Genomic DNA, 72,089 nt, shown 5'->3' with positions numbered 1-72,089 from the left:
TATATAAATTATAAGCGAAGCAAAATTGTTTCCAAAAAGTGGCAAAACATTTCGAAAAACCGTCCATCCATAGCTTTAGGCCGTATAAAATTAATGTTTTGGTTTTTGTTTTTTTAGATTTTTCAATTATTTTAGACTTTGGAATGATTTATGTATTTTTCATACATATAAATAAGTTTATTAGAGAACAAGGACCACTTTCAAGTCTTATTGTGGTACTCTAGGGGGTTTATCCCTCAGAATCTCACATCTGAAAAAAAAAAGTGCCTCATCGTTTCCTCAAGCACTGTTGGAAATAACCGAAAACTACAGACAATGATGATTTTACACTGAAAAAAAAAAAAAAAAAAAAAACACCTCCTCCCTCATCAATTCATGAAAATCCTCTGGACGAGAACCAAAATATTAATTTTATACGGCCTTATATGATAATGGTCATGTTTGATGAACTAAAGGAAGAGAAGAGCTGAGGGATAACAGCGTAGATGGGAGCCACGGACCTGCGTATAACTAAAAAGCAAGCAAGCTTGGCATAGCGTTGATTTTCCTGATCCCGGGTTCTCGGTGAAAATCAATCAGAAAAGGAATGTATTGTGTTGCGTAATTCGGGAAAAGTTAGTTTCCTCATTCCTGATCCTTATCAGATAATCAGAGAGTAAAATGCAATTTGAAGACAGAATGAACAGAAAGAACTTTAAACTGTATTATTAACTCAATTAGCTTTAATTCAGTGAATAATACAAGTAATCCTCTTCCTATTCCATGATGATACCCGGGCATGGGGGATGATCACATGCCTCTGATTATACGGGGATATGTGCTGTAGATTCGAGTATAGGCTATACCATTTTCAGGCTCTTCGGTTTAGATTAGTCTAAGTCCCAAATGTCCGATTTGGAGGTGTTTTTTTAAAAATTTTATTCTCTCCAATCTATTTAAAATTGAAATTTAGAACACTAGAAAATCAGTATACTAGTATTTTGGGGAGTCTTTTTCGTCAAACTTGTTACATCACCACTTTTCTAGATAATTAAGCTTTAAGGTTATTTTACATAAACAAACTGAATCAAATTGAATTTAATTGAATTCAAGATAAAAAGGAATATATACACTGGCACAAGAGGGGCATTGTGTTCACCGCCCTCAATAAGTCAGTAAAGCACTTCAGATTTGTCAAAAGAGGACGCTCTGACATATAATCTTCAAGAGGACCAGAAGAGGACTTGGGATGGTGTGATCAAAATTGAAACTTTGAAAGAATTTTTTTTTTAGGCATAATGGTAGGCCTGTGTGTAAAAAAGAAAGAACAAAATTGAAGAAAATAGCAAGGAAAAGAAAGGTCACCAATTGTACAATTATAAGCTCTTTAGCCATTGGGTCGGAAAATAAAAAATGGGATACTTATTCAGTGCCCTGATTCAAAGACTGTACCGGGTACCGTTCTTTGTCGTCTTGTAGCCTGAACTTGATCAGTTGGCCGTGAATAAGGTCCTTTAACCCTAATTTTCCAATTGATTGGAAGTACTTTAATACTGGTGGCAATTATATCGCCGGCAAGTCACCTTCATGATGTTTTGGTGACCCAACTCTTCCTTTTGTACAATACCGTAATTAGTCTGAAAATTACCATCTCTGCCACCCATGTCAGTAAAGCTCCAAGTCGGGTTCAGGCGTACTTCTATTTCTCAGTCGAACTGACCAGCATTTCGGTGAGTTAACCGTATGATTTAATACATTTTTTATTAATTTTAATAGGGATACAGATTCGCTTGTCTGGTAGATTCGTCAAATAGGCCCTATATGCCTAGGTTATTTGGAAATTGTGTCACATTGACACCGAAGTATCCTGCGGGACTAGGTTCGGGCACGTCTTTCTCCCTCCCCCCTCGTTTTTTCTTTCCTATCCTCTCCTTTTTTGGTGTTGGGTGTTGGTGTTTGACTTTGAAGGGGGTGCATGTCGAAGGTGTGGCGTATGGGGTGTCTCGTGATCATGATGCCACGCCGGCGAAAATGCAACAAAAATTTATTTGAAGTTCAATTTCATTAGGTTGCCAAAGGTAATCTTGTGGGATTAAAAGAATTTAAAACGAATTTCCAAACATTACCGTTGTCAATTTTAATTTTCATAATGATGAGATCATGATTCCAAAAAGTTCAAATCCCCTTGTGATGACTTCTCCTTGTTACGTGACTGAGGAGAAGCTTACAGTTTTCAAAATTAAAGAAAATGTAACATTTTGTTTTCAAAAATTGACAGACGTATATAAAAGTGTTGGTCTATTTGATTAAATCATGATAAAATGATATCGAATTTCTGCCAAATTTATCTTAAGGAACTGCTAAGACTGGTAACAAAAGTTTTGCGCTGCATTAGCACGTACAATAATGTACAAATATTGAATACAGATGCCATGACTTACAAATATAATGCAATATAGGTCATAATAATAATGTGTAGTTGGATTTCACAAACTGTACAATAATGAAGAAAAGTAAAAATAGATTCAATATGCCAAAAATGTAGCATACGTGTACAAAAAAGTTTTACATAACTTTTATCAACAAAACTATGTTCACTCATTCGAGTAGAAAGAATGAAAAGTTGAAACAGAGCTAGCCGGTTGGTTGCTCATCTGCAGCAACGGGCAAACAAAATTGATTGATTTTCGACATTTCTGATAAAAATAGTGCTTGCGTGACGTATGGCCTTCGTTTTATTGAAGAATAAGTAAACTCTAAACAGTACAATTTTTCCAATACTATCACAGTATCAGCACTTTTAGATTTTTAAGATGAAATTTAAGGTAGGTTGAAATTCAGTATTTTCAACTTTTCAAAGTATTTTATGACACATTATTAACACTTGATGTATTTACCGTGATTTATTTTCCTACCAAGAGAAGGAATTATTCAACAAAGCGAATCTTATTTACCCCTTTTCATTGTTAATTTACTAAAGCAGCGGGGAACAGGATACATAAAAGAGTCAGAATTAAATGTAAATACGACGAGAGTTTGTTTTGAATATTGCTTGTTCGAACATTCACACTACAGTGTTCAATTCCATATGTTTTCAGTACACATAACATTAAGGGTTTTGGTGCAAATTTGGGGAATTATTAGGGATTTTCATTTTAAAAGGTGCCAACATGATTTTGACAGTTGCTCGCTATAAGAATATGGCGTCCCAATATTGACAATAACCAACAAACTGTCAAAATTCCGTAAACAAGTAAACAATAATGTTCTGAAAGTGTAATCAATCATCATTGTCAAAATCTGCACAAATATCTTTTGACCCATTTGGCTTATTTTCAGGGCACGAACTGACATTGCAGCTGGTATACACCGATATGACAACAACTGTTCTGCCCTGATTATGACAGACGTAGACGATAGCTACAATGAGAAGACGAATGTGTTTTGCTGGTTGTGTGTTTGTAACGTGTTTGGTTATCTTCAACTTGTGTAGGAAACCTGAAGACTCGTCCTTGGTGTCAAAAAAGGTAAGAAATAATATTGTTAATGGTTTTGAGCGATTATGATTTCTTGTATTCAAATTGAAAGTACGAATCGGATCCCAAGTATATTATTTTGTATTTCTGGAAACCTTGATGGAAAAGGGGAACACGATGACCTAGATGCGTCCTACTGCATGGCATCCTGCCAGATGGTCCTGTAGCCTGCAGGACCATCTGGAGAATGCCATAGAGATATGAAAGGCTATATGTCTGTGAAGGAGGTGCCAAGGACCGGACTATTTGGAAGTTCTCTAACGTCAGACGCTGTATGGTAAGTAGATAAAAGTAGGTATTAAACTAGTCTACTGTAGTAGACCATTTGAATTTATCATCCCTCTAATCCCACCATGGAAAATTCACCAATCCTGTTCTGATCCAACAGCTATCTATCCATGAGAAAAATGGCAGGGCAGTCACTGGGGATGTGGATGTGTTGTGTTTTATGCATGGAATGGTATGAATTGTTTAAAAAAGGAATGCAATGCAGTCTAGTATTAAAATAGCACATTATCTCGTGTTGATGAACTTATAACTGGGGATCGCATAATACCCTATGTCTGATCGTGTTAATGTTGTATGCTGAGCTGATGGCAGTTTTCAAGTTAATGTCACTATCTACTGAAAATAACTCAATGAGTTAATATCGCTATATCAGATCGTGTTATTGTTGTCTACCCAAGATAGCCTTTGTCAGATCATGTTAATGTTGCTATCTACTGAAGATAATTATAGCTTATGACAGACCGTGATAATGTGGATTACCTAAGATAGCTTTTGTGAGGTCATGTTAATGTTGCTATCTACTGAAGATGATATACCGTCTTGATGTTATCTACCGAAAATAGCTTTTGTCAGATTATATTAATATTATGCTCTCTACTGAAGATCGTATTAATGTTACTATCTACTGAAGGCAGATAATATCAGATCGTATTAATGTTGCTATCTACTGAAGATAGTCAATATCATGTCGTATTAATGTTGCTACCAACTGAAGATAGCTAATATCATATCGTATTAATGTTGCTATCTGCTGAAGATAGCTTATGATAGACCGTGTTAATGTTGTACAGTAGTTGATTTAAAACAACAGTCACAAGACTTACTATTTGCAGAGCTGTGGTAGCTTGCGACCTGCATCTACAGGTCTTCTTTAGCCACTGAAGGGATTATTCCACTTGACTTGCCTCTTGACTACCAGATATTGATTGGTTTTGGTCAAGTGACAAAATCTTGTTGTAAACAATGTTAATGTTGTTTACCGAAGATATATTTTGTGAAGATGACATACCGTCTTAATGTTATCTTCCGATGATAGCTTTTGTCAGATTATGTTAATGTTGCTATCTACTGAAGATAGATATTATCATATCGTATTAATGTTGCTATCTACTGAAGATAGCTAATATCAGATCGTATTACTGTTGATATCTACTGAAGATAGCCAATATCATATCGTTTTAATGTTGCCATCTGCTGATGACCCAGCAAACACAAAAACGTTTTTAAAACGTTTTAAATAAGTTATATTTTGGGTTTTGGTTTAGGTAAAAACGTTTTAATAACATTAAAATGTCGGGTTATATAAAGGTCATGAAATCATTTTAAAACGTTTTGTATGAAAACACACTACAACAATATTTTTTAAATGTTTTCAAAAAATGTTATTGTAAACTATTTTTGCAAACATTTTTGCCATATAGGCCTATTGTGTCAATACTTAAATAACATTATGTTAAAATATTTGAGCCCAGCAAACACAGAAATGTTCTTAAAATGTTTTTTTCAAAACCTTTTAATAACATTTAAATGTCGGGTTATATAAATGTTATGAAAACGTTTTTAAAACGTTATTGAAAATATTTTGGGCAAACATTTTTCGCAAAATATTTTTTCAACCGCAAAATAACATTCTGTTTAGAATGTTTTGTATCAAGTTTTCAAGAATGTTTTTGGAATGTTGTTAAAACGTTTTTATACCCTTTATATAACCCGACATTTCAACGTTTTCTGTAAAACATTTTTGTTTGCTGAGCAGTAGATTATCAAAAAATGTTTTTTAAGGTTATGAAAACGTTTTATACTCTTAATATATCCTTTATATAACCCGACATTTAAACGTTTTCTGACAACCTTTTATACCCTTTTGCGAATGATGTCGAAAACGTTTTGTGTTTGCTGGGGATAGCTAATATCATAACGTCTTAATGTTGAGATCTACTGAAGACGCTATATCAGATCGTATTAATGTTGCTATCTACTGAAGATAGCTAATATCAGATCGTATTAATGTTGCTATCTACTGAAGACAGCTAATATCATATCGTATTAATGTTGCTATCTACTGAAGATAGCTAATATCATATCGTATTAATGTTGCTATCTACTGAAGATAGCTAATAATTATATCGTATTAATGTTGCTATCTACTGAAGATAGCTAATATCATATCGTATTAATGTTGCTATCTACTGAAGAAACCTAATAATTATATCATATTAATGTTGCTATCTACTGAAGATAGCTAATATCAGATCGTATTAATGTTGCTATCTACTGAAGATAGCTAATATCAGATCGTATTAATGTTGGTATCTACTGAAGATAGCTAATATCATATCGTATTAATGTTGCTATCTACTGAAGATAGCTAATAAAAGATCGTATTAATGTTACTGTCTGCTGAAGGCAGATAATATCATATCGTATTAATGCTGCTGTCTACTGAAAATAGCTAATATCATATCGTATTAATATTGCTATCTACTGAAGATACCTAATAATCATATCGTATTAATGTTGCTATCTACCATGTCTACTGAAGATAGCTAATATCATATCGTATTAATGTTGCTATCTACCGAAGATAGCTAATATCATATCGTATTAATGTTGCTATCTACTGAATATAGCTAATATCATATCATATCAATGTTGCTATCTACCGAAGGTAGCTAATATCAGACCGTATTAATGTTGCTATCTACTGAAGATAGCTAATATCATATCGTATTAATGTTGCTATCTACTGAAGATACCTAATAATTATATCGTATTAATGTTACTATCTACTGAAGATAGCTAATATCATATTGTATTAATGTTGCTATCTACTGAATATAGCTAATATCATATGAGCCATTCCATGTCAACTCCTGGGATGTGCACCGCAGCACCTCTTCAATTTTTTCTTTTTCTGTGTGGTGGTAGATATTGATGAGAAAGTAAAATCCTGAAAATTTGAGCTTCATACGCTATTTTGTTTTCCCGTTGCATCAATTTGAAATTTAGGGGGATCAGCGTAAAAAATGTGTCGCAACGCGAAAGACGATGTTTGGAGGTCCATAAATGTATAAAGGGAACCCCCTACAACTTTAAAAAGTATGTATCCTGGGGTACTTAATTGTGTAGAGTTCAAATCTGGCATCAGAAAACTTGTAACTCCTTTACTTTAAAAGATATAGGGCCCTCAAAATGCAACTTTGTCCATCCAGGACCAACTTCGGGGGGTCAGAACTCCAAAAGTAAAAACAATTTTTTGTCCATTTTTTTGCCAGTCGGAACCCTTTGGTAGGTCATCACTCTTATCCAATATTGAATCAATTAGAATCATTTTAGCTGAGATATTACCCATGCAAAACTCCAATAGTACATTTTTGACCCCCCTGAAAACCAATGTCAGACATTTTGCCCCACCATCAACTTTAGGTATGTTGAAAATATGTTCTTGGACAACATTTCTGAGAAATAGTGGCTTGGGGTCTTGATGACTTTGCATTAAAAACATCAGTTAGGCTTGCCTACTTACATAGGAGTCATTCCAGCCACATCAACAAAAAGGGTTGGTTGGTCAGTGGTCATCCCCTCAAATTTTGCTGAAAATCATTTCTAGCATACCTCTATGAGCATAATGAACACATGGAAAAAAACGAATGCTCAACTCCAAGCGGTTTGGGAGATATGGCTTGTCAAAATTTGGCCCAGACCCCCACTTTTTGCTCTCTCGAGTCATGTCGTTGAATTAGTAGCGTTTTGGGACACTCATATTTTGACTTTGAAAAATGATATTATGCTGACAAGTACTAACTGGGGTGACTTTTACCCAGAAAAACAGAAGCTGGCCTTTATTAATGTTGCTATCTACTGAAGATAGCTAGTAATATCATGCTGAAAATAGCTAATATCATATCGTATTAATGTTGCTATCTAATGAAGATAGCCAATATCATATCGTATTAATGTTACTGTCTGCTGAAGGCAGATAATATCATATCGTATTAATGTTGCTATCTACTTAAGATAGCTAATATCATATCGTATTAATGTTGCTGTATACTGAAGATAGCTAATATCATATCGTATTAATATTGCCATCTACGGAAGATACCTAATAATCATATCGTATTAATGTTGCTATCTACCATGTCTACTGAAGATAGCTAATATCATATCGTATTAATGTTGCTATCTACCGAAGATAGCTAATATCATGTCGTATTAATGTTGCTATCTACTGAATATAGCTAATATCATATCATATCAATGTTGCTATCTACCGAAGGTAGCTAATATCAGACCGTATTAATGTTGCTATCTACTGAAGATAGCTAATATCATATCGTATTAATGTTGCTATCTACTGAAGATACCTAATAATTATATCGTATTAATGTTGCTATCTACTGAAGATACCTAATAATTATATTGTATTAATGTTGCTATCTACTGAATATAGCTAATATCATCGTATTAATGTTGGTATCTACTGAAGATAGCTAATATCATATCATATCAATGTTGCTATCTACCGAAGGTAGCTAATATCAGACCGTATTAATGTTGCTGTCTACTGAAGATAGCTAATATCAGATCGTATTAATGTTGCTATCTACTGAAGATAGCTAATATCATGCTGAAAATAGCTAATATCATATCGTATTAATGTTGCTATCTACTGAAGATAGCAATATCATATCGTATTAATGTTGCTATCTAATAAAGATAGCAATATCATATCGTATTAATGTTGCTATCTAATAAAGATAGCTAATATCATAGCGTATTGATGTTGCTATCTACTGAAGATATAGCCAATATCATATTAATGTTGCTATCTACTGAATATAGTCAATATCATATCGTATTAATGTTACTGTCTGCTGAAGGCAGATAATATTATATCGTATTAATGTTGCTATCTACTTAAGATAGCTAATATCATATCGTATTAATGTTGCTGTCTACTGAAGATAGCTAATACCAGATCGTATTAATGTTGCTATCTACTGAAGATAGCTAATATCACATCGTATTAATATTGCTATCTACTGAAGATACCTAATAATCATATCGTATTAATGTTGCTATCTACCATGTCTACTGAAGATAGCTAATATCATATCGTATTAATGTTGCTATCTACCGAAGATAGCTAATATCATATCGTATTGATGTTGCTATCTACTGAATATAGCTAATATCATATCATATCGATGTTGCTATCTACCGAAGGTAGCTAATATCAGACCGTATTAATGTTGCTGTCTACTGAAGATAGCTAATATCATATCGTATTAATGTTGCTATCTACCGAAGATAGCTAATATCATATCGTATTAATGTTGCTATCTACTGAATATAGGTAATATCATATCATATCAATGTTGCTATCTACCGAAGGTAGCTAATATCAGACCGTATTAATGTTGCTGTCTACTGAAGTTAGCTAATATCATATCGTATTAATGTTGCTACCAACTGAAGATAGCTAATATCATATGTTATTGATGTTACTGTCTACTGGAGATATCAATATCAGACCGTATTAATGTTGCTATCTCCTGATGGTTATATAATATCAGATCTTATAAATGTTGCCATCTACTTAAGATAGTTAATATCAGATCGTATAAATGTTGCTATCTACTGAAGATAGCTAATATCAGACCGTATTAATGTTGCGACATAGAAGATAGCTGATGTCAGATTGTGTTAATGTTGCTATCTGCCAAAGATAGATAATATCAGATCTTACAATCTTGCTATCTACTGAAGATAGCTAGCTAATATCAGATCGTTGCTGTTGTTATCTTGGATATAGCCAATGTTAGATCGGATTGTTGTTACTACCTACTGAAGATAATTGATGTCAGAATGTGTTAATATAGCGATCTACCGAAGATTGCTAATAAATTAATATCAGACCGTATTAATGTTGTTATCTACTGAAGATAGCTAATATCAGATCGTATTAATGTTGCTATCTGCTAAAGATAGCTAATATCGTATCATATTAATGTTGCTATCTTCTGATGTTGCTATCTACTGAAGATAGCTAATATCATATTAATGTTGATATCTACTGAAGATAGCTAATATTAATGTTGCGTTATAGAAGATAGCTGATGTCAGATTGTGTTAATATTGCTACCTCACCTGCCAAAGATAAATAATATCAGATCTTACAATCTTGCTATCTACTGAAGATAGCTAGCTAATATCAGATCGTATTACTGTTGCTATCTTGATATAGCCAATGTTATAGATTGGATTATTGTTGCTACCTACTAAAGATAACTGATGTCAGAATGCGTTAATATTATGATCTACCGAAGATTGCTAATATCAGACCGTATTAATGTTGGTATCTACTGATGATAGCTAATGTCAGACCGTATTAATGTTGCTATCTACTGAAGATAGCTAATATCAGACCGTATTAATGTTGCTATCTGCTAAAGATACCGGTAGCTAATATCGTATCATATTAATGTTGCTATCTACTGATGTTGCTATCTACTGAAGATAGCTAATATCATATCGTATTAATTAATGTTGCGATATAGAAGATAGCTGATGTCAGATTGTGTTAATGTTGCTATCTTGATATAGCCAATGTTAGATTGGATTATTGTTGCTACCTACTGAAGATAACTGATGTCAGAATGTGTTCATATTGCTATCTACTGAAGATAGCTAATATCAGATGTTGCTATCTGCTAAAGATAGCTAATATCGTATCATATTAATGTTGCTATCTACTGATGTTGCTATCTACTGAAGATAGCTAATATCATATTAATGTTGCTATCTACTGAAGATAGCTAATATCAGATCATATTAATGTTGCTATCTGCTAAAGATAGCTAATATCGTATCATATTAATGTTGCTATCTACTGATGTTGCTATCTACTGAAGATAGCTAATATCATATTAATGTTGCTATCTACTGAAGATAGCTAATATCATATCGTATTAATGTTGCGATATAGAAGATAGCTGATGTCAGATTGTGTTAATGTTGCTATCTGCCAAAGATAGATGATATCAGATCTTGCAATCTTGCTATCTACTGAAGATAGCTAGCTAATATCAGATCGTATTACTGTTGTTATCTTGGATATATCCAATGTTAGATCGGATTATTGTTACTACTTACTGAAGATAACTGATGTCAGAATGTGATAATATTGCGATCTACCAAAGATAGCTTATATCAGATCATATTATGCTGCTACCTACTGAAGATAGCTGCAAGACCGTGTCAATGCTGTAATTGATCTACTGCTGATAACTCAATGTGTTAATATTGCTATTCACTTGTAATCTATTTGTTCAATGCAAGAATTAATATGACCCGAGACATCTTCTTATATTTCTTTTATTCACAGGGAAATCCCAAAGAAAATGTATCATCTCGTTGGAATAATACAAAATTGGGAAATGGCAATCAAACATTCAGAATCTACACAGACACCAAGAACTCCAGAACTGATTGTGAAAACCGCAATATAACATCAGCAAACCTGACAAGTTATTATTTAGATTCAAAACAAAATGGCAGGATTATACACATTATAATTGAAACGAAAGATGAGCAAGGGACATTTTGTGAAGGTGGTGGAGACTTCTTCACTGCAACTCTTTCATCAGCAAGACCATCTGGTGGTGGTAAGATCTGGTATAGTACTGCAGGTCATATCGACGATCATAGTAATGGGACATACAGTGTGTATTTCATAGCGCCGTGGAAAGGACCATCTTACTTGAATATTACCCTAGTACATCCGAGCAGAGCGGTGAAGTTTCTTCGCAATAATATTTGGACTGAATTCAGGTTGTTCTGGGAAGGATATTTTTGGCAAAACGGTCGAGTTATTTCCAGTATTTGTACAATGGGGATTTCGGTTGATGTTTGGAAAACAAATAGATGTGTCTTTTCTAATCCTACCGCTTTAGGAAAATTACATTTATTTTGTGAGAAACCGAGTACCTCAGTTCCGTGTGACGCAATGAAGGAATATACACAAACAATAAACACCGAGACAATACAGTCTCAGCAATTGGTGGATATTCTTAGTGGTAATGAGAATTTGTTTCACGGGTAAGTTATTGGTATTATATATTTGTTTTATTATATTTAAACTTATACAGTAGTGCATTGTATGAATTTGTTCCATGAATTCTAGAGACTTGGGCAATTGGAATCCAATTCGTTCAATCTTTGATGCTTGGTTTATCGTTTTTCATATTGTCATCATCATCATCATCATCATCAGTCGGCTTCGGAGCAGGCGACTACAAGCTTTCTCTAACTGTTGCTAAGCTTGCATTTTGTGTTGTTTTTCTTCAGGAAAACGCATTCTGAAGTAACCATGGGACCTCAATTGATAGTTCTAAATCAAGGTATACTGTTGTTCCTGTACCATTATTACCTATTAAAAAAGGTTAGTCGGTGAATAGCTGACTGTGACATTACTACTTTTGATGCCAATAATGCAAAGGTTAGTCAGTGATGTGTGTGCAGCCAATAGCCAACTGTGATATTACTACTTTTATAATGCAAAGGTTAGTTGGTGAATAGCCGACTGTAATATTACTACTTTTTATGTCAATAACGCAAAGGTTAGTTAGTGATGTGAGTGCCAATAACCGACTTTCGCTGCCTGTAGACTTTGATGTGTAACGTAGACTATGCCATAGTCGAATTTTATTAAAAATATGTTATTATTAGTCATGATGAACCCATTTCGTTGAACTCAAAATTATACTGATGTTTATTAAAATTAAAGTATTCAATAGTAAAATGGTCATAAAGAGTTAAAAATATCAGACGATTAGTGACAATAAAAGTAATTGAATGCAACATTATCTTGCATAATTATAACGGCTCACTTTAGTACTGAACAATTCTGATTTTGGAATCTACCAGTTTATTGATAGCGAACCCCGAAAATTCTTGGGAAGCTAACAAACAGAGGGAGTAGGGTGACTGATCAGATGTGAAAATCTATCAATTGTGCACACATTAATTAAATCAGAGATTTAAGCTTAAATACAATATCCACAGTATGCACAATGGGCAAGTGGACTACGGGGTAGTCTATGTGTAACGCAAAGGTTAGTAAAGTGTGCATAGCCAATAACAGCGTCTGTGTAAGTCTGCAAACTTCTTTTTACCAGGATTGTGATGATCAACAGTCACACCCTATTATTAAAAGATGTTTCATTTTATTATACAGATGTTGCCAACAAAGACATAGAAAACCATGACGATCTCCCAGAATGTGGACCTGATTTACCGACACCAATGAGCTCAGGATATTGGCAAGGCAATATATGGAGATCATTTCAGTGCAATAATCGACAATTCGTCACTCAAAAGCAACTTGGCTCATGTTTAATGAACAAACATGTGCATTTCATAGGAGACTCTACTTTGCGACAACTATTTCACGTTCTATGCGGTATTCTTAATGCATCATGTGTTTTTACGCCGGTAGATAAGACGCCATTACACTTAGATGTCCCAACTCATTCACATATCAGAATACAACGTGAATTTAACTTTTACATTTCATAGTATGAGAAATGGCATTGCTGTAAATGCTTTTAACATTTCATTTCTTGATGTGGATTTCATTGATAGTCTCGGAAGAAATAGTTGTAACATTATACTAGGTATTGGTATAGGAATACATTTTCCACAATGGTCTCGAAGTGCTTTTATAGAAAGATTGACCAATTTAAAATTGGCTCTTTTGCGACTTTTACAACGATGTCCGAACGCGTCAGTTTTTGTTAAAAGTCCACATATGTCAAGTCCGTATATAAGCGAACAAAGTGACGTCACAAGATCACCATATTTTATTTACCAAATAAATTCGTTAATGCAAGAATATTTTAACGGTACTGGAATATTTTATTTTAACACGTGGGACATGAATTTATCTTTTTCTTCCAGGAATTTGGTTCACATGCCTTATGAGCTGGTCAGTCAAGAATTGTTTTTTGCTTTGTCCTATATATGCAAAAGTTGAGATGGTCAAGAAAGAATGACCCATAGCAAAATATTTAAAGTAGTATCTGATACCAGTGGTGGGATAGTGTCCGATGTACAGCTGGGGGCACGTGCCCTGGGTGCCACCTTGGGGGGGGGTGCACCCCCTCCAAGTGATAAAAGGCAAAATGGTCATTTGAAAGATCAATTTAAGACTGAAACTCAACTTCATTATAACCAAAATGAAATAGTGGTATTTGTGCAAATTTATCGCGCTCCACGAGCAATTGTTTCAAGAATTAGGGGGAGGGGCGCCATTTTGTATCCTTAGCCCCGGGCGCCACAACCCCTAGCTACGCCACTGGATCTTCTTTCCTCATATAGCCTAGGAAATCAAGTTGCAATTTGCGGATCTGGTTAAAATCCATTTAATATGATTTAAATGGTTGCAATGAACCTAAACTCCAGTTTTACATGATTGTCAAGAATTTGTCAATAAAATATATTCTTCATGAAGATTGATTGATTGAGACAGGTTACCCATTTTGCTTGATTACACCCCATGTCCCTGTCAAGCCAAACAAAAAAGAAGCAAATAAAGACATTCTTCTCTTTTCCTGTAAGCAGACCATTTTGTATTTAATGTTCATATTGGTTAACATTTGTACATTGATTTACAAAAAATATGGAGCTACTATGCAAAAACAAATTTGCATGTACGTGCAAATAAACAAGTACACATTACTGTTATAAAGTCCTTCAGTTAAGCTACCCCAAACCTTGCATATTGACAATTGTGCATATATCTGAATATTATAAACAGTTCAAAAAGCATTCTAACTCTCAAATACATTTAAAATCATAGCTCTATATTAATAATATTAATATCTAGTCTTCTTTGAAATGATATTTACAATAATCTTCAAATATTACCTCCCACCCCTTAAATAGTCTTGCACAATCCAATGGTTTAATCCATACAAGGTAGGGGTATACATCATACAGACAGTTCCATTATTTATTTAGGGGTGCTAAGTAAGTGTCTTATCATACCTGAACATAGTTTAGGATCTGACATTATAGCATTACATAGCTACACAAATATCTACATGTATATGCATAAGAGTCATTTGCATATTTTAGCAACAGCGAAAGAATACTTTTAGGATTTATTTCATGATTAAATCACTATTACAGTTCTGAACCACAAGCAAAAAATAAATTAATCCTCTTACACAAAAACAGCAAAATAAATTGTTTAGACAGTTCACCAGTTGTTCTTCAGTGAGATCATCATGTTTCAGTAATGCACATTTGTTTTGGCTGAAATATGCTAGAGTTGACAATAACAGCCAAAATAATTTACAGACATAGTATCTACGCAATAACTGCATCATCAAAACACTCCTCCAATATGGAGTCCAGAGAACAAAATATCATCAGACATGATTGAATCCGGTGACTCAATAAGCCCAATCGGCATTGGAAGTTTGCAATGCATTGTGGGACAGTTTTTGCAGTTTTAGGACACTTTGTCCTTTGACCTATCGGGAAAATTGCTGTAATTATTAATAATTTATTTATTATTGTCATAATGTTATCATTAAAAATATTTAAATAATTAATTCATTTAATAATAATGTTTTTAAGGGTTTTTTATTCTAGTAACACGTTTTAAATTATATTTTATACGCACAAAACCCGAATTTTTCTGAATTTTCCAGATAGGTCAAAGGGCAAAGTGTCCTAAAAAAACCGGAAGTTACAATAGCGATTTGGCTTATTGTCTATACATAGATGACACATAGTTACACACCTTCCCACTAGCCACATTTGTGTTTACAGATATGTACGAGTTAATTTTACTCAATGCTTTGGGTCTTTTTATCTTTTCAGTTTCCGTAAGTCTTTTGTTCAGATACGAAAACGCAAGGGATTCAGTAAGTTACTGTAATCTGACTTCATTGTTAACTCTGAAGTACCAATCAGCTTATTTCAATAGAGGTGATTGCTTATGTCAATAAAATCGGGAGAGAACAGATTATGTTAACACCAGTGTTTTTAATGGCCTAGCGCCTCTCGTCTTTAACATTGGTAAATCTATATTAATTTGACAAAATGCATGCCAATCCGAATGACAAAGTCCACTTTTTTCTGTAAAAAACGCGTTGCAAATAAGCCCTAAAATCACAAAGGTCCGCTTATGAGCCTGTCGAACCCCAAAGCACGTGTGCATGGCCACAGTGTCGCCCTTCCATCAATGTCTATCTCCTATTTTGCTTCCTCTTGCCCCCCCCATGATCAGTCTCCCACCTCCCTCCCCAGTCCCTACTCTCTCCTCTCGAGTTCTTCTCTTTCTAGTCTTTCAGTCCCTCCTCTCCTCTCTTTCTTCCTCCTCCTCCCACTCTCACTTGTTCAGTCTCAAGTATTTCCCTCTCCCTCCCTCCCTCTCCGTCCCTTGCGAAATTTATCAGTATGATCCATGACTGAAAATAAGCTCTGCAAAAATAAACATTTAAAATAAACCCGAGCCTTGCATATAGACCCAACCAATTATCAGATTAGCTTGCCAGTGATACGAATGAATAGAATACATTATCTTTGCTCCAATGCAATTCTTTTGTTGTATTTCAATATAAAACATGATTACCAAATCACCACTTGTACGCGCCTCATTGGGAGATATTTGACTATTTTAGACGCTCGTTTCATCGCCAATATGAAAAACTTTTGCTTATAACTTGGCAAATGGTTAGTATATATTTCAATGCAAGACAATTTTTACGAGCCACTTACGTCTAGGCGTAAGTGCATATACACCAAACACAAGTCAATTGAAGCCGTACAATTGACCGCGAATTTAGGACCGTAAAAGTTAGACTCTTCTTTTGTCTAGATTAGCACCCAACCGCACATCTCAAGGTTTTATGTAAAAAATCTATATAACTTACCAAAACGAAAACTGAAATTCACGAGCTTCAAATTTTCAGTAACTAACAAAAGGCTAGAATAAAAGATTGGCCACACCTGGGAGACTACCACTTCAGAATAACAATGACTTACAAAAAATATTACGGTTACGGAAACAGAAACTGAAAAGATAAAACGACGGTTTGTATCTGGTGGACTGACTGACTGACCGACCATTGAGAAATCACTGTTGTAGTGTAAAATCAAACTCAATCGTGGCTAGGTCAACTAGTTGACACTATCTGTGTTTGGAACCATGATCAAAATGGGTTGCTAACAGGTGTGCAAACCAATCATGAACCAGTACCTAAGGTATGATGTATTCACTACAGCAATGAATGGTGCATTGCTAATCCAAATCATCTGGAACCAAATTCATTTTGAATTAAAAATGTGTTCATTTTAACTCTGTCTTCAAGCATTACAGTTTGCAGGTCATGTTAGGTCACACTGATCGCATTGTTAGTCACACTCAATCAGAAGTTTGATTTTTCATCAAATTTCCTTGTATGGCCTTGGAATCATTTGTGTCAAACTCAAATGTAAATCTAAAACTTGTAATTTTACTTTGTACATGTGACAAAATATATACACATATTTTGATTCACATGAAATGCATAGAAAATTGAAGACTGTCAGAAAGTGAAATATCTCAGCGAGTTTGTATAACATGCGTGGCTTGCTCAATACAAGTTGCTAAAATATGCAAAACCTAATTGCAGTACAGTAATATCTACCATGTGTGCTCTCAGCAAACTAGAATCAATATGTGATCAATTTTTATGACAATGTTTTGGTAAATTATTCCAATCACATAATTACTTTCATATTGGCCCAACAAAAATATTTTAAAATGTTTTAAATTTGGGCAAAATTGGCATATCTTCATAATATCACAGTATTTTGCACCAAGTTTACTCTGCAGAAAGGACTTTAGACTTTACTTTGGTTCATCTCAAATTCGGTAGCAACATTGATGCTTTTTTTGTGGTTGTGCTGCAAAAGCATGCCTACAAACCGACCATGTGCATGTACACTCTGTGCAATTATGTAGCGAAATACACACCTACGTTATTTCAAAACTTGAAGTGAACCATAGTTTGGTAACTTTTTCACTTATGTTGTCAGAAATCAAGTCTTCTTCCAGGAATTGTGGCTATTTGAGTTACATGGTGCAATAACTTTGAACTACGTAACTATGCTTGCATTGAATCACATAGTTGTTGAACTACGTAACTATGCTTGCATTGAATCACATAGTTGTGGTATATATATTGGCATGAAACTAGGGAGAGCTGAGCTGTCTTTTGTAAAATATTGCACTGTAAGCAGACATGGTGTTATTCTAAATATATGACCCACTCCCGCATCATTTTGACATGCCACAAAGTTCACTTATTCCCCTAATAATGCTAATCTGTACACAATATGATCTAAATGTACATACAACAGTTTCTTGTACATAATTTGTATAATATGATAAACAGTATAAACACTGTTGTTTTTGATAATGCAACATATAAATATTGTTTATAATCAATGATATTATAAACCATATAAGGCATCCTTAATCTTAGACAAGTGTAATACAAAAAAGAGGGGAACTGGTAACTTCCATATCATTTACAGAGCCATCACATACTCACTTATGTCCACATTGTGTGATAGTCTTTTTCACAAAACTGTTCAAGTTGGTTTTCCTGGCATGTTAATCTTTATGACAACTTGTCGGCAGATTGCAACACTGTCGTAAGTGCAGTAGAATGTAATAGCTGCCTTTTGTAAAATACCTATTGTTTGCAGCACAATCCCCTCATCATGCGCATGGTAAAGTGTTGATGTTCTGTTTACTTTCCTGATGGCCAATAAGCTAACCCCAAGATATCACCTTTACATGTAGTTGGTTTTTTTCTAGTGTTATTGGTGAAAAGTAAGTACATTTATCGAAATGTTGCAAATGGCAGCTATTAGATTCTACTGCACTCTGCCGACAAACTGATTTGTGTGTACATCGAATTCATGCACTCTCTGTTAAATCAACTACATGGTAAAGGTAAATGCGATTCAGATATGGCATGACCAACTTAACTGATTGTAATTCAAAATTGTCAATGCAGTTTTTTCTGGCAGATGAAATCAGTTCTCTTGAAGTTTATGTAAAAAGTATGGTTTCTCCGAGTTGCTGTAGATAACATTCCAGTAACAAATATGATTTATAGTATCCATATTATATTACAAGAGTACAGTATTCTTTTATTGTAATCATGTTTCTAATGTGCCAAGTACACCCATCTTCATCTAATTTGGGACATATTTGGTTTTTTAACCTTTAATAGCAAAATAAATGTAGGATTTAACTACAACTTCTTGAGCTAAAAATACATTAAGTTTTTGTTTCACTGTAAATGGTTTGGTGTGGGGTTTCGGCACTTGTATAATACAATATCCAGTGCTACGGTTTATTTAGGAGTTGCTTCACATGTTCAAATTTTTATTTGTTAGGCACAGTTTATTCTAACAAAATGCCAATTCTTTCAGGACTCTTAGCTGACTGATTCCAACAATACATATAATTATTCATATACATTTAAACACTGACAGTAACTTCTCCATGATCATATAGACTTTTTGAAAGCCTTCATGATAATGATTTATATATTGCTTTGTATACATTGGCTTGAAATATAAAGTGTGTCCCCATATCTAAAGCTTATTGATATATTTAAGTTAAGCATTACCAGGTCGTCCAAACATGATAATGTTATAGGCTCTGTGCCCTTAAGTTTGTGATGACGTTAAGTATCGTTTTACAATACCAACCTATACTTTTAAAGAGTTCACTTTTAATAAGTGGTGGGACTTAAAGACAAATGCATGAACAAAGCAAATTATGTTCACCTAATGTTACTTGAGCTGTGAAGGGAACCCAAATCTTTTGCCGAGTCAGTTCCTTGACACAGCAAATTGCCAAAATTTTCACCAACTGGGATACTTTCATTGACTTTGATTAACCAGGCCCATATGACACTGTAACAGCTAAATATCATACTTGGAATCACTGTTTCCGAGTCCAAACTTAACTCACATTGGGCTATATTCCAGTTGAAATCCACACTACCCCTGTGGAAGATTTTGGAAATATCTTCCACAGGGGGAGTATGTTTTTCAAATGTAATTGGTCAGAGTTAATCATTTTGAAGCCCATACTCCCCCTGTATTATGGCTTTACCTATTACCCAATTGTCCATTCTATTTGAAACATCTACTCCCTCTGTAGAAGACTTTAGCCAAATCTTACACAGAGTTGGTGTGAATCTTAAATGGAACAGCCCAATAATTAATATTTTACACACAAATTGTGGACTAACAGGATTGAATATTTTCATCAAACAGATATGACGTGTACTTGTCAACCAACATCTAAAGATACATGGTACACAAGGGGGTGGGAACGTATAGCAAAATTTACACTATTTGGTGTAGGTACCATGTATATTGATGCTGGCTGTACAATTGATCAGCCTCACATTTACCCATCCATTTGACCTCAAAGTGACACATACTTATTGGAAGCACATAAATAAGGAAGAAATGATACATACTATACACATCACAAACAAAAAGAAAAAAAAATACAATAATTATATTATACATCTCTACATTGAAAGTCTGCTTGTTGGCTCTTTTCACACACAATCCCCAGTAAGGTAATCTGGTAAAGAACTTGGGAGCGAAAATGGGTAATTACATCTGTGCTATGACTTTACCAAAGTTGGCTTTGATAGTAAGGGACAGATGGATGGAGTAGTAGCTATGTCCCATATACATAATAACCATCTACAATTTTTGTTACTCTCCTATAGGCAAAATAACTAATTCTCAATCATGAGAGGATGTACCTTCTGCATCAGCATACTTTTCATAGAATAACACGAAATACATGACCGAACCTTGACCTTGCCTAGCAACGACTCTGTAATTGGTCAACTCTCAAAAGCTGTGTTTGCGCCGTAAGCAAATACCTGTGCATACCCAAGTTGGCTCTCATGATCGAGAATTAGATATTTTGCCTATAGTAGTTTGAATGGAAAAAATATAGATGAAAAGTGTTTCACAAAACCTTATATTTCCTATATATTTCAGTGAGACTTTGATGTTTAGAACCAAATACATTGTTCTGCAAACAAAATTACTTTGACCTCTCTTGAAAGTTGATTTAATTGATCTGCTTCCATGATGAGGTCTGCAGTACTTGGATATTCACTATGTGTGTCTGACACAAGCTTCTATGGATGTCAATCAAATACAACAAAGCAGTTTTCATAGGTGGGTTATCCCAGTATCAACCATACAAACCACACAAATAGATCAAGAAGAAGGTAGACTCTCTATGTACTACCACCACAGAATTAAAACCAGAGAACCAGGACTCGACCGCCATCTTGATACAGGCATGGAGCAAAAATTGGGGGTATTCGGTTTCCCTCGGAATGCGCTCGAGGCATTCGTTGTCATGCAAGCGCGACATAGATGATGGGCGCATTTGAGAGACGCACTTGATGCGACCTGCACTGAGGCCCAAGGCGCTTCAGATGAGGCGCATAATTGTTTTCGTTCGTCTCCAGCGCACCGTCGGCAAGGACCCGAATACCCCAATTTTCTCCCCATAGCTGACGGCGCGATTGTACGTGGCGGTATAGGGAGTCCCGGTTCTCCTTCTCTAATTCTGTGACTACCACATATAATGGCACTGACGGCCACAAAGGAAAATTTTGGGGTATTTGGGTCTTTGCCGACAGCAGGCAGAAACAGATTAACACAACTCGGCATCTAATCTTACATGCATTTGTATTGTTCCTTTGCCTCAATCAATGCAGTGATTCAAATTACAACTGCACTCACAATCAGCGAGCGGCTCCAAAAGTACTCCAAGCAAAAAGCGAATACCCCAAAATGTTCCTTCATGTCTGAACATAAAAGAATTCTTGTCGTCTACTTTATCTATATCTGTGGTGTAAACACATATTATTCATCATCTTTGTCCTGGATGAATTTGTGTCGATAAATGCATCTTATAACATCCAAACACATCTCACAATTCCACAATGACCTTATTACATTTCAACACTACTATTGACCGTTTAAAAGGCATTATTACAGCTGATAATGCATGTTCCCAAGGCCCCCATAACTGTCACTCCGACAAGTCTTATTTAGTAACATGCTGCGATGAAAAGGCCTCCCTTGGCTCTACGAGTTGACAATAACTTAAATATACCAAAACACTATCACACTTGACTTAATGCAAACCATAAAAAAGGAGACCACCTGTACACAAATTCCTCCTCATATAAAACATATTACATGATTCGTTGTATTCTGAATGGGCAAGTACATGGCCACAATTTGGCACATTAACCATCAACTACAGGGTGTATCAAAATGATTGGTACCCATCAGTTTTCAGTGATTATGGACAACACTACCACAACAAAATGCAACATATGAGCTACCCTTATATATAGATGAATGCTATGAAAGGTCATAAAACTGTAAATCAAGAGGCATTTCAAGAGGATCTAATATTGCATATTGACGAACAGGCTTGTCAATAAACACCAAAAACTGATGGGCACCAAACATTTTGATAAAGCCTATATAAACCTGTGAGCTAGACCATCTAGAAATGGTTCAGCATGAATTCAGTAATCTATGTAGCCACACTCTGGCCACTTTCATTTCCCCTGTTATCCCATGATATTGCCAGTTTCCACATGCTTTTTTTACCTTCATGTACGAAGAGTCTGTGGGAAAATACACATCATTGTTGGGCAGGAAAAACCTCCTATGTGTCATTGGCCCCTGAACATGTTTAAAGCAAAACCCATGTAACATGTTAGTAGTTTTGTTTTAAACATGTTCAGGGGCCAAAAGCACATAGGTTTTTCCTGCCCAGCTACGGCATGGTACAATAGGTTGTATAAATTTCATAGAGTTGAATTTCTATGTCATCGCTGAGCGATGAGTAATTGGCTTCTAGCCTATGAGGTAGCCCGCTTTTTGTTGCATTGCGAAAAGCGGGCAACCTCATAGGTCAAATATCAATCGCTGGTCACTCAGCGATGGAGTATAAATTCAGCTTTAAAGTTCAGATTTTGTCAGGACAGCAACATACCAGACAACAGAGAAATGAAGACCTGTGACTCGTAAAAAATCAACTCCTCAAGCTAGATGATCTCACACAGGTTTCTATAGGCTTGCCATATCTCCAGTCACATACCTCCTACAAAAAATACACTATCACAAGAGATTGTAGACTTATAGCTGAAACCATAAATGGTTCTGATTTTGTAAGACTTATAAATGTGTGAGCACATAAATTACATGAGACTTTGGCTCACAGCATGCAGATTTTCAAATTGGCAGTCCAGTCCCATAATAGGTGTTATTCTGAAGGCCCAATGAACTGATATAATCATTATTCTACAGGCTCAAATCGAAACAAATGAAATTTGGAATAGTGAAAATTCTGTGTAAGTAACCATAACGAGTTTGTTTGGAATATTCAGCCCTTAAAACAATCAACCTTCAGAATATCAAGTATTTTGGAATAGCAGCAGCCATTTTACTATCTCTTATCCTTGACCCATAAATATCAGTTTCCACATTTATGGAAATTATAAGAGAGCTCAATGTTGACCATCGATGGCAACACCAAAAGTTTTGTTGCCATAGTTACACGTGTTTTGGAAGAAAACATTGACAGGTCAACAATGGAAGAAGAATGTTTGGCTGATAAGATTTCTATAAATATACACATGGATGGTTCCATACGGGCAAAGTGGGCGGGGTCAATCATTAGTGCTTCTGTGCGTCCTTCGCTGCCATAATGAGGGGCACTAGACTTTGAAGTGGTTTGGCCAGTTTCAGGAAAGGATGCTGCAGAAAAACACAAAACAGAAAATAAAATTTTTTAGTATCTTGCTGGAAAAGAAAAAGTACATATTTATACAGCACAATTGTATTGAGATCATTGCTCAGAAAGTCACTGACCATAATGGTCAATAAATCATTAGGATCATCTTAAGATGCAGCTGTGTAGAGGCACATAACCCTATTCAGCCTACACATCTAAAATAACCTTACCACCCAAGATCAGCTCAAGGTTTCATAGAGGAAAATCAGGACAATATGTGAGCAAACTGTCATATCTGATGGGCTCATAAACATATTGTTACACATTCAAGCACCATAGTGGAGTGCTTCGCCTCTTAATTGACTCACAACTTATAATAGTGCTCACTCTAAACATTAAACATTTCCTATACCTTACAGCTGTGCCACTTAAAAATATAATTTGAAGTGCCCAAGTCTGAACTAATCATACAATGTACTTGTCTAACAATACAACACATATATTGGACTAGCACCTTAATAGTGTATAGCAATTTGTCAGAATGACAGGTACTAGATGAGTGTACACTGAAGTTTCATATTTACAAGCATTTTTCACAGTGTTTTATCTGTAGCAAATGGCAAAATCCCAGGGAGATAGGGTTGTATCTACTCTCTGAAGAGGGGCCTGGCTCGTGTAATCATCACCCCAGTGTTGCACCTTATGCACATGCAAACAAGTGCACTTTCCTTTGCAGTAAACAACACTTTTTCACAAAGCATATTTTTGTAATTAGTCACAAATCAACTAAAAATTGCCTCACAATGCCTCTGGTAGTCAAATAAATATTCCTGGGGTCTGCCAGCCCCGCACTGTTAAGATGCTCCACTTGTAAACCAACATCCAACCCCGAAAAGCCCAAAAGAAATCTATGTTACTGATCCTGATGTAGCCACTGATGCTGGGCCCCATGGAAGAACAAGAGGGATACTTAAATTTCCTTCTGAATATGGACCAGGGTAAAGAAGAAAGAAACACACAAGCCACTTACCACAAGCAGTTCTCTGCTTCCTGCTCTTTTATCGACCTCAGTCTCCAAACACTTGGATAAGAAATCTTTGAACACTGGAGACAATCTCTCTGGATTCTGAATCTCTGGTGTGCCATTGGTTGCAATTAAGTACAAAGCCTGAAATTACAACAACAAATAAACTCAATTAAAAGATACTTTGTCATTTAACGCCAAACCTTAAATGGCTAGTGTCCCAAAGTGATTAGTTTCCAATGACATACCGTAGAATTCCGTCTACAAACATATATGCCTTTAAACAAGGGTTTTTTTTGATGAAAGAGAAGAAAGGCAAATACCCTCCACAAAAACATAACAGTAGATATGTATTTATTAAGCAGTCTGTATCAATATAGTTGTTCACTTTCCATAAAATGTTTTTGAGGCAAGTGTCTGCCTTTTGTCTTTTTTGTCATAAAACAACCCTCGTTTATAGGCATATATGCCTGCAGAGGGAATCGGTAGTTCTATCACAGCCTTCATAAGCTCAAAAGATGGCCTCACATTGTGAAGCATGAGGTTAAGTAACCAACAAATTCAGTGCTTATTCTAAGTGTGTACACACATATTGAGGTTAACAACTGTGTCTTTATAGCTAACTAGTTTGAGTCTAGCTATGTGTTAGTTTTCCATGGCATTTTGAATATTATGTTGATCTACATTATGTTGATTTCAAAGCTGTCATTGGTGGGTGCACCAAGTTTACGTCAATGTAGAGCATATCAACATTATTCAAATCACAATAAATTACTCTTCACTCCACAGGATCCATTTTTGCTATCAACTGAACTGATCTGATACTGCGATTGCGTCGAAAACATCATGATCTGTATTGCTACATATTCGATTATTAGTTCCTCTCATTAAGTACCTGTTGGCCAACTTGTACCTACCCTAAGTGGATTTTCATTCAAGTACGGTGGTTCTCCTTCTATCATCTCTATTGCCATGATTCCCAGACTCCAGATATCAACCTTTGGCCCATACTGTTTCCTCGTCACCACCTCAGGTGCCATCCAATATGGCGTACCAACCATTGTTGTTCTTTTACTCTGCTCAGGTGTGATCTGGGCACAGAATCCAAAATCAGCTGTATACAGAAAAGTACAAAAAGCAGAAAATTTGTTAAATTTTGTACGTTATAATTACTGTATCCGTTCCAATAAGCGCCCATGCCCCAATAAGTGCCCACCCAGTGTATTTTCAATTTGCTAAATGGTACCATTAATGTTGAAGTGACAGATAGATGTTGATACAGTGAAATAGCAGGAATAATACATGTCCTGTGTAAAGTTGCAATACATTTTCTGCATCAAAAAGCTACTAGAACATCTCGGGACCCTTTTATAACGTATGTGAATTTATCTCTAATAAACGTCCCTTACAATGATTAGGTAAACCAGGTAAAAAATAAGCGCCCACCCAAAATGACTTGGGCGCTTATTGGAATGAATACGGTACTTGTGACATGCACCATGACAATGGTTTATGTGGTAATTTTTTTCACATCGATATAAGGCAACTGAAACAATGTAGGCCATATTTTAAAATAAAAATTGTGGAGCACAAACTTCACTGTTTTGTTTGCAAATTGTGGCGATATAAGTTATTTCCTCATTTTATTTATTCTAACAAGTATGCTTGAAAATGTGAATGTTAGTAAACTACTTTTGAACAGGGGTACTACGGACTTTAATAGCAATCTTCGTTTAGAGGCCAAGAACAAAAACTGCTATTTGTTTTATGAGCATAACGTGTTGGCTAAAAATGAATGAGCAAACTTTTGAAACGTTCAAGCTTAACCCTAACCCAACTAGGACTCACTAAAGCTCACTATTAAAACCACTCTGCGTGCATGCATTCCACAGGACTTGATGACGCAATCAGACCAAGTCATATATACCCAGGGAATCGCTTGGCCAACGTCACCTGTGTAGCTACATGCTGGGGATCTTCTGCGTGGCATGCGAGGGATCCCGAGGTTCAATCCAGGGGTGCCAAGTGACTTTCTTCTTCATCTTCTCTCCTTTTTCGCTCCTTCTTTCCCTTCCGATAGCCAAAAAACCACGAGTAGGGTTAGGGTTAGAGATGCAAATTATAGTTAGATTTCAGGTGCTTGCCAACAAATGCTGGAGGTATCTGCCTTCCACAAGCAACAGACCAAGATGGAGTATTGGCCATAGCATTACGTATGGTGCAATTTTGAGAGGTAATCTTTTGTATAATATCTAATTGACATATTAGATCTGTGCAAGAACAGTTGTTGGACACCCCTCATGGAAAATGTTGGTAATTCCTAAAATCCTTTGGAAATTCAACCCAAACTATGTTACCAATGCCAGTCTGCAATCTGCTTATAACGGGGCAAGTTTTTCTATATACTGTTACATGCATGTTAAATGCTCTGTATGTCTCAAAACTGCATCAAGCAATACAGGTGCAAAGCCTCTCTATGCATGCTAAAGGACATTCACAACAGAAACAAGAATGCACACTTGGTGCTGATCATGTACAGTCCCACCTTCCTTTTCCGAACTTCTTTTATACGAAAATCTGTTTTTATTAGGATATGTGATCTTCATAGAAAAACATGTTTTTGATGCTTTGTTTTGATGCACTGAATCATTTACAAAGATATAACTATGTGGAATAATGCAGCCAAGTCCCACCTTTCAGTGTTATTACTCCATTTTTAGTAAAATTTTGCTATCTCAATGCTAACACTTCTTTCAGTGTTATAACCCCCATTTTGAGTAATTGTTTGCTGTCTCAGTGTTAGCACAAGCACTCCACGCATTCCAAGCAAAATTACATAATATTTCACTTATCCAGATTTCTCACATATCCAGATAATGCTTGGTACCCTCATGGCTGGATAAGAGAGGTTGGGCTGTAGTTTCAAAGTATTTTGGGACATACCAAAATGGTAATTCATGTACTTACTGAGTTTCACACCACCATCCATGCCAAGAAGAATATTATCACTCTTAATATCACGATGTATAACATGGTTACAATGCAAGAAATCTAAAGCTTGTAGGCACTGAAAATCAGAACACAAAACATAACAGATGCTCAAGTGGTCAGCAAGTATAATAAAGCTTACGACATATCACAGACCTTAGTATTTTTGCTATAATTTACAGCGTCCACCTAATTTATGTCCTGAACACTGGTTGCAGATTTTACACATTTATACAAAGTTGCATTTTCATTTTTGCAGCCTATAATTTTCACGAAATTGAAACACTTTCTGAAAGGCATATAATAAAAAGAAATATTTGAGAGCATGAAAATTGCATGAATCCATGTCACTCGCAAACATTTTTCATTCACATTAACATTTCACGCTTACAGTATGCATCACATTCAGCTCCACTTCATTCCCTTTGCATTACTCTACATAAGCTTGCAAACAAAATTATGTCCTTGATAGTGCTCTACTACAGTTGCTTAGGTATCCATTTCACTTGGCAAGTGTAATTACATGGTATGCAATCATCTTGCAAGGTAATCTGACATGATCTAGCTTGGGGAAATGCCTCATAACAGGGATGAAAGTCCACTTTTGACAATAAGCCTGAAAAACAGTGTGAACTTTATCAGAATTGCCCTAAAAGGAGCTGAAAATAAAAGAAAGCCTGAACGCTTACATCCCTGCTCATAAGAATAAGAGACTGAGGTATTGCTGTACTTACCTCTCTGCATACAGCAGCAATCTGTCCTTCATCCATACAAGTCTCTGTTACTACATCAGTTAATGAACCACCAGCCAAGAATTCCATTACAACCTGCAGGCATATACAAAATGTACACATGAGTCAGTCTAGTCCATACCAATAAGGGATGCATGAGACCAGTAAACCAATTGACTGGCATAGGCAATATACCTCTTGGATTTTGCTCAGATGTGGTACAAAGGTGCACTCATACAGCGGAAACATGACATGTGCCTCAGGGGATCGACGCTAAGTCAGGTACCGCGTGAGCAAACTCGAAAATAGCGCAAACAGTGTGAGCATACACAAAAGAAACTTCGCGCGTAAGATAAGCGATGTCGCCAGGTCTGTACGCTTATAATTGACCTGAGCATCGCACTATTGCATGGTAAAAACTTTGACACCAATCATAGCCGCTCACATGGCTAGTAAATCTTGAAAATGATACAGGATGTGCAGATATGTGAGAAAAACTCACTAACATCATTTTGGGTGATTGAAAAACCCCATAGACTTTGTATACAGAATGAAGTTCATCAAATCAGTTGTAACCAATGGCAAACTTGTGAAAACACCCAACTTATTATGAAAGCCTATCCACTTATTCATAATGAATTTGGCTAATTCCAATTACATATAAGTTGGGACATGTGTAAACATTACAAATATGCACAAACATAAAACAGGTTTGTAAAAATTCAACCAAATTCATTTTAAAAGATTGTAAATAATGGCTCTGTTTTTGGGTGTAAATTCAAGGGCGTATTAATAGATGTTCTTGGTTCACAGCAGTACGCAATCATATTTCAAATGACAATATGTGGGCGGGGCAAACACACAACCTTCTATCATTTATTCTCTAACTCTACGACTTTTATTTATAGTCTGTGGGACACTTGATTATGGCTATGCATTTCGACCCACCACATATGAAATGCTTGTATTACAAGTAAAGTCACAAGTTTTTGTGCCTTTAGGTTTGAAATAAATCTGAAATAAACCACAGAAAAGTTTTAAAATATCACAGTACACCTAGCAATTAGCAAACAAATCTAAGATAGTTGGCATAGCAACCTAGTGATGTCACGCCACCATTTGCGTCTCTTTCTAATAGCATCATTCAATTCAGTTGATCTATTGATCAATTCTAAATAATAAAGCACAAAGTTTAATCAACTCGTGCTGCGATCCCATCGGTTATTAGAGGGAAACTCCTTATTTCCTTTGTTTGCAGTTAAGATTAGGTTACCGTGGAAACACAGCAATTGAACATCCCACCAGTCAAGAAGAGAGAAAACTGTAGAATCTATTTTCTTTTTACAGGCTGATAAGTACTGCTGATGTTTACCACACCCCAACTTTTTTTAACCAAGTTTCTTAATCATTTCAGGTTTTCAACATGGAGATCTTAACTACTAAACATGCCATGCATGTAATCATGCTTGCAAAGCCTATATTGCATGAAAATCTTAAATAGAGCAGATAGACCAATGTGTTGTTGCACAACTAAAAACTTCCTTGTAGCACTGTCTTTCTGTCTTATTTAATATGCGAAACTCCTTTGCAAGCAATGAAGTTGCTATTTTAAGAAATACTTTTGCTTCAAAATTCAAAATAATGATAATGTTCTTTTTAAATTTAATTTAAGGTCATGTTTTTTATGTTGGGCACCAGTTGCGTAGCATGTGTATTTTTCAAACAAATCACATGCTTTTGGTACTATAACTTCAAAAGTTTACATTAGAACCCAATAAAAGTATATATTCTGAGAGCATATACTTGGACGATTTCAGAAACAATACAATGGGAGTCATTATACAGGGTGACCCATATAATATACAGTGTGTAACAAGTAAAATAAGGATGAAAATATTAATTCAGTTAGGGGTGTCACCCCTCGACGTACATTGATAATGTAAAGTTTTGACACATGTTTAATATAGTTAACTTAATTGCCCACCCAGCCATATGGAACTTTTAGCGGTCAAGTACTTCAATTATGTAAATACAGGGTGGTCAAAAATCTATCAATATTTATATAAATTTCTTCAAAACACCCCTTATCTGGCACTGGAGATGCAAATTTTCATGATTGAGGCATGTAACTAGATGTAAAATAAGCTCAACAATCCAGTTTTGAAAGTTAAAAGAGAATTCGACAAAGCGTTTTCATAAAAATGGACTTTTTGGATCAAAAGTGAGCATGAGGGCGCTCTTTCAGATTTGTCGCAAACTTTCTTTGTTTTACTAGTTTTTAGTTTACTGAAGTAAAGAGGATCACAACCAAGGTCTGCTTACGAAATTTGAGTCTTTTATCATGTTTCGTTTGTCCATAGCACCCTTTTGAATGTTGCCTACATTTAATCCCTATTCAAATACACAGAGGGCAACAAACTTTATTAATGTAGCAACAAGTAATTAGTAATTTTGAATTGTCTAATTAACACATACTGAGGCAATGAATGCTAAATATGATATCACTTGGCTGAAATCAAGTACAGATAAGTAGAAATCCATCAATAATGTTTATTGAAGATCATGTGGCGGAGGATCACCATTGTACAGCATTGTGATCCTCCGCCACATAAGCCACCCCTGACTAATTAGACTTAACGAGTTACAGTAATTAGTACAAATTTTTGTTTCAGAAATTGAAAGACCAATGTCTAAGGAAAAAAATAGTATGTAAACACGTCTTGATGAGTAAGAATGCAACAAAGCCACCCTTTTTAGATGCCCAGTATACAAAACATGACCTTAATGACTATCAAACTTGCTTCAAAAATGAAAACCTAAAAATATGTTCTTTTTAAACTCCATTTAACTATCTTTTTTAAGTATTGGAGCTGGTGTCTGGCTCATGAGCTGCTCTTTGTATCGTCGTTGGGCAGGAAAAACCTGTGATGTGTCTTTGGCCCCTGAACATGTTTAAAGCAAAACTTCGTACGTTTATCCGTTGGCAATTTTGTTCTAAACATGTTCAGGGGCCACAAGCACATAGGTTTTCCTGCCAACGATGATATATAGGTCACAAATGTTTCACCTTTCCCCCCAGTTCAGTCACAAATTGCAAATCACTGAATGTACCTAAATTTCTAGCATTCTGAATCATATTTCCTTACACTACAAACACATAGTACAATCCTAGCGAAGCAAACACAGGGAACCTGTTCTCAACTTGGCGTGTCCAATAACGTGTCAAGTTTATTTTGCCTGGTTAACTTTGATCCTCTCCAGGGACCACCACAAGCATTACTCGTATCTCTACAGCCCAAATGCACTATGACGCAGTACTAACAAGACTGATTAATATCACGGCTAGTATCATTCCACTTTAGATGCTAACAAGCTTACACAAGCAAGTAATAAATCCAACATAATCCTAGGAAGCTATGTATAGCACCCAATGTCTAAATAAAGAAAACACTATGGTGAGTAAAGATTGGCTATATTGCCTTACGAGCTGAAATGACGCAAAGCTAGGTTTGTATAAGATGACACCTAGATTACTGCTAGGGCACAACCGAGAGGTCACAACCACTTTGATGGGAGTTACAGTGTTGCTTTTGAAATCTAGATTTGAGTCACCATGCATGCCGGTATGAAAGCAGAAATACAATGAAATACATTGAAAATGAATAAGAAATTATTCTTTATGTTTGAAACTTTGGAAAGCTCCTCATGATGGTAAACAATGGCCATTTTCACAACCTACCGGTAGCAACATGTTTTTCGATGGCCTGGCCAACAAAAGCGTGCGTATGTACCATGGCATCACATGGGATGGACGCATGCATGTGCAGTGCTTTTGCTTTGTAAGATTTTGTAGAGTTAAGGTTAAGCATACCTCAATGAATGGAAAATGGCTTAATGAATGGAAATACAGGGGTATTAACCCAATGCTAAAAGGAAAGGAAAGATGGAACAAAACAGGACAGAAGATGAACAAAGAAGTTGCTCTAAAGTGTCTCAGCAGATACTTCCGAAACCTACCAAATATACAGTTGCTAAATGCATTGACGAATGATATCAACTGTGATATATTGAAAACCATACATAAGGTTCAAACAAAATGATAAACAACGGCTTCATATTAAAGAAGAACATACTTTTGCTGAAACTGATTTTTCATGCATGAGATAATAACAGGAAATTCCAATAACATTTTGATGATGACGGCATCATATTAGGGCTAATAATTAAAATGATTTAGAGTACCTTTCTCTTGGTGTAAAAACCTATGGTGAGATGTTAGAAATGTTGATAATGTTTAAACAGCATTGCAAAAACAAAGTGTGAAGAAAGAACTTACCCATAATTCATCTGTAACTAGATAGCTGTCCACAAAGTTGACAATATTTGGGTTCTTATTCTCTCGCATGACAAGGATTTCGTTGATGATAAGCTCCTTCTTGGGTTGTTGCTGAAGATTCATCTGTTTTATGGCAACCTAGTAGCAGGGAGGAAGAAAGATATTCCATTTTAAAAAGAAATATCCAAATGATTACCATCATATTTCCCATCTCTCCTAATAGAGTGCAAATGTTAGTAGAATATGTATGTATTCCCTTCTATATGCTTGGCACAAAATCAGTAAAATTTGTGCATAATTTAAAAACGTTTAAAAATTTAAATTTTTGAGGAGCTCAATTGCACCAGAGCTCCTACAGCTCTCCTTAACAACATTTCAGGTGTATGATTTACAGAGCTCCTTACTACTTGAATCCCTATGTTTTAATACAGATATTAAAAGATTGAGCTCTTTGTTGAGCACCTTAGTAAACTCAGGATAGTGATTAATAGAGCTCCTGCAATTGTCAAAAATGAAGGCCTGCTCCTTATTTAAGCTGATTTAAAATGTGAAACATAGACTAATAAGTTACACATTAAATGTAACAACATTTGACCTTCACCAGAAAATATAGTCGTTTGATGCAGAAATCTTTGTAAAAAATGCAATTTTATTTTCTGCATCAATTTCATAAATGGCTGTATTTTCTGGTGAAGGACAAAATGTTAGACACAAAAGTACCACACATATAATGTGTAATATATCAGTCTACACTTCACACTTTAAATCAACTTAAGGGTCCTGACAGGTTTTTAGTTATGCTCCAAAATCGTGTATATTGTTGCCCACTTAAGAAAATCATATATTGAGTTCTATTGATGAATTTTGTAGAACTCACGTCAGTATTCATGTAAAGTTGGTCATTACAGTCTTGGGTGTAATAAATTATGGAACAGCTTAGCTACATGCAGGGAGTAGTACACATGAAAGATTCTGTCTGTCTGGTACACATATGTTAGCTTATTTTCATTGCTTTTTAAAATTAAAGGAATCGGCCCTACATTCGAGGCTTACCTCTTGGCCTGTTGCCACTTCAATTGCTGTGTAGACGACGCCTGATGCTCCTTGACCAATCTTCTCAAATCTTGTATATTTATTGTTGAAATCACCAACACTTACTATTGATCCTATCAAAGACAAAAAAGACATGATACTTAGCAGACGTTCATTTCTATCATGATGAGTGATTCTGCAAAATATCTGATGAGACACAATCTGATCCAATCGAAGCCATTTTGTAAATCCATCTATAATCATCATCAACTTGATCAGTAACCAAGCATGCTATATACAGATATCCTTCATTCCTAGCATAGTGTATTGCACAGTTCTGAGCTCCCAAGTTGCTAATTTTCTTATGTATGTTTTTGTTGCTGATATTTATTTGTCTGTATCTTGATTTAAAAATTGCTGCATTTGTTTTCTGTTTTAAATAGAAAGCATTGTCTATGTATGATTTTAATTTTGCAGGCATTGCAGGCAAAGAAACTTACTATTGTTGAGAAAGCCAGAAAGAAGAGGGCTATTTAGTATCTGTGTATATTCTCAGGGTTATTTAGCATCTTTTCTACAATCAAACATACACCCTGTTGGTTTTGAAGTTTTACTCCAGTGTTCTGCCCCTACTTAACAAATATGTGAAGACATTTGAAAAAGAGAGACCAATCAATGGTTCACCTGTTATATGACTGCCAAAAGCAACTACTTATAGACTTTCTGACATTATGTTTGAAACATAGTGTTTCAGCGGCATCAGCAAGCACTAAGAAATTACAGACACTGGGTGTGAAAGGCAATCTTCTCCCACAACTTGACATGTTCCTTGGAATAAAAGTCCAGACACTTGTCCAGAGCAGTGGCAGTGGTGAAGTGGTCACAAAATTCTTGGAGCAGGTAAACGAGGGATATGTAGCCTGTGCAACTGACCCTTTGTATAGTCATTTTAAAATGAAAAAGACATAAAAAACTAAATTTCCGCACAAGCTAGATAAAACCCTCGGTTATAATGGAAAATATGAAAGGGCTACTATATATTTGCAGAAGCTGAGATATGAGAGTGGAGGCAGAACTTTTTTGAATGATCCTCACATGTTTACTTACTTAGCCTTTCTAGTATTTCTTCATCACTCATCTTCTTTTTCTTTTGTTTATCTCTTCTAATTTGATCTGTAGTAGCAGCTTGATTTGATGGAGTGCTTGCAGGTGGGTCAGGCTCAATTCTTGAATAATACTGAAAAGAAACAACACCAATTAATGTTAATCATTAAAAAACTGTTGTAAAGATAATGTTTTATGCTGGAAGCAGGAAGTTGAGAGTCACAAAATCCACTAATAATTCAATTAAATTATGATTATGCAGAGGGCATGAATGATAATTTCAAACGTAAAGTCATTCAGAAGTTTCTGGTTTGAATTGGTTTGTTTATAGCTGATGTACCACTTAGAAATGGCAAAATGTATGTATTGATGTAACATAATTGTGGTAGATTGAGACTAAATCTACTTCCAATTTTGTGTGCTGCTGTATAATTGGTTATCAACTTGTATACAAGGACTTGTAAGAAGTAACTATTCATCATATGAGGTACAAAATGTTCAGTTGCAAACACTAATTCCATGCAGGTAGCAGGGTACATGGTATTCTTATTATTCCATTAAAAGAAAAACATTAAAGAAAGAATTGAAAGAAAAGGTCATATTTTCAGTTCTCAGCAAAGGTTTGTTCAGTGACTAAGGAGCCTTTGTTTCATGGCATGATTGAATTAGCTGTAGAACCTTGCTTCTGTATTATGCAGTCTATGTACTAGGCAAAAAGGATTGAAAGAACCCTAATAAAGGGTGTAGATGCTAGAAGAAAACTGGAGAAACAAAAGCCAAACCTGAGAGGCTTCTGCTCTCTTTGACATTCTTTACCATATCATGCTGTTGATGCAGAAGCCACTGCAAGTATACAAACTCATGGTCCACAAGACTTTTAAAAACAATAGTTTAGTTACTTACTTTAGATTTTGTGTGGTCTGGTCTTGGTGCAATGGCTGGTGGGGGTTCATCCTCGTTGTCATCATCTCCATCTTGCGACGGCGTATGAGACATTTGTTTGTACTATAATCAATAGAAATACACATCAACATATTGTAAGTTAGCTCTGTATATTTAGACTGTTTAAAGTGAGAAAGGTGGTCTATGTTGCATAGAGGTTAAGTTCACAGCTCACCTGCATGTATGGTCATAATACATGCAAACAGCCTTCCTTAATACAGGCTGTATCAAAATGATTGGTACCCATTAGTTCCTAGTGATTATGGACATGACTGCACGATCAAAATGCAACATTAGATCCATCTCATTTATTCAGAATCCACAAAACTGTAATTTGTGGTTATATCAAGGTTATCCAATGTTGCATATCAAAGAGGCATGCCTTTCAATTAATATCAGAATTGATCATGGTTACCAAACATTTTGATCCAGCTTGTATGAACACAATGATATTAATGTAACACATGTACGCAATTCAAATTTATGCTGAATGAAAACAAAAACCAAAATATTTTTTCTCATACTATGCATGATATGGCATACAGCACACAGGTCAATTTCATTAATATTTGTAAAGTCCATCATTCATAACTCCTTTACATGTTAGAATTATGATGGGTAAAAGGATTTGTCGCAACTATTAGTGAAATTAATCCCTGGTACATATCACTACCTCTTCCTGCAAAGTACGGCACTGACACTTTGATATGGTATTCTCCTACAAATTCATTTAAACATGCACTTTTTTATCCTTTGTGGGGGTATAAGTATTTTCAGACCAGTACCTTAGTATCCACATACATGCCAGTGTGTGGTTGACTGTACTGACAGGTGTGTATCAGTAGCATTTGAGTGTAGCTTTTCGATTCGTATATTGAATAAACTTATTCGTATATTGAATAAACTTATTCGTATATTGAATAAACTTATTCGTATATTGAATAAACTTACCGGATGTGGTGATATTGATGCTTGTTGATCAAAGGAATCTTCCAATGAGGTGGTTTTGGCTGCTGTAAGGAAAAAAAAAGAATAATCACAAAGGTACCAGACAGAGATGAAACTTATATGAGCTCTTGTCATGACAACTCTTAACGAAATCAGATTTTAATCTAAATCAGATTTTTTTAATTTTTGTTTTCCCCAACCAAATACCATCCCCTAATATAAAGTAAACCAAAATAGCTCAACACATTGCCTAAGAGTTGGCAATTGCAATTAAGAAATAAAAAAAACATTAAACAAACTCAAATGCAAAATATTGCTGATGTAAAATCTTGAATAAATCATGTGAAATCTGAGATAAAGTAATGTAATTTCTATTGAAAACTAGAGCGGTTCTCGACTTGCGCGGTTCTCGACGCAAAGCGTCGGCCACAATGCCTCCACCTTGAGGCGTATCATTTGAACTGGTGCAATTTCAACCTGAAATGACCTTCCAAAATGTTGCTCTAAATGTTGAATGTACCCACCAAGTTTTTACTAAATTGACCTCAGATGACCCCTGGTGACCCCGAAATGACCTTCCAAAAATTTGGCTCTAAATGTTGAATGTACCCACCAAGTATCATGCCCATATGACAGTATTTACTAATTTGACCTCAGCTGACCCCTGGATGACCTTGGATGACCCCGAAATGACCTTCCAAAAATTAAACTTTAAATGTTGACTGTACCCACCAAGTTTCATGCCCATTCGACAGTTTTAAGTTATTTGACCTCAGATGACCCCTGGTGACCCCAAAATGGCCGTCCAAAAATTTGACTGTAAATGTTTATTGTACCCACCAAGTTTCATGCCCATACGACAGTTTTAAGTTATTTGACCTCAGATGACCCGTGGGTGACCTTGGATGACCCCAAAATGACCTTCAAAAAATTTGGTTCTAAATGTTTACAGTACCCACCATGGTTCATGCCCATGTTTACAGTACTCATGCCCATATGACGGTTTTTGCTAATTTGACCTCAGATGACCCCTAGATGACATTGGGTGACCTTGACCCACTAACCACACCTACTGGCATTTGAAGACCGCCAATGACCATCCCTCCACCAAATTGCATCACTATACATCTTACCAGTTGGCCCATATGACGGTTTTTGCTAATTTGACCTCAGATGACCCCTAGATGACCTTGAGTGACCTTGAACCACTAACCAAACCTACTGGAATGTGAAGACCGTCAATGACCATCCCTCCACCAAATTGCATCACTTTCCATCTTACCAGTTCCGAGAAATTGGACCCGCAAGCTCGGACGGACGGACGGACAGATGGACGGATGGATGGATGGATGGATGGATGGACGGACGGACAACCAGGAAACATAATACCTCCGGTGGAGGCATAAAAATCTTAACTGGTATAAGACCTAGAAAGAGTTCTTAAAGTCATTTAAAATCATAAAAAACAGGCTTATATGCAGATGATTGCCAGGTCACTCAAAGTGGGACATGTTTTGTCCCACTTAGATTTAAATTACTTGTTATTTGAGGTTGGAAACCAGGAAATACTGCTAATAATGCATACTAATTCAATGTGTATCTGGCTGTTCAATAGAAGCAAAAGTAATTAAAATGTATAACTTTATCCAGCTTTGTAAAAAATAATTAGCTATTTTTTTTTAGTAGCAGTGATTTTTCTGGTTTCCAACCCTGAATAACAAATAATTGTAGGGTCTATAACTTTTTTTTTTCAATTTTTGTAAAAATAAATTGTGTTTTTCAGTTACCCGGATTCCTGCCCGAAAATTCAATCGGGTACCTGAGTACATAATTACCAATTAGGTGAGAGCTTTATGAGCAAGTTGGAATATGGTACAACTATGTGATGCCATGTATAGATACGTACTTGATAATATAACTTTATGTTGTTGCATGAATTTGTCTCCACCGAGTGATCTTGAGGTAGAGTCATCGTAGAATTTCAAGGCATCAAGTACGGCTTGTGGGTTCTTCTTTTGCTCTGTCTTGGAGATGTCTGATGTTGAAAGTAATCTCGCCCAGTGATCGGGCATACCCTGGAGAAAGACAAACAATAACAATAAATTGGAAGTCATGAATCGTGTATGAGCAGAATTTGATAATGTTATTGCCATTAAACAATGGAAAAAGTGTATAGCTGTTAAAAGCATTTCTTTGGACAGAACAAGTCTGAAGTTAAAAAATAAAGAATTACATTTGTCATTGTTGTCAACCCACTATTTAATGTCTCATGTACAGGAGGGTATAGGTATGTGGCATTGACAATGCTCAATCAACCATCTGTATGTGTCATACCAGAACAATGGGGTTAACTTAACATGTACATGTTACCAACAAGGAGAAATGAGTTAATATCATGGATAAATCTCACTGACTGGGGTTTGATGGTGTGTGCGTTTGGCCGAAATATTATATAGTGTACCATCCAGTAGGGGGTATGTCAAGTATCATAGTACACATGACTCATATCAACACCCCTGTTCTTTTCTTCCATGGACTGTTGTTTGAACACACAGCAAATACTAAATTATGTTAAAGAATTATGGCTTTCATGTGAAGTAATTTGTGTATAAATTGATTGAACATTCTGATTCTGATAGCTAAAAGACCATGGAAGACCACATATTGAAAAGACATAAAATAATGCATACAATTACAGAGAGTACATGCTTAATCAGTGTGGGTGTGTGTGTTCAGATAGGAGAGCACCATGTTCAATGCTTTTTTAATATATCAACAAAAGTTCAAATAAGCTCAAATCAGACTGATTGTAAAACTAGCTACATTGTAGTATCTAAACATAATTTAAAACAAATCAGTGAACTAACCCAACTGAAAGATCACATACATGTACACCAATATCATGAAAGTACATAATATTTTGATAACACCACGCAAGACTGGATGAAAGTATCATGATGTAATGACAGTCACATGGGAGCAACATCTCAGATTTTCCACTCAATCCATACAATGTAAATTAAGTTTTGTAAATTAATTTAAGCGGATGACTCACTTTTCCAATCCCTGATGGGCTGATCACATCATTCAATATAATAATAAAAAAAATGATATAGTAAATGTTGCAAATAAGAGGCTGTGCAATTATTATTTACCCCCTGGTTGGGCCAAAAAAGCAGGGGTGGGGCTGGGCAATTTTTGGTAGGGCAAAAGGGGGGGGGGGCAATTTTTGGCAAGTAAAAGGGGGCAAGAGATTTTGGTACATGTATTTATGGGACACCTTTTAAATAAAAATGCTCTAAAAGTACAGTACAGAGATGTGTGAAATTTCCTGCTCCCTCGGTGCTACGCTCATATTATATCTAGACCATTTAGGATTTGCAAAATATTTATCATGTGCAAAGGGGGGGCAAGAATTTTTGGCATGCCAAGAGTGGGGAAAGGATATTTTGGCAGGTCCTTTTGAAATGTTTGGGGAGGGACAAATAATTATTGCACAACTCCTGACATTTGTACTGTTTTACGGCATTACATTTTCATGTCTCAAAGCCCCATGCAATATCATGGACTCCCTAAATATTTATGTTCTCCCTTATGGCACTACCAATGTACTGCTCTCAATATCAAAGTTAACAATATTGACTATCATGGAAAAATAAGGATGTTGCAAATCATGTGATGCAAGCCTCTAGAAATTGACACAATCAAGCAAAATAATTTGGAACTATGAACTAGATATGATGTATGGTTTGTTATAATTATTTAAAACTGAAACATTCCCATTCTTGCAAGCTTTGTGTATTAGGTAATAATGCACCAGATTGGATCTACAAATGTATATGAAGTGTTATAGATATTTTAAAAATTATCTATGAAAAGATCCTTTATTATGAAAAAATAAAATAAAAACCAACATTTCCAACAAAAACCTAAAACATGAACTGAAATGGAAGCAACATAATCCACAGACCACAATAATGTCAGATTTGTGACAGGAGAGCCAGAAAGTGTGATTTTGTCAAAAGACACCAACCAATAAAATAAATTTTATACTGTATTCAATTTTATATGCTGTCACAAACTTGAACTTCAAAGTCTGACAAATCATCGCAAACTGATAGACAACTAAAAACAGTATGCAGAAGTGACAGATTATAACATCCATTTCCAATCATCGCAACATACATGTACATACACGACAGGTTGATTGATTTATTGACACAAACACATACTGTTTACTGTATCAAGTCTGACTTACCAACACATATCCTTCTGAACATGAACGCTTAAATGATGATGAGTCAATTTGGAAATGGACCAAGAAATTGAGGCATCATTATGTAAGTGTTAGACATTTTACACAGCCCATTGATTTTTCATTAGACTAATTTATAAATAAGTTGCGAATTGATGGATTACCACTATGTAGTGTATATGTACGTGCAAAATATGCTTCACAAATCCTAGTTGCTATAGTCTGTCCACAAAGAAGTACAAAGTAAATAGACCTCGGAAACTGGAGGTATGAGAATAATTATTTCAGTGAAATGCTTCTTTGGCATGCCAACTGCTCTGCAATTTGTGCTTGCCGAACGCGACCCCCGATGCCACAGATTTGGTTTGTACTTCTATGTGGACTGACTCTACTCAATGCATTAATGAATAAATTTATATCCATGCATCTAGGATGTTTTACTTTTAACCTCACTAAGCAGCAATTTAAAAAGCAATCTTTTATTTTGTCCTCCAATGAGCTACATCTACATACTGAAACTTTTTAAAAAGCCTCCCTAAAATGTTGTCCCCATCTTTATATTCAGAGGAAAAAACCTCTAATGTATGAAAAAGGGAATAAAATTTGGTTCTACATATTATGTACAGGTGGTAGAAGTAGTACTGCATTCATACATTGTAGTGCATTGGGTTGCAGTAACGGTCAAATCCTATCGCTTCCTTGGCAATTCAGGAAGTCAACTTTTTTTTATATGATCACAAACACCATTTGCACTGCAATCCTTCTGATACAATACCAAATAGGCCCCTACATTGCTATGATAGGAAAGGATCTTGGACCGATCACGTCTTATGAGCCAAAATTGTCTCATTTTCCAATTGAACAATAAGAGCTCAAAATATGACCCATGGATAGGGGTCAGACTTCCAGGAAGTGGGGACAGACTTCCACTCTTGTTAATTTTGCCCCATCCTTTTTACCATGGCACCCTTTATCTGAAGCCCATACCCCAACCTTTTAGAGTAAGAGAGTGCTTAGCAGGGCTTGAAAAAATGTTAATTTCACTGGAAGCAAGCTAAATTTCGCACAATTTATAGCATGTTTTTATATACAAAAAAGACACGATTTCCTCCAAATACCAGAATTTACTTCCAAACACCAACAATTCCTCACTTTTCAAGCCATAGTGCTCAGCTCAAAGCCCCTCATTAGTGGGGCAAAGGGCCCACTCAAGGGCCCTGTGCAGAGTGGAAACAGAGTGCCTTGGGCCTGGTATGTACAACTTATTAGGATAAAAATAAATACATCATGACAGATGAGCATTTTTAAGATCATAATGATCAATACAGAAACCAACATGGTATCCTGTGTACACTATATGAACTCCATCACTTCATGAACTTCATGATCAATATAATCTATTTAAATTGGTATTTGCCAATGGAACTAGGACAGTTGAGGTACAACATACACATGTACAGGATCAAGGAACAGATCTTAAAAGGCACAAATAAGTATGTCCATTACCCATTTTGCATTAATGTAGAAATCAGCACCACAAAGACATAACTCCATTGTTGATGAAAATTGATGAGGTTAATGGCTAGATACCATTTTGTTGCAGATGAAATGACAAACATCAATGCACATGCCTTTAAATTTGTTTTACGGAACAATGCATGACCTTGTTTGGGATGTTTCCGCGAATATATATGGATTTGTACCGCTGTTGACGTTTTATTTCTTTGTACAAATTGATTAGCGGATTCACATCAGATTTCTATGCCTGCATCACATCATTTCATTGACTCCTTTCAAAGTAAATGTAAACTGTGAAGTAGTTTTCATGCAACAATAGTTTTAAACATAATTTCACTATTTCAGTATTTTTCTCTCCATTTGTTGTATCATATTACTCCCTATTTCAGAAAAATACAGCACTAATTTTTTGGGATACAAAAATTATTATCCTGCTTTGCCAAATGAAACATCAAGCTAAATCCTAATCCTTAATTCTATATGGCCAATTGTTGGAAATAAGGGATAAAAACATGTGTTTTTAGGGTTTATTTGTATGCTGTGACAATCAAGCCTACAGACTTGTACTAAGTCTAATTTCTATAATAATGCATTCTAATTTTTGAAAATAGCATTTTTTTTATATCTTTTATATCTTTATCTTTTATAACCAATTATCAAAATTAACATAAAATATTAAATTTGAGCCAACTCATGTTCAAAATTTTGGATGCTTAGATTTGTGCCAAGTCTTTGAATTTTGGGACTACAATTGTAAGAAATCATGCATTTCCCCTCAAATTGCAAAACTATTCAAAGCTGACTTTTATTGCCTTACTAACTAAAGGATTAAGATTTAGTTATGTTTCATTTGGCAAAACAGGATAATATTTTTTCAATTCAAGAAAATTAGTGCTGTATTTTTCTGGAATCGAAGTAGTTAAGGTGGTATTGGATGCATTTTCTAGAAATTAGGAAATGCTTTGAGCATGTTTTAAACAGATTAATTGAGTAGGGTTAAGTACACTGATCTATATGCCTTTTGTTTAAAGCAAATCGGACATACAGTTTCCATAATCAAATTATATTTTCTTTGTATCTTATTGTTTTTATCAATAATCAATAATTAATGAGCTAAAACTTTTTAAAAGGACTGTAAAGGCTCATTAATATGTAATTTTTGCCAATATTTTGCTAAAAATCAATGCATAAATGTTCATGGTACTTTTATTTTGTATACTTTTGCCCTGAAACTTGGTCAAAGTGTTTCTAATATGTTCTAATGTATTATATAGTGAAGTCGCCCCCTAATTTGCATATTTGCATAATTAATGAGCTAATTTGCATAAATGCTAATTAATTATGCAAATTAGGGCGGCTAGCTCATTAATTATGCATTAATTATCTGTAAGTCATTAGGAACACTTTGACCACGTTTGAAACCAATATTCTATTAAATAAAAATGTTATGAAAACCCTATGTCCGATTAGCTTCAAACAAAAGGCATATTCATCAGTGTTCTCTGCCCTACTCAATTAATATGTTTAAAACATAAATAGAGCACTTCCAAAATGCCTCCAATACCACCTTAAAGTACCGAGACTACTACTTACTAGTACATATTCTATATATGATCTGCATTTATGGTAAAAACATACCCAGTTTTCCAGGACACCAACTTACCGTAAATTCTCCAGTTATGCTATCAAAGCCTACATGGACTGTGTGTTCAAAACTGGTTGGTAACGAGATCTCCGGTCTCTGCTTTATACCTGTGAAAATGGGACAGAAAGAAGTTGGATATCAGCCACAGGTACTTTTAAAGCATAATGTTACATCACAGGCAAATACAAGGCAAATACATTCAGCTTTCTACAAGACACAAATGTAAAAAAAAAGCACATAAAGCTCTGATCGTTATTTACGGCATGGGAGAATGGGCGTTTTGGAAAAAATATCGACAAAAAATTTCGCGTTCCCCCCTCGCGTCCTCTCAGAATTTTCGCATTCCCCCTTGTTTTCCCAATTTTCTTCATTCAAAACTTAACAATCCCCCCCTGGTTCAACTAAAATTCCCCCTCTCCCTAAGCTACAATTATTCATTCTTTGTTTCTTGATGACACAGTAGTTTTATTTCAAGTGTTAAACAGAAAGGGCCTGGTTATTTGTTCTCAATTTTCGTCAGCCTTCATTATGTTACTGGGACATCATTGCCACAAGCAATTTCGGGGCCCGGGAAATTTGAATATCGCATGGTGAGAGACGGCCGTTTTTATTTGCATTTACGGTTAGTGTGAGTTTGTTTAAAATAAATCCATGTGATTCATGCTTGACAATTATTATTCTAACATATACGGCATGTGAAAACATGCTCAGAGCATTTCCTGATTTCCAGAAATATCCTCATATACCACATTTTAGCAATTTATACACATTTTTTTTTACACTTTTGCTAGGATCACTGAATGGGCCTTTATTTAAGATACTATGAACTATCTAGTTGAATTTTTATTGAATAGGCCTACAGTCAGTCTACTCTGAAGTACAAAGTACCGACGCGGACGCACACATTGTGCCGACTTTGAAGGCACGCATACCTCAGCAGAGATGCAGCACTGCGCACTGTTTACACGTTCTATACGCATGCGTTGTCACTTTGTACTTCTGAGTGGACAAACTGTATCTACCAAACACAGCATACATTGCAGAGTGATGAAAATATGTACATATGTCGTACAACATTCTTCCACTTTATTGATTCACTAGTCAACCTGGGTATTCAACACTGTGATTAATTTACTCTGTCCATTGCACATACATCATCCATGTGAACATTTCCGTAACAAGTAAGCTCTAACAACACTGGGCGTGTCTATTCTGTATACATGCAGTACTACCAAATGCTGCTTACTTTACTCCTTATTCCGCATTCTGATGACTCTTTTAATTATCAACGTCATCATGTACTAATTATAAAAATTAAAAACTCTTCTTGAGAAATGTGTAGCAATATAATTATTAAATCTTTTGGCTCAACTGAGCTCAAGCATTTGTCACATTTCACTGTCTACTGCAAGCCATCCATGACAGTTTTCAACACTATGACACCAAGTTGAAAAGCAAGTTTGAGGAAAGAACTTTAAAGCACATAATGGATGCCAACTTTATTCAATGTCATTAATTACCTTTTTTGTCTTTTGTCGAACCACTTTTCTGTTTTTCCTTCGGCATGGTGAACAGAACGGTTATATTCCTTTAAATAGTAGGTATGAAATTGTTGTCTTAACTCAACGCCCCACACAATTAACTTCACACGCCTGTAATGCTGCAGCTACTTCCTTGTTTGAGATCACAATGGCTCTCGCTAAAGCAGGTAAAACCTGGGCAAGCTCACTGCTAGTTTCAATACGTCAAATATATTGTATAGAGCCCACATGTAACCTTTTATCTCTGTGCCTGATATGATACTTGTCTCCAGTACTGATTACATGTATGTCCCTATGAACAGGTAGAATAGCTTCTGATATATGAAAAGGCTGAAATCCAATGTCTATTGAAATCCAATGTCTATTTTTATCCTGGTGGATTTTACCCACCGGAGTCACAATATTGTTATTTTTCCGCAAGTTCTACATGTAGGTATTCCATACAAAGAAGGAAGTAAACTCCTAAATACCTAAATTCATTTGGTAGACTAACCATGAACTATATGCTGATTGGACAAGAGGTAATCAAGCAGGATATTCAATAGTCTGACCTTGTACATATGTTATCTTTATTGTGCATTCTTATACATGTACTTAGGGTAAACATCTATCTATCATATCACAAACGTAAACAAGACAAACCCAAATGGTTTTATAGAAATCATTCATAAATTTATGACGCATCAATCTGGAATACCCCAATCTGGAGAAGGACCTATTTTAAACAACGTTTTAATTTACCAAAAATTCAGATATTCAACAAATATATATTTGCAGGGGTTGCACTCTCTGAATTATTTGTCCAATTTACTCTTATGTTTTTTTGTGCCAAAACAGCAAAATACATATACATGTACGCCTACATGATCTACATTTCTTTTGACGTACATTGTAGCCTACATGGGACTCATTTCAGTTTCTGAAAATATTTCTTCACTGTAAATTGGCACTCGAAGTCTCTAATGTATCTACTCACAGGCAATTCTGGTAAAAGAACTCACTGAGCAAAATGCTGAAAACTTACACATTTCTTTTACGTTTATAATTTAGCGCTACAAGTAGTAGTTTATTTGTTTGTTCTTTTTAATGCCAGTAATTGATGGTGGGGGTAAGGTAAAGGAGGCAAACCTGTAGGCCTATATAAATGGAGTGCACATCTCTCTTTCATTGGCGATTGGATCTGACTCCTCCATGAAATATTGTTGTAGGGAGATTTCTACACCTCCTCCACAGCGAGTCTGTTACCATGGTTACATGTACCTTCCCAGTATTAGAAGAATGCCGGTACCCATTTATACACCTGACCTGGTAGAGAGGAGTAATTGAGGTAAAGCACTTTACTCATTTGTAGTACAAACGTAAACCCTGGCCAGGCCAGGGTCACACTTGACTTGTGGCTTGTTATCCCCGGTCTTTGCAGGGAAGTTTGCTATTTGGATTGAAATTTTACCTCCCAAAATTAAGATATGGAAGAAATATGGGAAATATCGCTACATATTTGGGAAATTGGCTCATCTTCCCAGGAAATTTAATTTTTTAAAGCCTGCCTGGTCACCTTACTCTAAGCATTGGGAAAATGCGCTATTTTTGAGAGTAAAATGTGCACAACAGTTTTTGAAAATGCGCAATTTGATTTTCTTGCAAATTTTTGCGACAGCCAATTGTTTATAATTTTTTTAACATGGATTGCGTGGCAGATCATTATGGATTCTGTGATTTTAGTAAAAACTTCAGGTTTTGGAAAATGAGTACTTGAAAAATTGTTATTTTGGGCAAACCTTTAAATTCGCAGTCAGACCTAAAATGCGCAATTTTTGCGCATCACACATTTTCCCTGTCCTTACTTTTTACTCCAAAGCAAACTATTTGAGCTGTTATTTCTGTTATAACTTGAAATTCAGTTGAAAAAAATCTGAACCTTCTTGTCAGTCATTAATGTGGGGTGGTTTATTATTATTTGGAAATCATTGCATCATTGCAAGGTGGACAGAATTTGTCAACTTGGGTGTAACCTCAGATCCGGCAGAGAATTTCCTTCATATTGCAAAATAGAAAATCCCCAAAATTATTTGAGACTGGTTTAAAATGACGAGGCAATAATCGTGCTCTATGTTTATTGACCTGCAAATCACACCATACAGTGTGTTTTCATCAAATAAATCCAATACAATTTCCTTATTTATAGCAAACAACACAATTTTGAGAACAATGACACCGTGATTTATGGTCATATTATTAGTTCAACTGTTCTGAAAAGTTTTTTTTACAATTTACTTCCTTTTCTCTTACGGATTTGCAGTTTCTTTTAAAATAATAATTTAACAGTGCTCAATTTCTTGTCCCTTTCAGCAGAAGAAAGCTTTTCCATGATCACTCAAACTAAGCATGTTAAGATTTTTTATGAAACATTTACAGACCCACTGACAGCATTTAGGGGTGTCAAATTTGGCAGCATATGTGATGTGATCATGCAAAATCAGTCGGAAGTCGGAAATATTGATTTTGAGATATAGCTAAACAAAGAAAGTATTTCCGTTTGTTTCCTATTGTTTTGGAAACTCTTTATGTTCATATATTTTGAACTGGACCTTATCCAAATTTAATGCGGTTTTCTGCTGTTTACAATCCCGTAAGAAACTGAAAATTGAATGTCTGACTTCAGACTGATTTTGCTTGATCACACCACATATTTTGAACCAATTAGTACAGTCCCCATCAGAGCTGCTAAGAGGCCAATCTACTTGACATCTTCAAATAAGTTATTTGAAATAACCTCCTAAAAACACATTTGAGACATAAATTTGGATACCAAGATCGTATTCTGATTTGTTGAAACCATGGCTCGAAAGTGGGGAATTTGGGAAGCACCTTCCCAGGAAATGTTGGTGTTTGGAGGGAAATTTTGGTATTTGGAAGGAAATTGTTTCTTTTTGTATACTTCTATTTAGAATACTTTTGGACACCTTTATATAATTTGGGTTTTACCATAATTAATTATTATTACCCGAATGTGATGTCAAAACTGGTTTTACCAAAATGATGACCAACATTTGCAGTTATATTTCAAATGGGGTTACCTGGATGGGTATCATCATTCAGGCCTGTACCTGAATGGGTAATCATTCAGGTAACCTCACTTACTGTAACAGTTATACTGTAACAGTTATATTGTAACAGTTATACTTTAACAGTTATATTGTGAAGTACATATATAGCCAAACATTTTTCGGCGGATGACACCAAGTAGACATTGACTAAATAAGCTGTATTTTTGCCCGAATAGAGGGTATGCAATACAATACGACATCACTCATGACAGAGTCATCCTTATTTAAATAAAATTCTGTCCTTCATAAGGTACCGTGGACCAATTCGCATGATAATACAATAAAACAGGTGATATATAGGTATGAATGGTTGTGGAATCGATCTAGAGACCTGTACACAAATGTACCTCTGTCATCTTAAGCTACCTTAGAACTGTCCTCCAACATGGCTGCCATTTCAATTGTTATACCACTCCAGTTGATCTATAGGGTCTATTGGTTACAGTTTTTGACACAATTTTTATTTTTTCAGACCAGATGACTTGATCTTCTGAGATCATTTAGTACACTTGCTTACCAGTCAATCATATTTGTACAGTTTGCACATTGAAAAGTAAACTTTGATGTACATGTGGTGCAAAACTTTCTGCCGTACATTATTTGGTTCATTAATATCTGTGTTTCAGCCAGGGCGGTCACATCTTCGACCATGAATCAGTATGCATATCACCATCAGGGGTAGCGCGAGCACACAAAATCAACGGGTCCAATTTAATTTTTCTGGACCTTTTGGTACCTGCAAAACCAACATTTAAGGGGTCCAATGAGAATTGAAGGAGTCGATCTGTCCGAAATTCTAAACTTTGGAACTTGTCAAATATTCCAGTGAAATTATTAGTGTCGTTGGCATATGGTGATTTGGATTATTTACTGATCTTTTTATTTTTTTACTTTTGATCGACGATTCTTATACTGATTTACACCTCCGTGCATCATAAAACTAAGGAGTCCATACAGTTTTTATCAGACCCTTTCGTCACTTTCAACTTGTAATTTAAGGAGTCCAAAATGGCCAAAATCAAAAACAAGGAGTCCTGACGCGCAAACTCCTTAAATGCGACCCCTGATCACCATTTGTTGCTGTTGTAATGTAATATTAATTCTTTGGTCCCCATCCAGATGCTGAACATGCATATGATGAGCAGCAGTGTATAATACAATACCAGAACTCAAGGAAGCATATTTAAAAAATTTTAAAATAGATTTAATTATAGTTAGTCTATGAGACTACCCCAATGGTTTCCCCTTTAAAACACAAACACTCCCACAGTGTTTGACTGTTTGTATAATTTCGAGGGGAAACAATTAGGTACTCTTTGTTTGCTCAGAGTATGACTTTTTCTTACCTTTATCGTCACTTTTACTTCCTTGCCACGGCATTTTGATTTTCCTTTTCTTTTTATCATCTTCTATTGGTGTGTTTGGAAGCGGTTTTGATGCGTGGCTTTGAGGCATGGTGTTAACGTTACTGGTATATCGCATAGGCGGGGCTGGGGGATTATCACCCATCATATTGGTGATTTGTTATGTTCCAACAAGGGAATCTGTGTAGTAAAAAGAGAGAAAAGTACATTTATAATCTAAGGCAAAAGTTCTGCAGGCCAGGCTTTGTGGCCAATGAGCTACAATGTAAAAAGGATAAAGGTCACACCAAGTGGATGTGATAATGTTGATGGGTACAGTGGCGTAGATTTCTTTTTGACATTGGGGTGGATGGGATGGGAAAAAAAGTATAAGGAATCCAGCACCTTTGGCGACAGAATAAGTTTATGGTACAAATACATTTTTGCCATATTGAAACTAAACTGGTGAAAAATAGTACAAAAGTGGAATGAATCAGCGCGAAGTGCGCAAAAATTTGCGCTTTGGGGGCTAAAATGTCCAATGAGGTTAATTTGGTCAGAACCCCACATACAGGCATCAACCTTGGGGATGAATGTATGGGCCATCCACCCCCTGGCAAAATATTGGGGGATTTATCCCCCCATTCCCCCCGGGATCTACGCCTATGGATGGGTACCAAATGATAATGATTATTGCAGTTATTTGTTGTTACTTGTTAATTAATATCATCATACACATGTACATACATCCCGTGCTAAGACTACCTAAGCTTGTTGTTGATGCATTATTCACATGCAGAGTCATACATGTAGCTTCCATAGCAGCACACTATTGCTCCAAAACACAACCTCCCAGTCAGTCTGATCAGGTTGACTTAGAAACATTATGACTACATGCCATGACTCATTAGCATCAGACTAGCTTTATAACGAGGCTCTAATTAATTAAGAGTCACAATCACTACACATCACAATCTATGCAGCTGAAAAGCCTTGGTCTGATGTTATAGCTATATGGACATCCGATGGTTATATTATATATTGTTCATTTCCAGCCCTGGTTTTATAAATACCTTATCTTTAACATCCAAACATTGCATTGCAAGTATTAACCCTTACACCCATAAATACCACAGAATACCATGATGAAAAATTCTGCGCATGCATGCATCCCAGGGTCTGCGATGACGCAATCACCCTAAGTGTCAAATGCTCACGGAATTGCTGGCCGGACAGCAAATAACCTGTGTAGCTCCCGATCCGCGATCGTGTGGTTGGCATGCGGGGGGTCAAAGGTTCGAATCCCGGGGGTGCCAAGTCAAAAATTCTTCTTCTTCACTTTTTCGGATCTTCTGTGACTTCCGATAGCAAAAAACCTGGGTCAGTGTTAGGGTTAGTTAAGATGTATTTTTCCAGATTAGAGCCTATGTTCACCCTTACACCCATAAATACCACAGAATACCACAATGAAAAATTCTGCGCATGCATGCATCCCAGGGTCTGCGATGACGCAATCACCCTAAGTGTCAAATGCTCACGGAATTGCTGGCCGGGCAGCAATAACCCGTGTAGCTCCCGGTCCGCGATCGTGTGGTTGGCATGCGGGGGGTCAAAGGTTCGAATCCCTGGGGTGCCAAGTCAAAAATTCTTCTTCTTCTTCACTTTTTCGGATCTTCTGTGACTTCCGATAGCAGAAAACCTGGGTCAGTGTTAGGGTAAGTTAAGATGTATTTTTCCAGATTAGAGCCTATGTTCACCCTTACACCCATAAATACCACAGAATACCACAATGAAAAATTCTGCGCATGCATGCATCCCAGGGTCTGCGATGACGCAATCACCCTAAGTGTCAAATGCTCACGGAATTGCTGGCCGGGCAGCAATAACCCGTGTAGCTCCCGGTCCGCGATCGTGTGGTTGGCATGCGGGGGGTCAAAGGTTCGAATCCCTGGGGTGCCAAGTCAAAAATTCTTCTTCTTCTTCACTTTTTCGGATCTTCTGTGACTTCCGATAGCAGAAAACCTGGGTCAGTGTTAGGGTTAGTTAAGAACTTAAGATGTATTTTTCCAGATTAGAGCCTATGTTAACCCTTACACACCCATAAATACCACAGAATACCACAATGAAAAATTCTGCGCATGCATGCATCCCAGGGTCTGCGATGACGCAATCACCCTAAGTGTCATGCTCACAGAATTACTGGCCGGGCAGCAATAACCCGTGTAGCTCCCGGTCCGCGATCGTGTGGTTGGCATGCTGGGGGGTCAAAGGTTCGAATCCCGAGGGTGCCAAGTCAAAAATTCTTCATCTTCTTCACTTTTTCGGATCTTCTGTGACTTCCGATAGCAAAAAACCTGGGTCAGTGTTAGGGTTAGACTGTATAATATCATGTGTGTAATTGATATGCACTATTCTTAAACACTTGAGAACGTTCCTGCAATCTTATTGGTTCTTACCCGTGTGATATGACACAATATCACACGGGTCAGCGCGTGTGCATCAACGGGATTCAACACGAATTTACGCGATACGCGTACTCGCTATTTGAACCAATCGGAGGCGCATAGCAACAACGGGACTGATCCATTTTAAGCCCTAGGTATTTCCTTGTAAAATGTAGGATTTAATTTGATCAAAATTTGTAATACTAAATGATATTTAAAAAAGTGTTTAAGAATGAGAATAAGGTATTGTTTTTACCCGCTGTCGTAGCATTCTATCGTCTCATATAACACGGGCGACATCATTATTTTTGGCATAAAACAACTAGGCTTCACCGTTGTTTTACTTAAAATAATGATGTCGCCTCGTTTATATGAGACGATAGATGCACTCCAGTGGCTAAAACCAATACCTTTGTTCTCTAAACATACCCCACATGTGTGCTTTTAACAAGTCCACAGAATGTACAATGCTGTAAAAAATTCTTCTACATTTTGTGTAATGTATACATGTACAATGAGCAAATCAGTAAACCAAAATGACCAATTCCAAATCACACAAATTCTGTTGGCATAGTAACATTACTCTCTCTATTGTGTGTAGTCGTACACTTAACTTATGATTACCTGTGTACATGTACCTATAGCAGGTTGTACAATGTACATAATTTGATATGTGACACGATCTGGTCCATGGGGGCCAAAGGAGGCATTTTTGAAAATTGAGTTACTATAATTATTACATTATACATACAATAGGCTATCATTTACTGTTCAAACGCCAAAGGTCTAGCATACTTGGTTCTAAAGTTATGAAGTTTTTTGATGTCTATTTTTTTTATGTATTTCATTGTTTTTTGCTCCATACTTTTACCTTTATCTCAGTTTCAAATTTGCCGCCTTTGGCCCCCATGGACCAGATCATGTAACATATGTACAAAATTGCAAACCCTCCCTCTAAGTTAATTTCAAAACTGGTGAAATCAGCTACACACAAATTGTGTATACATTATGTAAAATGTTCATGTTCAAAGCTTTACTTTTTAAAGACCAATTTTGAAATATAAACATTTCACATTCACCATCAAAGCATATATATGATATATGTATGCAGAGACAGTTTCATTTTCTTTCATTACCGTAATTAAAGTCAATATTCCATACATTGCACCCTCACATTTATGTTCATGTATGCATAATTGATTTGAGCATTGAGAGTGAGCAACTTGTTCTTCATCTTTTAAATGATTAATTAGCAATTGAATATTTGAAAAGGTCATGGTGATCATATAATAATCTCTATGTTTCGGCCCTCGACATATAAACCGAGAACCTGCTTTTGTTATCCATTTAAGCAGATACTGTTACTGTATTACTTTTGTAACCAACTGATTCAATGGCATTCAAAAACATTAGTCTCCTAAAAACAAATTAACAGTCTGCTAGTACTCGGAGACCTTGCACTTCAGTAGTACTGGTACTAATAATAGAAATATGTGTCACGTTTTACATGTACAAGCTAGGATTTGACAAGTGCCCATCATTTTCACCAAAACTGCCTGTCCAAAATTTGACCTTGAAAACATAAACCAGACCTCTGGCCCTTGTGGAGGTTCAGTCAGTTCAAATATATAGCCTTAATGTATCAGTCAAGTCTTGTTTTGAGTTCACAGAACTTATTCAAGCATTATCTTTAAGATTCAGCATATGTCACAGGTATTAATATTGCTTGTCCCAAAAATGATGGGTGGCTAGCTAACATCCTGCAATGTGTTCCAATTATTGCCATGGACAATAATTGGAACACATTGCAGGATGTTTACTGCCATGGCAGTCCTACACAACCTTCAAGAAAAGTGGCAAATACCAAGTATATCAATTACACTAATGTCAATTAGTAGATAATTAAATCTGGTCAACCAGAAAAACTCACTTTTTGGTCAGATGGAATCACCGACGTTTCGGCCAAAACCTTTCACACTAATGTCCTAAAACATTTCATCCAATTTTTAATTTTTGCACCACACACATGGAACAGCGGAAGACTCACCTTACATGAAGCATAGAAGAGATCTTTGACAGAAGAGAGTAATTCAACACCGCCACAACACTACAGAGGTGTACATGTATACATTATACTTCCAACATATGGTTTAAATCCATGAATGCTTTATTGCAAAACTAAAGTATATCTCTCTCATCCATGTGATCCATCACAATAACTCTTTAAACTACCTGACTCTATTCTTGGCCCGCTGAGCCGCACCCGACCGAGATCCAATCGACAAAAATAGGCAAACATACGTAATTCCGGCATTTACTGTCAGCCTGCATCAGGGTCGTCCTTTAAGGTTTAGCTTGGCAAGAAATAGAGCTCTTCCTTGGTTATCTTGATAGCAAGACCTTTGGGTTATCAACGACCCCCTGGCATCCTGAATGAATTAGTAGACCTGTGAAAGGGCCACCAACATTTAGATACTTCATCAGATTAACATTATCCTGTCATGGCTAATCAGATGTCAATCGTGGTGTGATCAAGCAAAATCAGTCTCAAGTCGGGCATATTCAATTTTCTACATGATTGTATACTTAAGGCATTTGCAAAGCTACATATTGCAGAAAACCAAATTGAAATTGAACATTTAGTACCAAAGATATGAACAGTTGAAGTGTTTCCAAAACAATATGCAACAAAATAAATTATTTGTCTTTGTTTGGCTATATCTGAAAATCAGTGTATCCGACTTCTGACTGATTTTGCTTGATTACATCACAACTTTTGTTTTGTTTTTTGTTTTGTTTTATTTCTTCTTTAACCTGGGACACTCAATCAGTTGAAAACACAATTAATCATCTGAGGCCCAGGGATCAATACAACATTTACATAACATAATTATTAAAGGCAATATCTGTGATTTGCAAAATCAACAAATCCTTTTTATAAGACCAAAAGTGAATTATTTAAAAAAAAAAGTATAAATACACTCTGGTCACTTTGCAGGGGAGTTTTCTGTACCGGAACAATTTTTGCAACACACAACTGTACAGAAAATCAGATTTTTTCAGGGAGGCGTTTATCAGTGATTTTTCAAGGAAAAACTCACAAAATACGACTTAAGGAATTCGTGAAATATGACTTCCCTGTTGAAATTCAACATGGCGTCAACCATACAGGAACCACATATTATCAGAAAATACTACAAAATTGAAAGTGCATTTTTATGCAAGAATGCGATTTTGCCGATTCTACTCTTAATGTGGTGATCTGATGAATTGAAGCATATATTCTAAAAATTAGTAAATGCTCTGAGCTTGTTTTAAACAGATTAATTGAGTAGCGTAAAGTACACGGATCAATATGCCTTTTGTTTGGAGCAACTTGGACACACGGTTTCCACAAAACATCAATTTATATTTTCTTTGTATAGTATTGTTTTTATTTTAATAATGAGCCAATATCAGTGAAAAGCCTCATTAATATTTTTTTGAAAATATTTTGCTACAAATCAATGCATAAATGCTCATGGTACTTTTATTTTGCACACTTTTGCCTTGAAACTTGGTCAAAGTGTTTTAAAATATGTTCTAATGTATATAATCTAGCCACCCTCTAATTTGCATATTTGCATAATTAATGAGCTAATTTGCATAATTAGCTAATTAATTATGCAAATTAGGGCAGCTAGTTAGTTATGCATAAATTATCTGGAAGTCATTAGGAACAATTTGACCAAGTTTGAAAACAATTTTCTATTTTGAAAATAAAAATGCTACAGTATGAACATTTATGCACTGTTTTTTAGCAAAATCTTAATGAGCACTTTCAAGACATATTGGCTCATTTGCAACCCTAGATCATTTTCCGTTTTTTTACTTGGGTTTCATTGAGAGTGGCTGCACCTCGAAGATGAATTTTTAGCAATAGATAAAGTGACATCATTTATCAAAAAAATGGTGAAAAATGAAAAAAGTTGATTTAAATCAGTGATTAAAAAAAAATCAAGTGATTCATCAAACAACCCTGTAAATTCTTCAAGTGATAAAATCTGTTCCATGTCTTTGTGAAAAATGTTCAATAATCTCCCCTACTTGCTCTATGCCTGACCTACAGTTAAGAATGCCACTTGGTTTCACTCAAAAAAACCTGAAACTGGTGAGAAAAACCCCCAGAAGCATGTGAATGCATGCCAAAAGCCCCAAAATGGACTCACAAAAAACCTGAATTCAGGCTAAAACCTGAAAAGTAGCATCTCTGAACTTACTCTATTTTAAGTCCCACTGCTGCCACCATGTTGTAACATGGCCAAGAAGATGACAGTCAAGAATTAGTCCTGCTCAGACAAACCATAACTTAAGGGGGTGCTACACCCCTGGTCAATTTTATGCCTATTTTTGCATTTTTCTCACAAATTATAGCACATTGGTGACAAGTAAGATGCATATTATAGGGACAAGGACTACAACTACTGCACTGAACATTCAGCAACTCAAGGCAAGTAGTTATTGATTTATTGATCAAATACTGGTTTTCCCTCATTTTTGACTTCTAACTCCACAACTGTTGTCTGTGCCGAAATAAAATTTCCAGTGCAGTAGCTGTAGTCCTTGCCCCTATAATATACATATCTTACTTGTCACCAATGAGTTATAATTTTTGAGAAAAATGCAAAAATAGGCACAAAATTGGGCAGGGGTGTACATGTAGTACCCCCAAAACCCTAACACAACTAAAACTCAGCAAATCCAGGGGTAGACATACATGTAAGGAGCGATAATCAGCTGGCCTTCGGGCTAGCTTTCATACTGGACAAGGGCAAGTCCACTGGCCCAGATTCTACTTCATTGTGTTTCTAATATTGTAACATGTCATAAATTCATAATTATGCCAAAATCCCAACTGGCCCATCCAGACGGAAAATCTCTTGGCACGACGAGAAAACTACTGGCCAGGGCCAGTGGCTAAATCGACCCCTGAGTAAATCTAAGTGAGGAAAACCACTTCGCCCAATCATGCAATGCATCGCATATGATGCCATGATATTACATGTATAACCCCAAGTTATATACCCACGGAGTTGCTGACCGGCCAGCGAAACCCAAGTGGCTACCGGTCTCATGTTCTTCTGCATGGCATGCGAGGGGTCCCAAGGTTCAATCCTGGTACCAAGTGACTCTTTTGTTACATGTAATTTGTAAATTACTTCTTTCCCTTCCGAACCTCTGCGCCAAGCTGTTATATCTCCTATCATTAAGAAATCTTCTCTTAATCATAATGAGCTCAAACATTGCAGGCCTGTATCCAATGTGTCTTTATATCCAAACTCATTGAAAAGGTTGTAACTCAGCAAATAACAAATCATATCAATATGTAACTTCGGTGAAATCTATCAAGCCAACACAAGTACTGAAACTGATGAATGTAAATAAACTCAAACTGAACAGTGACAAAAGAGAATTTTTCATTGCTGGATCCCATTATCGCCTTCAAAAGCTTCAGAATCTTGAACTCAAAGTTGGCAAAAGCATTATATTTATAAAACCATAACCATCTCCAAATGTTCATAGCCTCAGGGTGATTTTTGACAGTCATATGTCTATGACAAAACAAGTAAACTCCATTGTTTCCTCTGTCAACCTCCAGCTTTGCAACATCAGAAGAATACAGCATCATTTGGATATGGACACTAAACATCATGATGTCCGGGCCCTTTAAATACTATCGTGTTTGGACTATGGTAACAGCCTTCTCTATGGACTCAAGTCTCAAGATCTTTGCCACCTTCAATCACTTCAACACAAAGCCTCCAAGCTAATTTTCTAGCTCTGTTCCTAGATGCAGTAATCCAAGACCTCTCATGAACAATCTTCAGTGGCTTCTGATTAGCAACCGCATCCATATCAAACTCTGTCTTCTGATTTAGTAGTGCCTGACTGACTCTGCTCCGCGATACCTCATCGATTCAATTAGTCCTAAGCCAACACCTTCCAGTGGCCCTGTTAGTGTTACAAGATCTGCCCTGGACAGAACTCTCCTAAACATTCTCATACCTACTCGTACCAAGACCGCCTGAAATGATACCAGTGAATGAAGCATTTCTAGATGATGTGTAAGACCTTTTTAGCCTACGTCTTGTATCCTACTATTGGATTGTTGAAACAAGAAAACCTAATCACGAATTCACTCACCTTTCTACCGCCTTTCTACACCTCCAGTTGAAATAAAACTCAAAACTTCCTGTGTTATTCCTCAAAACAACATATAACTTCATTAATTAATAAAAAAAATTGAAATCCTAGTATGACCCGTTTAAAATATCAAAAAATTTTCTCAAGAGCAGAACGCACATGTCAAAATGGCGGCTCTAACGAGGCTTCCCGATTGGCTGATACGTCATCGAATGTGTATAAAATTAGTCTCAGGCCAGACTGTACAGTGTATATGGCTATCACGGGTTTGTTATTAGGATCAACGAACGTCAGACTGACACAATCTGGTTGTGTAGAGACTATCATTGTGACGCCCACGTTGGAGCCCAGCTGGAACCATTGGAGTACGGAAGAAATATTCATTAACGGGACTGAAGCAATGTGGCCATTTCTACCGGGCAAGTACTGGGTATTTTTCGACACAGAGACTGCTACAAATTCATCTAAAGTTAAGCAAAGGGTTGGGGATCGCATTTTTAACTTTGCCTAAACTGTTTCGGAGTCGGTCGCTAAAAGTAGACCATTTTGGGGGCTGTATAACTGTATTTGGTGTACATGCCACGCAGGGTCAGCCTTACGGATTTTCTTTTGCATAGCAAAATTGCTATGCAAATTTTAATTTGTGTAGCAAGTTTCAAATTTTGCATAGCAGTTTTGTTGCACTTCAAATTGCTGTTGTAGTTGTTGAATCAATCATGGTTCGCAACCGGTCAACCACAGTAGTGTAGACCTCTTAGACCAACAGTGCCAGTGTGGGGGATTATTTAGAATTATATTATCCTACAGACAGTATCTCATTAATGAAAGTGGAATGTGAAATTAAGGTATAGGTATTAAATATTATTTGTGTTGTGCATTTTCTTATTTACTAAATTGTGAACCATTTAAAAAAAAAATGTATTTAGGTTAATTCATATCAAGATATGACAACTTACTGTTACTTCATTGAAGTGACAGTCTGTTGCCATGTCAAATGATGAATTAACCAATCAAGGGATCACAGATTTTCAGGCCTCTCCTTGGCCTTTCCTGTGATTCCTTCACTCTCACTTATGATTTTGTATGTATTCTAGCTTTTTGTAATTTGATGAGTGAAAAATAATAAATGAATGAATGAATGAATGAATGAATGAATGAATGGTATTTTGTATTTATATTACATCTATTATCTATGTAACCTAAAATCTCACATTAATAATAAAATATAGTACACATACTGACATACATACAAAAAAATAAAAGAGAGTGATAAAATCAAAAGTTTAAAATATACATTTAACTAATTAGTGAGATAAATGAGATAATTGACCCGTTCAGAAACAAACAAAAATAATTTAAACCATTATTTACGACACGGCTACTCGTTATCACGGTATCACCCCTATCAGAAAATGATCCGACCCGATGGCATGTACGACGCATGCAATATTATGGTTCCGTACATGTGCCTACATTGTACATGTTCAATCTGTGCTGCACATATGCAAATACTATGGATGGGTATCCCCGTGCATGCGCTGTAGCGCAAATGATGATAAAAACAAAGCGATGTGTCGAGTGAACTCGCGAGTATTTTATATCAAATTCCGGTTTCGGAATGTAAGCTTATCATAATTCGGAATATTACATGATTAAATGGACCACTGACATGACAAAATAGTAAGTTGTAAATTTAATCGGAAAGAAATAATAGTGTTCCCGAGTCAAGAAGTTGTGTAGCAAATTTGCTATGAATGTTCAAATTTGCATCGCTGTTGTGCTTGATTGCATAGCAAATTGCGATGCGATACCGGCTAATGCGGACCCTGATGTCACGTTTTGAACAGAGTAAAAAATGACCATTACTTTATAGTTGCGGAAGAGACTCGCTTTACCACGCAGCAATACTTTGTATTGCATGCGTGAGCCACACATATCCCATACCCACATTTCCTTACTCTTACTAATCCAAATCCCACCCCTGCCACCACTGTGCAACATGGCTGAGAAAATTCTATTACTGCATTGATGCAAAAATTAAAATCAAATACCAAAGACTATATGGTCTGCTCAGCCTCAGAGTCAGTTTGAAGCTAAAATATGCATGTTGTGTATTTACTTTTGCAATGCTTAAATGCATAAAGAAATATGACATGACATGTGATGCATGCAGACTTTGATCTTTCCAAGAATGTTCCTTGATAAATTCTAAACACACACAGGGATCCAATCATTTATCATTCTAAAAAGCTAATTACGGTAGATAGTTTTGCTTCCAGAGAAGAACAGCACTCTTCACTCAGCCTCAGAATCAGATGTGTGTGCCCTGTTATGTTAATGAATAATTAATGTTATTAATATTAACATTGAGCGATATAAGCCGGCTTTGATGAGCGCCGCCGCTCTGCGACAATCACTTCTCTTGGCGCGCAGGATTTATATTTATTGGAATTTGTGTTAAGGGGGTACTACACCCCTCGATAAATTTGTGACTATTTTTGCATTTTTCTCAAAAAATAATAACACGCTGGTAACAAAAGTTATGTATATTATAGGGGCAAGGAATCCAATTACTACACTGAAATTTCAGTGACCCAAGAGAAGTGGTTTGATACTTACATGTATGATAGAAAATGAGGTACCGCTAGGATGTACCTCATTTTCTATCATATTTACTGAACCGCTTGTCTTGAGTCACTGAAATTTCAGTGTAGTAATTGGATTCCTTGCCCCAATAATATACATAACTTTTTTTTACCAGTGTGTTATTAATTTTTGAGAAAAATGCAAAAATAGTCACAAATTTACCACAGGGGTGTAGTACCCCCTTAATAATGTTATGATTGTCAGACGATTGAATTAGCCAATCAGAACATCACTTCCGCCGTGTTTACGCTGTCCATGTGTGTACGCTCTCAAAATGTAAACAACTGTTGTTCTTCTCTGCCGCAAAATGTACGTGAACAATGTATTGTATATGTGTTATGCAATGTATGTCTATGTACTAGTAAATATTCATAACCTCATTAATAAACGCGATGCGTGCGATCCAATCATATTTTATTATTTGTGAAAACGCGAACGCAAATCGAGGTCATTAATATCTCACAATTGACCGCAAAATGCGTAATTGTTCCAATGTCGCACACAATTGACTTCTGCGTGCGCCAGTGCGTCCAACGAACTGCTTGCTGCGCTGGCTGGCTGCCGTATTTGGATTATGGCGCTACCATATTTGCACAGATTCTGATACGCACTTTTTGTTATTGGTCGCTTTGTTTTAGCCTGATCGATTTTGGGAAAGGGAAGATGTAAGAATTGTTTATTTTTACAAACTTTTGAGGAAAATTTTGTGTTATTTTGTAAAGTTAAAAGATCAAAGTGACGGTTATGAATGAGGTTAATAACTTTGCATCGGTTATAAACTTATATGTCGGGCATTGTGAAAAATCTAAACATTTTGCTTTGGACCTCGAATATCCCTCGGGGCTGCGCCCTCGGGATATTCCTCGGTTCCAAAGGCAAAATGTTTAGATTTTTCACAATGCCCTCCAAATAACAGATGCGCAGTTATTAACCTCTAAGTAATACATTCAACATTGTACAGTCATGACAGTACAGTCAGTGTATGGAAAATTACTTCACTTCCGTAAAAATGAAAAACTCACGAATATAACAAAACTACAGGCATAATGACTAAACACTGACTTACCACTAATTTAGTAGGTGCAAAGCTACCTTCTCAAACAATCTGACGTCCTATCTCCGTCAGAATAAGAAATACGGACAAAATTTCTAATGGCCTAAATGTCCACAATCAAAGACATTCATTCAGCCACAGGAAGTCATTACATGTGCGCAATTGACTTGCGCAGTGGTCAAAAATGAGTGCGGAGTGATAATCAATTTATAGTTCGCAAATAAATAGGTTTGCTTTCATTTCTCTTTATCTTTTTTCGTTATTTCAGGCAGTCAATTGTCACCATTTTAATTACTATTAACTTTCTATTATCTTAAAATGATTATGAGTCTTTGTTTAGGTTAACATTTCGCTGGTATGCTTCCGCGACACCGGGCGCGACACACCCGGAAGTAAAGGCTTACAAGAAACTTCTTGTGCAGCGCCTTGACCTCCTGTGCCCTTTGTGCTCTCTGGAGTAGTCCTGCAGAAACATGTAAAATATCAGAAATATTGTGCAATTTTCCAAAAAAACATCAAATTTAGCTCATTTGTAACTTTTGATGTGCTGAACAAATCTGAGTAAGGGCTAAAATTATTTCTTTTCAAGACGGCCGGCAAATTCAAAATGGTCACTCCTATGGTAAAATTACAAATTTTTGCATCTTATAGTAATCAATTGTGCTAATTTTTCACCTTTTCATTATGTTTACCGTATTAAAAGGCACAGTTGACCTATTTTTAACCTTTAAATCCAAAATGGCCACCAATTATCAGCTCACAGAGTTCAAAATGTTCAAATTTGCCATATACCGTAGCCTATAAATGGGTCATTCTTCGGTAAGGTGCACATTTGAAGGTTTGGAAAATAGACATTTCAAAATGATTTTTCTGTTAATTTTTTAACAGATTAAGAAAGAGACATGTCTCCAGTGTAGTAAAAAAGTGTTTGGCTCAATCTTTATTAGCAGCTTGATGTAATTTTTTGGCTTTTTGAATTTTTTGGCTTTTTCTGCAGCTAATGTCATCTCCATCACCGTCGTCATCTCCATCACAATTGCAACGAAGTTCAAGTGATACCAAAAATGTGTCGCACATTGAACATAATTGTTTTTTACCTACAGAGGAAGGGAGTATAACCACGATTATATCATTACATTTCCATTTGACCAGTTTTAAGGTCAAAGCGGGGCATTATCTGTAGAGTGACGGAGATGATGTTGTATCATCTCCGTCACGTGACGGAAATGATTCTCTCGTAGTGAAAATCACCCCCAAACGCCAAAATTGTGACGGATATGACAAACTTACGACCCTAGTGGTACAACTATAACATACACATGGTCAATAAAGGAGGTGAATAGAAATAAACGTACAACTGTTCTAATTTTGAAAAAAGTAAAATAAATAATGCGATCATTTTAGGTATCAGAAGCGTTCGGAGATGTTGATTAATAAAGGTACCCACCCGTATGAGTGAAGAAATGGTTATAGTTTTGATGAATTTATTGCGCCAACATGAGGAAAAAATGTCTAAATGAATTTACTGCATATTGACTTGTGCTCTCTAGGTCAAATAAATGACCTTACAAAATTAGTATTTTTTCTCCAGACGCTTCTAAATTTTCGTGACGGTAGATGACGCAAACATAGGGACATGACATTTTAGACATAGGCCTATAGGGTGAAATTATTTTTACTCCTGGCTATGAAAGATATGTTACAATAATTTCTTCTACAATATACAATAAATAACTTGTCATTCCCAGTGTTTTTTACGATGCTGAAGTTATCCACTAAAAGATATCAGCATCAAAAATTTTGATGACCCCAATCGGGACATGGGGTTTTGGGGGTTGTGACACCCTGTATAAGCAATTTTCTCGCAAATAAGAACTTCTTTTAATATTTTGATGTTTTGAGATATAAAAGGAACGTCACAACTGCAAAAAATCAAATTCGAAATCATGTTTCGTATTTTAGTTATGACTCCTGAAAGTGGAGGGACTGCAATTGTGCACCTTAACGAAGAATGACCCAAATAGGCCTATAGCTCTACTATAGGCCTAAGCTCTGATAATAAGTGCTGAACAGTAAAACTATAAGTAGGCCCTAATAATTAATTTGTGCTAAATCTGGAGTAAGGGCCTAAATTATTTCCAAGATGGTTTTAAAACACAACCAAACTATTTAAGTGTCTTTGTTGCTCTCCAGCTAAGGCGGCAGCCACTAAAGTGGCAATGGCAACCATCTTGAAAATGGAAAGTTATTACGCCCACCTGGTATCCAAAATTGTTCTGCAGCAGTAGCCTTACCAAAGCATTTTTTGTTTTTGTTTTTTTGTTTTGTTTTATAGTTTTGTTTTTGATTTTGATTTTTTCAGGCAGTAGCACGGGCAGCAGTCATTTGAAAATGGCGGCCATCATAACACACAGTGAAAAAATAAACCAATTTTTTTTTTTTTTTTTCAAAAAGTGCACAATACCTTTACGCTTCTGCAGCACTATCTAGAGCTGTCAAGCTCTGACAAACTGGGACAACACCGCGATACTATAATTGAGGGCGACCTCATTTATTTTTCAAACCACAGGCAGGGGTACGGGGCGGGGTTAAGCAGAAAATAATAATAATTTATTTAAGTCCCATTAGTAATCCCAGCGAAAGTATAAAAATAAATTGTGTAGGCCTTAAAACTGTGAAGGATGGCCAAGTCATTAAAAATGCTTCGATTTCAACGCACGGTCTCAAATTGCTCGTCATGTAAACACTCAAAAATAGGGTTATTGTTTGCACTGTCAAAAACTGCTTCGTTTAGTGACAAAATTGGCCAATCAAGGTCAATCGGCCCGCCATTAGGCCTACAGCCTATTGACCACAACATATATGTTGTGATGTTTCCTAGGTAACGAACACCCTACGTGCTTACAACTATTTTTTGACTTGTTTTACATGACAACCAATTTTTGAGACCAATTTCGTTGAAATCGGAGATTTTTAATTTTTGACCCCTGTGGCCAAAAAACCCAAAAAAACTGACCACCGCCCAACTCAAGAACGGTAGGCATATGTCGCAGGTAGGTCAAACTATACTTTTTCTGAATCATGCCTTGCAATGAGAGGAATTTGTGCTTGAGCAACTTTGAAATTTGACTACTGAAAATACTACTAGAAATTAATACACCAAAAATATTGCAAATCCCCTAGCGGAAATACACCAAAAATATTGCACATCCCCTAGCGGTAATGCACCAAAAATGTTGCAGTACCGCATGCGGTACTAGTATCCCGACCTGCATCACCGCATGCGGGAATGCACGTCGGGATGTATATGTACAGTTCCGCATGCGGAAGTGCGTGACGGAAGGTGCAGTTCCGCATGCGGGACTGTCAGCGGAAGTGTGCAGTACCGCACGCGGTACTGCATATATAACAGTCGCTTTTAATACCTGCATATTTGGCCATTTTAGGGGGACAGGTAAATTGCGAGTTAAGAATGGGCGAGTTAGATGAAAGCGAGTTAGAATGGCGAGTTACCCCCTGCAGAGATTAAAGATTGACCCCTGCTGAGAATACAACAAGTCCCGCCGGCGAGTTAAGGTTTTAACGGCAAGTCCCTCCTGCGAGTTAAGGTTCTTACGGCAAGTCCCGCCGGCGAGTTAAGATTTTTACGACAAGTCCTGCTGGCGCCTGAGTTAGGCCTACGACAAGTCCTATCGGTGAGTTAAGATTTACAGCAAGTCCCGTCGGCGAGTTATGACAAGTCCTGTAAGCGAGTTAAGATTTGTACAGCACTTGGCGAGTTACGGTTTATAATACTCCAATAAGTCATAACTCGCTTGCGAGACTTTATGGTGGTAACTCGTTTGCAGGACTTGATGGTGTTGTCGTAAGTCGCTTCGGCAGGACTTGATGGTGTTGTCATAACTCGCTTGTGGGACTTGTTGGTGTTGTCGTAACTCGCCGATGCGACTTGATGGCTTTGTCGTAACTCGCCTTTAGCTTACTTCGTGCATGGGGGGTAATTGACAAAAATCTAATCTCTGTGGGGGGTAACTCGCATTTTTAACTCGCTTTTCTGTAACTCGCCTTTTTTTTAACTCGCCTAGTTACAGCTGCTCCGCCATTTTAGCCCCAAAGTGTCAATTTTTGTTTAATATTTTTTTTAATATACTTTGGACCCGTAAGAGAAGATAAGATACATAATCCCCGTAAGAATCAAAAAGAACCCTTGGGTGCATAAAAAGCAAAGAAGAGATACCGGTAACTTTATGGACCCGTAAAAGCAAAGAAATGGAATTAGTTGGCCCGTATAATAATAAAGCAAAGAAAAGATGAAATAATTAGGTGCTGTGCAATAATTATGAGCCCTGGTGGGAGGGTGAAATTGGGGGAAGGGGGGTAAGCCGAACTGTTTGGAGCCGAAGGGGGCCAAGCCGAATGCAAGCCGCGAGGGGTAGGCAAGCGATTTTTGGCATACATTTATGGGCCCGTTCATGGGCCGCTCTAAAAAGGCTTAGGAAAACAGTAGGCCTACATAAACGTTTAAAAATGCAAATTTTCCATCGCAACCGTGTATCTATAAGACCATTTAAGGTTTGGGATTCCAAAAATGTGGCACTGATGTGCAAAGGGGGGGGGGAGCAAAGAATTTTTGGCAGGTCGAGGGAGGAGGGGCAAGCAATTTTTTGGCACGCCATTTGGAAATTTACCCCCGGCTCATATCATAATTCAATATTGCACAGCCCCTTACAAGGTATCATTTCTTTACATATAGCAATTTTTGTAGCTTTTTGTGCGGGCCTCCTGAGGTCCCATTTGTTTGCTTTTATTATTATAGGCCCATTAAAGTATGTTTTCTTTATTTTTACGGGCCCCCTAGGTAACACCCCCTTACACGGTTACACCCCCTTCCTGTCGGCGATACTGCTGTGTTTCAGATCCAATGTGTCAGATAGCTTCAGATCCAATAATTGAGGTTGACTCACGTTTACATTTTGCACCGCTCGGCTTGCCATAATTGTTTTTAGAGCTTTTTAGATTGGTACAATATTATACCGCCGTCATTTTCATACCTTTGAACCCACTGACTTTTTGCCACCGAGAGCTACCAAGTATAATCTGCAAAAGCAAAGAAAAGCTATAAATGGAAATCAACGCATTTAATCTTTTAATATAAATAATGAACTCACAAAAGGTCATACAACCAGGCATTTATAACCACGGCAAGGTGAGGAAATTGAACTGTTGCCGCTATCTTCCTTACTCTGACAGATAGTGACTGCAGACAGTGGTAAGTAGCTGTAAGTGAAAAGGAGTTATTTTTAATATTTTCCTCGAACATATTCCAGTTAAAAAATTAATGCACTGTGTTACGGTCGTCTACATAATATCATGACTACTGAGTTTGGTTGCGGATCCTTTGTGGATGTAAGCCAGCCTTCACGAGCCCTTCACGAGTCTTTCACGTTACATTGCACTTCCATTCGTATCTCTGTTAAATTATTTGGACAATACAGTTCATGTACTTTGTCATGTTTGCTGGGTATATACTCCGCTTGCCTGACGATGAGCCTGTAAAAGAGTATGCATTGTATGCCCATGGCAAGAGGAAACCCGCACGGCAAGAACTTTGTTCTATAGGCCTACATCCAAGTGTCTTTTGGGGGATTCGAACAGCATGTTCAGTCAAGTTCAACTACCAGCAATTGACTCAAGACCGATGTAGCTGCAGGACACTTGTGGTGGCCTGCTCCGAAGCCGAAGGATGATGATGATGTTGGGAGTATTGAAATCGTCTCGCGAACGGATCCCAGGGAATGGATTTATGTGGTGGATGGATGTAGCCTATATACATATCATAGCAAAAATAGCTGTATTAAAGCAGCCCGTTATGTTTGTATACCCTGAGCTAAATAACTTCTATTCTCGGCTTCTATTGCAACCATTATTCTCGTCGTAAACTCACCGAGCATAGCCTATCACTTTCGAAATGTTTCACCAAGATGTAAAAAAATCCCGATGCATTTTTTTTTTATTTGGCAGAAAATGGAGAAATATCTAACCCCGATAGCGATCCGTGCTTTGGGTTTCCAAGCCGTGACAGGTGCCGTGTCCATATTTGCTGGGCTATTTCTTGGCAAAAGGGCCAAACTGTCAGTGACGGAAAGATGGGTAGTAGTCTGGTGGGTATACGATGTTCTTACACATTTTACATTGGTAAGTTGGTCATGATTTAGGAAAATGTACATTGTATAAAAATGAAGGGTTGTTTTAAATTGACACAATGCTATTATGAATCTATCATCTATTGTTTTGAAAATTACACAACTTGTTTAACATTTTACCCAACCCAAAATATCACTGAATATTGTGTACAATTTAAAAATAAGTGTGGATTTTTAAACAGCAGTAAATGTTTTAATTTGATAACAGTAGGCCTATTTTTATATGCCCATAGCCTCTTGATTACTTTCTGATGCTGTGGAAACAGGGAATAAGCATATGCCTATACCATCTTCCCTTGTCATTGCTTGTGCATGGGAATCCAAGTGTTGGAAAGCGTGCATTAGTAACAAAGTTGCTTGAGCAGGCCTTTTAGCTAATGAGCTATTATAATATCCCTGCAGGCCCGATACGATACAGTTTACCTGTCAATATCATGGTGTACTTTATACAAAAGGGCACATCGACTGTGTCGAGACCGCTCTTATCAAAAACTTTGCTCAGCTTCAATTGAAGTTCGGTAAACTTTTTTTTTATCTGGGTTCAAGTTTGAGCTTTGGATGTTAATTTTTTAAATGGTAAAAACCATTAAAACCAGTAATGACTATTCAGGTTGTTGCCCGAGTTGTTATATATATACCTGAATTAGTCGTCGATGGTTAAACTCAATTCTAACCAAAATCTATAATTAAAATAGCAGATTTTTTGTCAGTTTGTGTACGCTATTTTCGTTCTAATTTTCCCTTCCTCTATAGGAACTTCCGTTTTTATATTTGGCTTGGACAGATACGACCAAAACGGCAATTGGCTTCGTTCCAGATGTATGTAAGTGCTATATTTTGAAACTAAGATATAGGGTTGGTACATATTTTGAGGAGGGTAAAAAATAATAATTGTAATTTTGTAAAATACTATAAAACGTATTATAGGAAAAAAAGCGTCACAACATTTTTAAAATGCTATTTTAAAATTTTGCAAAACAATTTGTCAACACATGTTTAAGGTTGGTCTGAACCCTGGAATTATGGAAACTTTCGGGCCTCATAACTTCTAAATTGTTTGTCTAAAGTATATAAAAGTATACATATTTAGAATGGCAAAGACTGGATAAGTTCATCTGTGAGGTCAAATTTGGGCCAAAATGGCACTTTTGGCTTTAAAATCCCCAAATAACGAGTTTTTGGCCCACTTCTTTTTGTGCACCGTAACAAACAAATTCTTGGGCCAAAATGTAATTTTTATTAATTTTTAAAAACTAGATCAAAATATCTAGGACCCGTTTTTTCATTTTTTTGAATTTTGACCAATTTCACCAAAAATATTTGAAATTTGTGCCAAAATCGGGCTTTTTATGATTTTTTGAAAAATCAACATTTTTTGACCATTTTTGGCGCAAATTTCTCAAAGTTAGTCGAAATTCAAAAAAATGAAAAAACGGGTCCTAGATATTTTGATCTAGTTTTTAAAAATTAATTTAAAAAAAATTTTGGCCCAAGAATTTGTTTGTTACGGTGCACAAAAAAGAAGTGGGCCAAAAACCATTATTTGGGGGATTTTGGGCCAAAAGTGCCATTTTGGCCCAACTTTGACCTCACAGATGAACTTATCAAGTCTTTGCCATTCTAAATATGTATACTTTTATATACTTTAGACCAACAATTTTGAAGTTATGAGGCCCGAAAGTTTCCATAATTCCAGGGTTCAGACCAACCTTAAGGCGATTTAATACCCTGATTTTCATCAGTACCCATCTTCTTTTTTTTATTGCAAATTTATAAAGTATATTTATATGTTCATCATCTCATGTCCTGAATTTATAAAATATCTCTACATACAAAGTGGTATTAGACCATTTTAGAAAATCATTTTAGCCCTATATATTTTTTTGTTTACTGTATCCTGGTAACTGAGATGTATGTTTCATAACAAACCATAATATATTCTATTGAACATGTCCAAGTAGAATACATGAATAGAATACATTAAATCCTTTGTTATACTATCTATAGAAATATACTCACTGATTATAACACTGAATAAATTAAATAGGCCTAAATAATCTCTTCCACATAGACAATTAATACTACACCATGTATGTATCTTCTATAATATGTTGTTAGGAAAAGAGATTAAAAAAGGCTATAAGGTCATCAAAGGTCAGGTTATAGGTCAATTGGTTCAGGTCAAATTCAGGCATCAATTTTGAATACATGTGATAGTCTGTGATATCATACATGTCATAATGAGGCATCAATTTTGATATTTTGTCTGTTACTGGATATATAATGGAAATGTGTGAGGTGGATATACTAAAATACCTTGGGATGTAAATGGTGAGTACAATTTAGATTGCCTAGTTGAGTTGGATTGGGCAAATAAATATAAAATAGTTACCAAAATCACAAAAATGAAGCTTACGGAAAACTACCTATAATATGGTGGTATAGGTGACAAAAAATACAATCTTTTTCAACATTGCTGTAGTGTGGTTGTGGTAACCTGTTACCTATGGCTTAATTAAGTTTCAGTGACATAGTGTTGCAAGTTCAAAATACAAAATATAGCTCGACATTGAAAATAGAAGCATTTTAACCGGTTCGTTTTAAATTTTTGATAGTTGTGGAGCGCCAAGTTCATGAAGTCATAAAAGAAATCAGGGACCACTTATTCCCATTTTACATATCAACATTATTTTCCTAATGTGTTAGCAACACATATCCAAAATTTTAACGAAATTCGTTGATAGTAAGCTTTCCAAAATGAAGTGAATTTAAATCATCAGTGATGTACCTCCTTTTGGCTTCTATCTTCAAAAGCATGTAAGCTACATTGATACCGATGCCACCAATAAAACGAGAAGATTTGCCCCTTCATTTTGCATACCACTTTGTCCATTTTTTTTGTAATTTCTTCACAAAATGCAAAAAAATGCAAATAAATATATATTGGTGGAGTACCCCTTAATGCAAGTTTTCACAAAATTATGAAAATAATGTTTTCTGAATGTTCAAACGTTTTCAACCCGACATTAACACGTTTTCTGTAAAACGTAGTGGCGTACCTGCATGTTGGAGAGCTTTGGAGGGAGGTAGCCCAACTTAGTTCCCAAAACCGACAAAAAAAAAGAGAACAAAAAAAAAAAGAAAAAAAGAAAGAAGAACAAAACAGCTCTACAACTGCGAGGCTGAGGGCGGGGCCCAAATTTCGCCGAGCGGCGGTCCGGCGGCACCATGTATACGCCACTTGTATGGAGTGGATCTTTGCAAACCTGTTAGTGCGCGCAGGTAGCCTACTATAAATTGGAAGATCAAGTTACACTGTTCTGTCATGGATTTCTTCTGTCAACCGCTCAGGAAAGC

General features: G+C 36.2%; 2 protein-coding genes across 5 annotated transcripts in view; one reads left to right on the top strand and one right to left on the bottom strand.

The window, feature by feature from the left end:
* Window positions 1-22,218: 22,218 nt before the first annotated feature.
* On the bottom strand, window positions 22,219-62,692 carry LOC140155207 (serine/threonine-protein kinase PAK 3-like). Of its 3 annotated transcripts, none has more exons than XM_072177948.1 (14): window positions 62,542-62,692; window positions 50,206-50,403; window positions 44,230-44,318; window positions 38,700-38,868; window positions 36,797-36,858; window positions 35,807-35,908; window positions 34,907-35,036; window positions 33,821-33,933; window positions 32,768-32,905; window positions 28,435-28,527; window positions 27,680-27,779; window positions 25,630-25,826; window positions 24,719-24,856; window positions 22,219-23,711 (listed from the first exon to the last, which is right to left on the bottom strand). In XM_072177948.1, the coding sequence occupies exons 2-14, from the start codon at window positions 50,369-50,371 to the stop codon at window positions 23,631-23,633; spliced, it is 1,578 nt and encodes a 525-aa protein (XP_072034049.1). In that variant the 5' UTR covers window positions 50,372-50,403; window positions 62,542-62,692; the 3' UTR covers window positions 22,219-23,630. The 3 variants fall into 3 exon arrangements, with proteins under 3 accessions (XP_072034049.1, XP_072034050.1, XP_072034051.1); XM_072177949.1 differs by having other exon boundaries at window positions 36,797-36,855; XM_072177950.1 differs by lacking the exons at window positions 50,206-50,403; window positions 62,542-62,692 and adding an exon at window positions 45,732-46,164.
* A 4,884-nt stretch (window positions 62,693-67,576) lies between these two features.
* Window positions 67,577-72,089, top strand: part of LOC140155205 (emopamil-binding protein-like) — a 5,633-nt gene continuing 1,120 nt past the window's right edge. The window contains exons 1-3 of one of the 2 annotated variants that reach the window (XM_072177947.1): window positions 67,577-67,808; window positions 68,551-68,724; window positions 69,486-69,555. In XM_072177947.1, coding sequence (XP_072034048.1) covers window positions 68,554-68,724; window positions 69,486-69,555 — 241 coding nt within the window. In that variant the 5' untranslated portion in view covers window positions 67,577-67,808; window positions 68,551-68,553. The remainder of the gene's footprint in view (window positions 67,809-68,550; window positions 68,725-69,485; window positions 69,556-72,089) is intronic. The other variant, XM_072177946.1, reaches the window with a different exon arrangement.

Source organism: Amphiura filiformis, chromosome 6 (genome assembly GCF_039555335.1).
Source record: "Amphiura filiformis chromosome 6, Afil_fr2py, whole genome shotgun sequence".
NCBI classification, from domain to species: domain Eukaryota; kingdom Metazoa; phylum Echinodermata; class Ophiuroidea; order Amphilepidida; family Amphiuridae; genus Amphiura; species Amphiura filiformis.
This window is presented reverse-complemented; position numbering and strand designations above follow the sequence as displayed.

Bases quoted from the DNA above. Each gene is read 5' to 3' on its own strand.
- LOC140155207 (XM_072177948.1), bottom strand. From the start codon at position 50,371: ATGATGGGTGATAATCCCCCAGCCCCGCCTATGCGATATACCAGTAAC. The intron at 35,909-36,796 runs GTAAGTTTATTC...TATTGATTATAG, and splicing joins CATCAATATCACCACATCCG to TACAAACAAATGTCTCATAC. The intron at 25,827-27,679 runs GTAAGTACATGA...TTCTGTATACAG, and splicing joins GGATGGTGGTGTGAAACTCA to CTGATTTTGGATTCTGTGCC.